We start from the raw sequence: 72089 nt of genomic DNA, 5'->3' as shown, positions 1-72089 counted from the left end.
TGTGTTTATTTAATTAAAGAATCTTTCAGTACAGAAATCATAGTAGTATCTGGAGAAATTAGCTCTGTTCTCTGATTTCACTGAAGTACAAGTAGTCACATATGGTCTTTCCCAGCCTCTCTTCTTTCCCTCTCCCTCCCCCTCTCTTCCTTCTTCCCTCATCTCCTCTCTCAGCCTTTCTCAATCTCTGTCCCACACATAGCCAGAGTGGTGATTTGAGGAGAGACTTTCGCAAGCTTCCAGCGGGGTACCAAACTTCTGCTCTGATGTCTTCGCTATTCATGTCTGTTTTACAGTCCCCGCCTTTAAAGCTTTGCTACTCAAAGTGTAGTCTGTGAACCACCAACATCACCTGGGAACTTATGGAAAATGCTGAATCTCAGGCCCAATCCTGGGCCCACTGAATCAGAATCAACAGCTTAACAAGAGCCCCAGGGGATTCAAGTCAACAGGAAAGTTTGAGAAGGGCCGTTTAAGGATCCCAGTTCCTCACCTCTGTCATTCTTCCTTGCCTTTTTCAAGATATCTTGAAGTAGATGATGCCCTGTGTAACTCCCCTGTGCTTCAGACCCCTCTGGGTCCTTGGCAACCCCTTTAGAGCTGACTTTTGATTTTTGACTCTTAGTGATTCCAGAGCCTTAGAGAACCTAGACATAGCTCACCTTCAACCAATACCTAACAGGAGTCAAGCCACACTTCCAGCCCTTGGATCTCAAACACTCTTGATCTGTATCTGGAGAAATGGTGGGCAGAAATCCTTATGGGAAATGGCTTATATTCAGATGGCATGCTGTGGAACACCATTGTCATTTCTTCTGAATCCAGACCCCGCAGTCACTTTCATCTCCCTGTGTACTTCAGGCTTTAGTTCATGTCAAGAGACTTGTCTCCTTGCAAATCTCAGAAACATTTCTGTGACAAGGTCGCTTGCCTAAAGCTATTTGTTTACAAACTAAGTGAGCATTGGGAAGGTACCCTAACTACCCTTTCATGCCTTGGAAAAATCACACCATTGTGTTTGGCTATTGTACAGACGTTTTTTGTTCCTTTATCTCTTTGCTTTGAGGACATAAAAACCAATGGGGGGAAAATGGTTATTATTTTAGGCACCCACAATTTTATACAGTTGGGAGGATGAAACGCTTTCATCCAACTTGAAGAAATACTCCAAACCCTTCCAGGCATTTTCCATTTTGAACAAATTTCAGCTTAGCCAAGTGACATCCATCTACCGGTGGACTTGATCCACTTTCTTAGGGCCGTTACTAAAGTGTATTGACACCCCTTGGGTCCCTGAGATGGCCCACCTTAAAAACAGGGTTTCCCAGCACCCGTGTGAACTCTCAATCCTAGACAAATAACCACAATGGACATTTCTGAAATGCCTGCTTGACATTTGCTAAACCTGGTTGTGACTTTTAATTATCCTAAGTTTGGGTTCCCCTGAAGCCTGAGCCTGCAACAAGGGCTTGGATACAGGGGATTTACTTGAGGGGTGATTCTAGGAAGCCGGAGTATGAGGTGGGTGACTGTCAGGCTCATATAAGGGGGCTTCTCAAAATTGCTGCTCCAGACCCCAAAGCCAGCTGCAGTGGGGCCTTGGAGAAGCATGGAGAATGCCTCCAAGAAATGTTCCCGAACCTCACAGAGGTCTGAGCACTGATTCACTGCTTCTAAGCCTAATTGGTAGAAGGTTACTCTTGGGGGCATTAACTCTTCTGCTGTCCTGGCCTCTGCTTTCTGCATTGGCCAAGCAAGCTGCTTCAGCACAGAAAGCCCTAAAGCAAAATGCAGAAAGATGCTTGCAGGCAAAGCACGTGAGTCTGAGTTCAGCCAGAACTGCTCACCTCAGGAACATCCAGGGGCTACTGCCACGCCTCTCAACACCTTTACAGGGTATTATTCTTATTATCCCCATCTTCAACCTAAGGAAACTGAGCCTCAGACAGGTGAATAGTCTGACCAGCCAGGAGGCAGGGGCTGGGGTCCTAGCACAGGCTGTCCGCTCCACAGCCTCTCCTTGGAGCCTGCCACCCTGTGGGGCAAAGGACTGGAGGGAGACCAGCCACCTGGTGTGCCCAGGACTATCCAAGTTTTAGCACTGAAAGTTCCAGATCCCAGGAATCCCTTAATCTCAGGCAGAACGAGATGGTTGGCAACCCTCATGGGTCTCTCTGCCTCTTCAGCTCTTGGCTCTCCCAACGGGCTCCCTTGTGAGCAGCAGCAGACATGTGGCTTCAAGACTGTCTTTCTTCTCTTCTCTTGCTCCACTTCTGCATTCTGGTAAGGCTGTTTCTAAGTAAGACCCAGATAAATCTGGCTTTCAAATGGTGATTTCCCCTGAGTAAACCTTTTATGTAGAAGGTGAGAGACAAGAAAGTTTTTCTTTCTTACTTCCTTTAATGAAGCCCTTTTATTCTAGTGGTGGAGAGCAGGGGTGGGTGGTGATGACTATAAATGAAATTTGGTTGATTTATTTGCTAAGCACTCATGATCATTTTATATTTTAGGGGCTTTTTTAAAAAAATGAAATAATATGTGTGTGTGTGCGTGTGCACGTGTGTATGTGTGTATGTGCACATGCAATGCACATAGGCAAGTACACGGTAAATCCATGTATATTAGTTTGCTAGGGCTTCCCTAACAAAGTACCACAAACTAGGTGGCTTAAACAACTGAAAGTTCTTCTCTCACAGTTTTGGAGGTCGGGAGTCTAATATCAAAGCGTCCACAAGGTTGGTTCCTTCTGAGGACTGTGAGGGAAGGATCTACTCTAGGCCTCTCTCCTTGGCTTGTAGATGGACGTCTTCACCTTGTCTTCCTTTATGCATGTCTCTGTGTCCAAATTTCCCCTTTTTGTAGGAACACCAGTCATACTGGATTAGGGCGCACCTTAAAGACCTCATGTTGACTTGATTACCTCTGTAAAGATTTTATTTTCTTTTTTTGTTTGTTTTTTTTTTTGTTTTTTTTTGACGGAGTCTTGCTCGGTCACCCAGGCTGGAGTGCAGTGGTGCGATCTCAGCTCACTGCAAGCTCCGCCTCCCGGGTTCATGCCTTTCTCCTGCCTCAACCTCCCCAGTAGCTGGGACTACAGGCACCCGCTACCATGCCCGGCTAATTTTTTTTGTATTTTTAGTAGAGATGGGGTTTCACCATGTTAGCCAGGATGGTCTTGATCTCCTGACCTCGTGATCCGCCTGTCTCGGTCTCCCAAAGTGCTGGGATTACAGGCATGAACCACTGCACCCGGCCCAAGATTTTATTTTCAAATACAGTCACATTCTGAGACACTAGAGGCTAGGATTTTGACACATGAATTTGGGGGTACACCATTCAGCCCATAACACTATGCCGTCCCTGTGTGGGGGTAATGAAAATGCCCAGCCCACAGTGTTGCCATGAGGAGTAAGACACAGCCTAATTTCGTGCCCCTCAGTATAGTCTAGCACACAGTAGGCATTTGGTCAATATTTGTCGAATGAATGAAATGTATGAATTCAAGTTACCGAACTGAAGTGATGATAACTAGTAGCTAATGGTTTAAACAGATAAAGGAAAATACAAAATGGTAAGTGCCACCCCAGCTGTGGAAGACAAAGACACTGTGATTTTGGTCTGTTTAGCATGGCTCTTTGGGGATCCCCGCTCCAACACCATGGGTTCCACTGGAGCTGACCCAAAGTGACCTGTCTTCTCCATGCAAGGTTGGATCTATGACCCACAGTGGCCAATGACAGAGAATGTTATCCTCTCTGGCCAAAGTGATGTGGTTAGTGATGGGCAGGGGAACAACAGGGCAAATTATTCCTCCTTGGGACTGGCATTTGTGTGAGGGAGAGAGGGCCTTGTTTTCCACTGGGTTTGTAAAACTGGAATTAGGTGCAGATGGCAGTCACTGTCTCAAGTTGCATAGGTGGGCATATGGAAAAGGATAGAGCTAAGATGGAAAAGGTGGGCATATGGAAAAGGACAAAGCTAGGGAGATGTAAAGAGAAGGAGAGAGGAAACTCAGGAAGCTGACAAAATTGGCTGAGACCTTGGATCCAGCTATACCTGAAGCAAGATCCACTCCTGAACGTCAGCTACATAAGTCAGTAAGTTCCTGTTGGGCTTAGGCACTTGCAGCTGCAGCATTTCTGTCTAAAAATGGGTATGAGCAAAGTGACTGGGAGCCCAGAGGGCAGTGCCATTAACTCTGACCAGGGGAATCAGCTTAGGTTTTCTGAAGGACGTGATATGTGGGCCATCTTCAAAGATAAGTCAATTCTCACCCAGCAAAGGAGTCCAGGGCACTAGCAGGAGGTGAATATGCATATGCAGTGATAAGTGAAAGGGCAAGATCTGTTCAGGGCTGGTGAGGAGCTGGCTGTGGTTGGAGCTGGGCCATGTTATTGGGAATGGGGGCTGTGGCTGGAAAAGTCAGAGACCACAAAGGGCTGAATGCCATCACTGAAAGCTGCCGTTCACCCATCAGACTCCTCTCAGCTTTCTTCTCCCACTCAGGGCTTATGACCTTGGGAAAAAGGCATGGGGATGGGAGGAGCTGTTTGAAAATAGAAGCAACCCAGTCTCCAGCCTGTAGAATGGAGGGTACCCATTTCCCCCACATTCCTCGTGCCCAACCTAAAGAAGATAAATGAATGGCAGTGACCAGTTCACTGGGAGGCAAGGGACCCCATGCTGCCTAGGGCCCATGTTTCCCAGGCCAGAACACTGTCTGACAGATACAGGTGGGAAAAGACCCCAAAAGGAGACTCACCACTGCATGGAGACCCCAAATGCTCTATCACAATTTCCTCATTAAAGGGAAAGATGGGAACATGGAAGAGAAGTCAGGTAAGTGTGGTAGATAGAATGACATTCCCCCAAAGATTGTCACATCCTATCCCGGGGACTTGTGAATATATTTCCTTCCATGGCAAAAGGGACTTTGCAGATATGACTAAGTTAAGGATGTTGAGATGGGGAGAGGAGCCTGGATCATCCCAGCGGACTCAATGCAGTCACAGTTATCCTTATCCAATAGAGGGAGTAGGGCCGGAGTCAGAGAGGGAGATGTGATGAGGCCAGAGTGACATAATTGTTGGAAGGTATGTGGGCACGCCCTCAAAGCTGAAAAAGACAAGGAATGGATTCTCTCCCAGAGCCTCCAGAAGGGATGCAGCCTGGCTGATACCTTCCTTTTAGCCCGTAACAAACATGTTTTGACTTCTGAACTACGGCACTGTAAGATAACAAATTGGTATTAAGTCACTAAGTTTGTGATAATGTGTTACAGCAGAAAAAGGAAACTGATATGACAGAGTAGCAATGGAGATCATAACTATGAGACAGTAGAATGAAAGCTCAATGCATGCATTTCAGGGCCAATTTAACCTGGATTTATAAACCGGCTTTGATACTTTATAGCTTGAAAAGTTACTCAAGATCTCTGGGCCTCAGTTTCTCCCACTGTAACCTGCATATAATAATACCCTCCTCTTACCATAGCTGGAAAAAAATCAAAAAAGATGATGTACATAATAATAATTATTACAGTGTCGGCCAGGCGCGGTGGCTCAAGCCTGTAATCCCAGCACTTTGGGAGGCCGAGACGGGCGAATCATGAGGTCAGGAGTTCGAGACCATCCTGGCTAACACGGTGAAACCCCGTCTCTACTAAAAAACACAAAAAGCTAGCCGGGCGAGGTGGCTGGCGCCTGTAGTCCCAGCTACTTGGGAGGCTGAGGCAGGAGAATGGCACAAACCCGGGAGGCGGAGCTTGCAGTGAGCTGAGATCCGGCCACTGCACTCCAGGCCGGGCGACAGAGCGAGACTCCATCTCAAAAAAATAAAAAATAAAAAAATAAAATAAAATAATTACAGTGTCCCATATATGGTAGGTGTTTAAGAAATGTTGGCCATTTTCCTTTTTATTATTTTTATCATGATATACATGAACAAATTTAATATGGTGGCTAGCACTCAATGTAAAAAAAAAAAAAAGGCAACATTTTTTTCTACTTTTAGATGTTTATCTTCCAAATCCTTTTCCCAAGGGTGTTTTGGGATGTTATTTGTTACATAAAACAAGAGAACTATGAAGGAGGTTTTATGTACACTTTTAATAACAAATTTTACATTTATATGGTGTTTCATGGGCTATGCCCAAACACGTAAACTGATACTGAAAACCAAAGCAAAGACAAGCAGAGTTATGTTAAACACAACGAAACCACAACTTATTTTTATAACAGCTGGCTATAAAACATTCCAGTTGACTGGATAAAGGTAGTAGGTTGTTTCAAAGTACACTACTTATATTTTGATGCAGAAAGAAGGACTATCTTTCATTTGCAAAGCATTGTATGAAGGCCCATGCACTTTTCCACACACATTCCCATTTTGCAGCTCAGGGAACTGAGTTTTTGAGGGATCCATGTTCTATGTCCCAGAGTTGTACATATTAGAATACATCAAGGTTTTTGTCCTTAGCCTCTCTTCTTTCCTTTCCTCTTCTCTTCTTGCATTGATATTCTCCATAGGTGATCTCACCCAGTTCTATGGCTTTCAATGTCATCCACGTGCTCAGGAATCCAAAAATATATATACCTCCAGTCCTGGCCCTGCCCTTGCACACCAGATTCCTCTATCAACTGTCTATCTGATGTCTCCACTTAGATACCTGCTAGGCACTGCTAACTCCACCAAAAAAGAACTTCTGATTTTTCCCTCTCTTGGTGTGCTCCTCTCCCAGCCAGTTCATCCTCAATGAATGGTGTGACATTCCTGTCTAAAATTCAGGGACATTCCTGACCACACTTCATTTGATCATACCCATATCCAAATTATCAACAAGTTCTGTTGGTTCTATAACCACAGTATGGCTCAAACTCAACCACTTCTCAGCACTGCTATTGCTACCACTTTTATCACCTCTCCCTCGGAGCACTGTACTGGCCTCCTGGATGCTCTTCCTGGCTTATGTGTGCCTGACTACATCTGGTGCTCCAGAGTAGCCAAGGTGAACTTTTAAAGATGCACATTGGATCACATTCACATGCTTAAAACCCCATAGCGGCTTACCATCTTCCAATAAAACTAAACTATTTACTATGGCCTACAGGGCCGCTATGAGCATGTCCTCACAGGGCATATAAAGAACATGTTCTGGCTGAGGGGATATGGAAGGGGTGAAGCAGAAACTACTTGTAGCACCCTAATATCTGCTCTATCCTTTTCTTTAGTAATAGCAGCCCTGATTTTTACTGGACTCATGACTGGAATAAAGACTAAATTTCCTAACCTCCCTTGCCTCCAGGTGTGGTCATGCAACTAAGTTATAGCCAACACAACGTAAAGGTTTGTGTGTATGATTCCGGGAAGTGTCCTTTTAAAAAGGGGGCGTGGTCTTCTTCAACCCTTTTCCTCATTCCTGCTGGCTGCAACGCAAATGTAATGTCCGGAACTCTAGCAGCCATTTTGATACATGAGGTGACCTTGGCACAGAAGCCACACAGTAGAACTCAAGAAGGAAGAAGCCTGGGTCTCTGGTGATGTGAAAGAATGTCACGCCGGCCCTGGATTTCTAACCTCCATACTTCTTACACTGTTATTTTGAATGTGTCAGAGCAGAAACTAATGATAACTTCTGCAGAGGAGGGGTGTGGCAAGAATAGAAGCAGGAATAAGAATGTGGGGGTGTCTGCAGCTCTCCAGCAAGAGGCCTGAGTGGGGCAGTGGAGACAGAGAGATGTGGGAAAAAATTGAGAAAGATATGGCATATGAAAACCTCAATAATAAATTAGAAATGGAGTATGAGTGTGTGAATGAGAAATGTCAAAGTGCCTCCCAGTTTTTTGGCCGAAGCAACCACATGGTTGCAAGTCCAGTGATGGAGTTAGGGAATCAGAGAGCACACACAATTAACATTTCTGCAAAAGAGCTGTCTAATGCTGTTTAAGTCTGGCATTTTGTCATCTGAATCAGTGTATTTATGTCCCAAATTTGCAGTGAAATGACCCTCTCTTTAAATCAATGCATAGGATACTGCTATTGTATAAATTTCAATGCTTTTCAAAATATCCCTGTAATTTCAATTTCTCATGAAGAGAAATGCTTTTGTTAGAGTCTGTTTTTAGGGGCTGATTTCTCAGGTAACAATGTTATTCTCCCTTTGAGCTCCGGGTCAGTACAATCTAAGACACATGCACATCAAGCCCTGGTGAATAAAAAGAATGCCATGAAAGATAATCTTCCAGGCCCTTCTCCACAGGCCCTACTAACATTGGATTTATGATTTGGAGGGGGCAGGGTAGCTCTAAAATGTGCTTGGCACTTTAACTCATTTGGCCTTCCCTCTTATTTGGGTTGGCAGAGTCACTCATCTTCTTTATAAAAGCTTGGCACATTGAGGATGGTATTTTATATTTTTTATGTTAAGCTGGAATTTCCGGATTGGGTTCTGCAGCATATGGCTCTGTTTTTATTAGGTTCTGGTGGGCTTACAAAGGAATTTTCTCTCTTTTGTTTACTTCACGCTAGAGTTTAGGATCTGTTCACTGTGGAGGAGGAGGTAGAAAATTGGCAGGGGAGAGACTGTCTGTCCAGACTCAAGTCTATCCAGCACAAGTCACATTTTGGTTCCAACTCTGGCAACTTGGTTATTCTCAGACTCAAGGCCAGAATCACAAGCACAAGTTAAATAAACTGCACTGATGTCCTTACTTTCACAACATAGAACATGTTGGCTACATAGTAAACTGTTACATTAAGCATCTAGTTGTGGACCTAGTAGATGTGGGATGGGGTTCCCTGACTTGACTCCACAGTAGAATTGATTGTCAGTTTCATAAAGACATCAAAAATAGTTGACTGATATAAAAGAAGATGAATACTGTGCCAGCCTCTAAATGGTCCCCAGTATTCCCCACCTCCTGATATTTACACTTGTATGGAGTCCTCTTCCACTTGGAATAGGGCTGACTTGTGTAAACAATTGGATTCTGCAGAAATGAATAATGTGACTTCAGAAGCTAGATCTCAAAAGACAGCTTCCATCCTCCTGCTCTTGCTGGATCACTCACTCGGGGCCACCATCTGCCGTGTCAGGAGGACACTCAAGCAGTCCTTTAGGGAGGCTCATGTGGTGAGAAACTGGGGCCTCCTGCCAACAGTCATGTAAGAACACCAGCTTGGAAGCAGATCTTCCAGCCTTCAGGTGACCTCAGCCCCAGCTGACATCTTCCCTCTAATCTCACAAGAGCCCCCATTCTAGACCCGCCCAACAATGCTGTCCCCAAATTCCTGATCCACAAAAACTGTGAGATAATAAATATTTATGGTTTTAAACCACCATGTTTTGGAACAATATTTTATACAGAGACAGATAATTAATACAGGTGTACTTCTAAAAGACATGATGATACAACTGGAGGATCTTATTCTATTTACCTTAAAACAAGGTAGCAAAATAAAAGCTTTAAGTAGGGAAAAACCCCCTTTTTCTCCCCCCCCGCCTTTTTTTTTGAGACGGACTCTTTTGCCCAGGCTGGAGTGCAGTGGCCGGATCTTAGCTCACTACAAGCCCCGCCTCCCAGGTTTATGCCATTCTCCTGCCTCAGCCTCCTGTGTAGCTGGGACTACAGGCGCCCGCCACCTCACCTGGCTAGTTTTTTGTATTTTTTAGTAGAGACGGGGTTTCACCGTGTTAGCCAGGATGGTCTCGATCTCCTGACCTCGTGATCCGCCCATCTCAGCCTCCCAAAGTGCTGGGATTACAGGCTTGAGCCACTGCGCCTGGCCAGTTTTCCCCCTTTTAAAAAATCTTGTTAAAATCTTTTGTTGCTATCGTTTTAATGGATGTGTGATTATTTGACGTTTGTGGTTGTTCATCATCAATTCCCTTTACCTCATAGCAGCCCAGTTGCTTATTAGGGAGTTGACTCTACCCCTTTGCATAGACCTGGTTAAGACATTTTAGTACGGGTTCCCCTGAAGCAGACCTTGGGACAGAGATTTAGGTGCAAATGGTTTATTTGGGAGGAGATCTCAGGAAGCACTAAGAAGTGCAATGTGGAATGGAGGAAGCCAATATCCCTTACTGACATTAATGCACAGATTACTGCTGTGGGCAACTTGGCTCATTCACACTGAGAGACTGTGTAGAACACACTTCAGAACTTCCTGAGGGTCAAGGATGCTGGGCTATTGATATTCCAAATCCTGGCCCTCGTGGGTTGAGGGTAGCGCTCTGGCCACAGAGATGGAGACAAACCTAGAGGCAACTTCTGGGGGAGGCCAAGAGGATACACATGGTTACTGACAGCATCTGCAGAGGGCAATTCTTGGTTACCACTTTCAACTGGGAAAGTCAGATCCCCTGCTCTCCACTCTAGTTGGTGAAAGGAGTTGGGAAGAGGTGGGAGAGAGTGAATAAGGCCTCAGCTGAGTCTCCCAGGCACTTTCTCTGTACACTTTTTGAGTTATGCCCAGTACAAAAGGAGGGACTGGCTAGAAGTCTTTCGTGGTGGAGTCAGAGGCATTTGGATCAGACTCTTTCAGGTTCCCGAGAGGAGCTCTCTTCTCTGCTTCCTCGATACTGTGAAGCTTCCTTAGTTCTTACCTATGTCAAATCTAGTCCCTAAAAATTGTGCAAGTCTCCCCCAGATTTGACAAGCCCTTAATATATTTTCAATAAGTTTCTCTTTGCTTAGGTTAGCCATAGTCGGATTCTGTTGCTGGCAACAAAGAAGCCTCACGGAGACAATGCGTTGCACTGAAATTAATGGGAAAGTTCACACTATTCCAAACCAGATCCCAGTGGGATGGGGGTAGATTTAAGAACTTGCTAAATGGAGTCTAAAGGTCATCTGTATGTGCAAGATATTCAAGAAGGTTTTGAAAAGGAAATGTGAGGCCACAAAGATCTATGACTGCACTAAGTGGAGACTATGGTTTGTAGAACCACCAGTTTAAAGATAAAGGGTCTCTGGCTGGTCTAATTTGGCAGACAAAAATTTCATTCCCTAGTGCACATAGCCTCTCACTCTGCTGGACTGAGCTGAGATCCTATCTATAAAAGCTGGCTCTCGATTTCAAAGGTCAGCACTCACAATGTGTACATCTGCCACCCTCTTATTGAAGACCAAAGCGTGGCTGGGAGTGATTTGATATTTAAGCATGACCTGCCTGTCTAGACCTTTTTCATTCTCTCTCTCTCTCGCTCCCACCCTCCCACTCACACTCCACCACTTATAGATCTCACAGATTCAAAACTTTTTTTAGCTTCTCAGAAAAAGATAAAGAAAGGATGCTTGGAGTTAGTGCATCTGAAAATTGTCAGCAATAATGCTGATCATTTTTATCCGGTGTAGACCAGATACTAATCTGTTTGTATCATTATTTGATGCTGGGGGGAAAAAACAGTTTCTAGAAATATTTCAGTGATCTGCTGAGTTTTGTGGAAATGGAGGTTTGATGATCCATCACAGTGGCGTGGCGTAGTGGTTAAGATCAGAGTTTGCACTCAAACAGACAGAGGAAGGATTCAGTAGGGGTTCAGTTCCTGGTTTATTTTCTAGCTCTGTGATTGTAATTTCTTTAAGCTTTAGATTCATCTTGCATAAGGTGAACTAGTAACATTCACTTCATGGAATTCTCGTGGGGATTAAATGACACTGCGTTTGCAGGACTTACAGCCAATGTTTAATAAAGTTCATTGTTACTGACATTAGTGGGGTTGCAGCAGGAAGCAAATGATAGACTTAAATTGGGGAACTTGGGGAGATTTTAATAAAGAGACTATTTACTAAGTGTGAGAACGGTATAGGGACACCAAGAGGGACACAACTCCACCCAAATACTGGAAGACTGGGCATTTCCTACGACTTTAGCAAACTATTTTGAAATATCCACCATGCTTTCCCCATTTTTAAAGTTTAGACGGAAGTGTTTACTGATAACTGCAAATTCTGACTCTTGGTCCTCAGCATTTTGGAAATGGCAGGCCCTATATAATCAACTCTGACCAGACATAGATATGCTCCCCCTCAGGGTGTTCTGCAGCTGAGATAACCCTACTGGGCTGATTCCAAAGGCAGACTCCCTACCAAAAGCGCCTCCTGCAGTTTGCGCACCCCTTTCTTGAAGGGAGATCTGGAAGGAACATCACCATCTTCTCCCCGACAACTTTATAAGGGAAGATAGGATTTTATACCCACTGTATTGATGGGTAAACTGAGATTTAAGGAACTGAATTATCTTGCTCAAGATCATGCCGCTACAAATCCACAAGCCAGCATCTGACCCAAAACTTTCAGCTCCCAAGTTTTCATATTCATAAATCTTAGATTTTAGAAAGGAAATTCAGTGCATATATCGTATATACCACTACACCTCTATGCTACTTTCTATTATTACCGTTAAAATTAGCACAAACTTAATGACTTAAAACAATACAGATTTATTCTCTTACACTTCTGAAGGTCAGAAGGTCTAAACTCAAGGTCAGCAGGGCTGTGTTCCTCCTGAAGGCCCTGGGGGAAGATCTGTCTCCTTGCCCTCTCCAGCTTCTAGAGGTTGTATGTGTTCCCTCACTCACACCCCTCCCTCCATCTTCAAAGCCAGGAGCGCAGCGTCTTCAAACCTCTGTTTCTCTAAGCTCTGCTACTGCCATAGCATCTCCGGTGCATCTGAACCTTCTGTTTCTGACTCTGCATCCCCTCCTAGAAGGACCTATGTGATTACACTGGGGAAGGTGTGATCACCCAGAGAAAGGAGGCTCACCTCTGCATCTTCAAGGTCCTCCATTTAATCACATCTGCAAAGTTCTTGTTGCCATGTAAAGTAACACATCCACAGGTTTTAGGGATTAGGACCCAAGCATCTTTGGGGACCATTAGTCTGTCTACCATAACCCCAGAGGTATCTGGGACAGCACCCAATAATCAGAATCATGAATAATTCTACAGCAAAATGTCTGAATTGTTTGTGCTAAATAGTATATGTCAGAAGTCAGCAAACTACACCCTGTGGGCCAAATCCCACCTGTTTATGTAGATCAGGTTTTATGGGAACACAGCTGTGCCCACTTCTTATGGTTGCTTCCCTGCTACAGGGTAGCGCTGAGTGCCAAAAATACTATCTGGCCCTTTACAGGAAAAAAAGATTGCCAACCTCTGGTATAAATGATCTTTCTAAATAATGCAGGTCAGTTTTGCCACCAAACAACTGTAAACCTACAGAAAATCTTTTGGGTTTCAAAGTTGTTGAATTTTGGAAGCACAAACAATGGAACATGAGCCCCTAGTTAGTGACAGAGCAGAGGACTCAACCCCACATTACTGCAGAGCCCATGTTCTTCATCAAAACAAGCTACAGTCCTATGTCCTTTGTATTTAAGAGTGAGATGGACCCCCTCTAGGATCACAGACACCCAAAAGCTTAGGGCCATATGTGGCCCTGGGCATCATTCAGTTCCCATGGATGGATAAGATAGTCTGCAGGCCGAGTCAGAACAGAGGCACGTTCCTCAGGCAGCACTTTAGCAATAATGCACCTGAAAGATTTTAGCCAGGAGTGGACACTCATTTTTACATTTTTATTTTTTATTAGAGACAGGGTGTCGCTCTGTCACCCAGGCTGGAATGCAGTGGCACAGTCATAGTTCACTGCAGCCTCAAACTCCTGGGCTCAAGCGATCCTCTAGACTTCAGCCTCCTGAGTAGCTGGGACTCCAGGCACACGCCACCACACCCTGCTAAGTTTTTTCGTTTTTTTTTTTCACTTTTTTAAAGACAAGGTCTTGTTATGTTGTCCAGGCTGGTCTTGAACTACGGGCCTCAAGCAAGCCTCCCACCTCAGTCTCCCAAGTAACTGGGACTACAAGTGCCACCCAGCATACCCAGCAGTGGATACTCTGTGGTTAGCCACAATCACCCACATTCTCTGCCTCTTTATTGCCTCACCCAATCTCCTTCATGATAGACATTTCCAGCCTGGTCCCTGAAGGCTTTTGAGATTTGACTGCTGACCTAATCTTCCTCTTCTATACTATAGAGGAAGACAAAAAAAGTTCAACAGCAAAGCCTCTCATATAAGGTTGCAGAAAGTAAGTGGCCAAGTTGGGACCAGAACACAGGGCTCCTGTCCCCTCCACCAATCTCTTCTACTTCACGCTCAGGTACTTATCTTGGCTTGGGACCAGTGATGATTCATACCATCGGCTTTCACTGGCTGCTTCTGCGTGCTACGTCAGTCCCCTTCTTTGCTTGACTTTGTTTTCCCTGCAGGTTACCAGTAAATCACTTGCCTAAACAATCATCACCTTCAAATGTTCGGTGCTGGTCCCAGATGTTGTAATCTCTCTTGGCTTCCTTTGATGCTCTGGAAAGAAGTTTCCTTGGAGATCTTCCAAATCCAGGGCTGGAAACTTGTTATCACATGAATTTAAGGCTACGTCAGATCTCGGCTTTCAAAGTCATCACAGTTTACCTTTCCTCTAACACAACTGAACTATGGCCTGCAGGTGAAGGCGCCCGAGTCTTGGCTGATCCCTTCTAGATGGAGTTCTGGGGTCTTGTTTTTGGAAGGAACAACTCTTGGCCTGGGGATGATGATCCACTGACATCATTCTCCCCGAGGTCATTCCTGCAGGAATTCCAGAAGAAAAGCAAAGCATCTACCTTAATTAGAATAGGTATAAAATATCTTCCAGCTGTTGGCCTTTTGTGAGGGTGATAAAGTTTATTTTACTGAGTACCTTTCCTCTGGTTTAGGCTCAGCTAAACGTCATCCATAGGGTATCCACCATAGGGATACAAATCACTTTTGAATTAGAATCCCTCACCATTGGTTCAGGGATAAGGGCTGAGAATACTCAACTATGCTCCATGGCATCTTCTTTTTGGGAGACAGTATAAAGAGTTAGATGTTTCTAGAAGTGAATGTCTGTTTTCTCTGCATTTGAATGTGGCTATTATCTTCATCGCTGCTTAGTCCCTTCAACTAGTATATGATCATTGATGTAGACTGAGAGTTGTACCTGGAAGAGGTCTTGTACAGGGAGGAAAAAGTTAATTCTCCCATAATTTCTATCAACGAACCTCCTCAAGCCATTCCAATGAACACACAACCTCAGCAGAAATAATGAGCTTCTCTGCAGTTGCACTTCACTTCGATGCTGTGACTCCATGCCATCCCCTTTCTTCTGCCATATTGTCCCCAAGCACCTCTGCTGAGAAGTTTTGGAGGACCCTGACTGGAATTCAGACAAGCCTATTGGAACTTTAAGAATTGTGTACTTGGATAATTAGCATACAATCTCCACCATTCAACCTGATGTTTTGTTTCATTGTTTTCCCTTGGACACAGATATAGACATCTTTTCACAGGCTAAAGTTTTTTTTTTTTTTAAACAGGATCTCACTTTATCACCCAGGCTGGAGTGCAGTGGTGCAACCACAGCTCACTGCAACCTCAACCTCTTGTGCTCAAGCAGTCCTCTCTCCTCAGCCTCCTGAGTAGCTAGGACTACAGGTGCACCACCCTACCCACCTAATTTTATTTATTTATTTATTTTTGCAGAGAAGGGATTTTGCCATGTTGCCCAGGTTGGTCTCAAACTCTTGAGCTCAAGCAATCCACCCACCTTGGCCTACAAAAATGCTGGGATTACAGGCATGAGCCACCACTCCTGGCCTGTGATAGGCTAAAGTTGAAACAGCCCAATCACATCCTATTGTCCCTCAACTAATTGATCCAGGATAGCCACATTGATGGGAATTCCATTGTAACAGGCTGCCATCTGGGTTAGCCCAAAGTTTCTGTGAGGACCTTGTAAATGATAGGTAATTTGTTCATTCATTTAGTAAATGTGTTTGTATATCTACCAGGTATACTAGGTTCTGTGAGGAATATTCTATCATCTCGACTACAGCTAGTAGACAAAGCTGGTACTGGATGGCTAGCTACCTACCAGGCACTGTTTTAAGCACCTTATATGTATTAGCTCATTTAATCATCACAAGAATCCTATCGAGTAGGCACTACGATGTTGTTATCCCCATTTGACAGAAGAGAAAGCCGGATCAAGGAAAGGATAAGTACCTTGCCAAGGCCCACAAGCTAGTGAGCATCAGTAGTAAATAGGACCCTAAACAGTTTGGGCCCAACGTCTGTGCTTTTAATCATCACACCAAACCAAGATTAGTAAGGAATGCTTCCTGCCTTCAAAGTTGTTACAGCAAGGCTGCACACTCCACTGCTGACAGGGATCCAGCAGGGGTGACATAGGCCATGTGGGACTTGTGGAGAAATGAAGAGCTGGCTCCCCTTCTGGGAGTGGGGTGGGGCAGCCGCTTTGCAGACCCAGCCCACTGTAACTACTGGAGTAGACAGGCCCAGTGGGGCCAGGCATGCCAGTGCTTCAAAAGAAGCCAGAAAGACAGAGTTTTGAAATCCGAAGTCTGAAATTTATCATTAAAAAATACATACTTTCAGGTCTCGCCAGTCACTGCAAGCTGTTAAGCCTGTGGGTTGTCAGTTTGTAGATCTAAGTTATCATCTTAAGAGCGAATACAACATGTATCCTAATAGCTCTAATGTAATGTAAAAGTTCTGTGTCCTAAGAGAGGTACATGATGGACACACTATGGGAATTCACAATAACAGAGAAAGGTGACTTCTCTATGGCATTGTGTGAGAAAAGTGGCGATTAAGATGGTCTATGAAGAAAGGGCCAGACTTACAAACACAGAGAGGAGTGTTTATAAGGCATGGGAAGAAAGTATCCAATTCTTTGTTTGTCCACAGGGAGGTCTGATATTCATCAGGTGTTGAAATGTGCTGTCATAGTTGGTAGAGAGCATTGTTCCCCCAGGAATCCTCCATTAGACCTTCTCCTGAACCAGGAACTGGAAGGGTACTGCCTGGCACCCCCAACTTCCTATCTGATTGGTCAATGCCTGTGGCTGGTTCTCAGATACAATCAAGCACTACATGGGAACATTGAGGTCAACGACAGACCACATATACGGCAGTGGTCCCATAACATTATAATGGAGTTGAAAATTCCTGTTATCTAGTGAGATCACAGCTGTCATAGTATCAGTGCAATTACTTTATCACCCAGGTGTACAGTGTTTATAAAGTCTACTGTAGTGCACAGTAACGTTCTAGACTTTCACATTCACTCACTGACCCACAGCAACTTCCAGTACTGCAAGCTCTATTTATGGTCAGTGCCCTATACAGGTAGACTATTTGTCATCTTCTACACCATACTTTTACTGTATCTTTTCCATGTTTTGATACACAAATACATACCATTGTGTTACAATTGACTGCAGTGTCAAAATTGCCTAACAACACATTTCTCAGAACTTATCCCTCCAGCAATGCATGACTGTATTTAAACACCACCCTTGACCATAGTATGGGTAATGGAGTTAATGCCAGCCAGGGAAGCTGGGGCTATGACGCAGGAACCCTGGGTACCAGGTTGAGGTGTTTGGACTTTTACCCTGGGGAGCCATGGAAGATTTCTGCACAGGAAGTGACTTGGCCAGAATTGGATCTGACAGGTCTGGGTCAGGTTAATTGGGAAAAGGAGGAAACTAGAGGTTACTAGTTAGAAAATGGAGAATGAGAATTTGTACAAGAAAATGGCTGGAATTTGGGGCACAGAAAGCGAAGAGAGGCAGGGCTTGGGGAGGGCTGAACCTGGTGAATGAGTGAGGGCATGGTCAAGGGCCACTTCCCCAGTCCAACCAGTCCAAGCCTAGGTGAGTGGTGACATCACTGGGCACCTAGGGGTGGGGTCAGCAGGTTAAAGGAAAGACTAGGAATGCTCCTTGGGACATTTTGGTTGTGAAGAACTGGTGAACTTTCAGGCCCATGAACATTATTAAATGTCTTACCTGGGAGAATAATATGTCTTCAGAAATAATGTCTATACATTCATCTCCCTCCCCACATCCCCTGGGATAGCTTGTGGAAAACAGATCGAAGCTTTGGGAGAATAGAACATAGAATTGTTAAGTTTTGCTTCAGAAACTAAAACACTAAATGTGAGAATGTTATGATAAAAAGCAAGTCCTGGTGGACATTACCTGGGACAGCTCGGGGCTGAAGGTGATAACACTTATTGAGCTCCTGCTATGTCCCAGGCCCACAGCAAGACTCTATGCAGATGATCTCATTTAATCCTCAAAATAACACTATGAGCAAGGTACTCTAATTATTCCCATGTAACAGATGAAAAAACTGAGACCTAGGAATATTATGTAATTTGTGAGACCTTCCAAAAGGAGAGATGAGAACCTTTGAGGCAAAGTTTATACAGTTCATGAATTTTTTTTTTAGAGATGGCCTTAGTTACAGGTGATGTAGTCTTTATTAATCACAGTTCCAACTCCTTTGTAAGTGATCTACAGTGTTGACTTTATTAGATCACAGCAATGATGGGCTTATCTTCGAGCATTGTTTATACAGCAAGCAGACAGTTTTTCTTAGAGTTAAAAATGCTGTCATTCAAATTTTATATAATATTGAGAAAGTGCCCATACTAAAGAAGATTTTTATTTGACTGGTATATTAGTCTGGGTTCTCTAGAGAAATGGAACTAACAGGTGATATAGAGAGATAGATTTATTATAAGGTATTGGCTCACGCGATTATGGAGGCTGGGAAGTCCCACCACCTGCCATCCGCAAGCTGGAGACCTAGGAGAGCCAGTGGTGAAGTTGGAAGGCCCTAGAACCAGAGAGTTGATGGTGTAAGTCCCCATCCGAGTCCTGAAGGCACAAAAGTCTCAATGACCCCCAAACCAGGAGCGTTGATGCATGAGTGTAGGAGAAGATGGATGTCCCAGCTCAAGGAGAGAGAACAAATTCACCCTTCTGCCTCAACTGACTGGAAGGTGCCACCGACATTGGTGAAGGTGATCTCCTCTACTCAGTTCGACCAATTCAAATGCTCATCTCATCCAGAAACACCCTTGCAGACACATGCAGAAATATTTAAACAGTTATCTGGGCATCCCATGCCTCAGTCAAGTTGGCACAAAATTAACCATCACAATTGGGGTAAGAAATCATGTTGGGGCCAGTCCTTGTTGACACAGTGACTTGTACAGACAGACTAAGTTGAAAAGCCTGAGCTTTGGAGTCAAAGAGAAATGGGTTCAAATCCCAGCTCCATTATCTGCTCACTGTATGACCTTGAGTCAGCCATTTAGTGCTCTTTGCTTCCATTTCCTCATATTTCATGTCAGTCTTATTACATTGCTATGAGGGTTAAGAAATGATTCAACTGTATATTCTTTTTTTTTCTCCTATTCTGTCCTATATTCTCTTTCTTTCCCTCCTATTTGTTGCCTTTTGGAAATTATCTAGACCGGGGTTCAGTAAACTTTTTCTTAAAGGACTAGCTAGTAAACATTTTAGACTTTGTAGATCATGTGGTCTGTATTGCAGCTACTCAACTGTACTGTCGTACAAGCCATAGACATATGTATAAACATACATAAACATATACATAAAGCTATGAGCAATGTACACACAAATGAGTATAGCTGCATCCCAATAAAACTTTATTTATAAACCGAGGGAGCAGGCTGGATTTGGCCCACATGCCATAGTTTTCCAACCCCTGATCTAGACTATCTCAGCAGTTATGAGGACCTCTCTGGAAGGCTTGGGAATGAGAAGTGCTCTGCAGGCAGGAAGCACAACTTCCTGATGGGGAGGGAATTCCAAATGTTCTCCACTTACCCTTAGCAAACAATGGCAACTCTGTCTCTAAAGAAAGGCACAAAAAGATATTGGAGATTTTTGAAACAGCTTCTAGAAGGTGAGTTTTTAAGCACTTTTAATGGTTCTGAGATTGATCAGATTTACTTGCAAATGTACATTAGTGTTGATTTTAAAAAAATGCGTGGGGAATTTTTGCCACACTTAGAATGTGTTGCCTTTTATGGCTTGCAGAGGGAAGGAGAGACACTGAATCCAAACAGCTTTGCTCACTGCCTTTTTGCCCACAGACCAGAATTATCTGTTACAGAAGCATTAATGCTATAAGCTTCTGTGGTCCCTGGGGCCTGAATCCCACTGGCTCTCATTACATATTCATGTGTATGTATGTATATGCGTGTATGTGTGTGTATATATATATATATAAAAGACGGGATTTTGCTCTGTCACCCAGGCTGGAGTGCAGTGACGCCATCATAGCTCACTGCAGCCTCAAACTCCTGGGCTCAACTAATCCTCCTACCTCAGCCTCCTGAGTACCTGGGACTATAGGCACATGCCACCACACCCTGCTAATTTTTTTTTTTTGTAGAGCCAGGGTCTTGCTATGTTGCCAGGCTGATCTCAAACCCTGGCCTTGAGTGATCTTCCTGCCTTGGCCTCTCAAGGCTCTAGGATCACAAGAGTGAGCCACCATGCCCAGCCACATATTCTATTTTTTTAAATACTGGCTTTCACAGATATGCTCTTATTTGAGTCCCACAACAAGCTTTCTGAGGCTCAGAAAGGTGAGGCAAACACTTTAGTCTGAGAATGTGTGGGAATTCTTATAATATATGTGGCCCCCACGGGACTATACCCTGCAGACTACAGGGAGCCTAACTAGCCAAGTGCCGTGGCTGCTGTGCTCTCGGATCCATCCCTGCATTTGCACCAAAGCCACACTCCCCACAGGCTGCTCCCGGCCAATGATAAAGTGGGAAAACCGAGTCAGGCCCATTTCTGGGAGTTGTGAGCTCCTTTGATGGCTGACTTTAGTGATCCAGTTTGTTGAACTTTGGACTACACACATTCTAGAGCACATATACTTGACCTTCCTTCCCTCTCTCCTTTACACAGGGTTAGACCTGCACTGTGGTCTGACAGCTCTCCCAACCTCTTCCAGCCCTTTCTTGATTTTCTCTCATGAGTGTTTTTTATAATAAAATTTGTGTACATTTAATCTCATCTTGCCATATGCTTCTCAGATATATACTTTTAAAAATAATGTGGACGCCAGCCCTAAGGTAAGAAGTGCATCTCTATGATTGCAGGGCCCTCCTGCAGACAGTTTGGTGGACATAAGCTTCTTGAGGCCCCAGCATCCCTGACTGAGTTGGGATTCCTTCCGAAGATACAGAAGACAAACATTTGACTACAAGTAGTTTATTTGGAAGACAATTGCAGGATGCACAGCAGAGGAGTGGGAGAGTGAAACGGGGAAGAGCCAGAAGCCAATTAGAGGATGTGTGGGGAGAGGTCGCCACTGTGGGCCACTAGAGCTCAGTGCTGGGGACCTCTGGAAGGCAGGGTAGAGCATATATTTGAGTTGTTCCACCTGGGAGGTGGTTTTGAGGAAGCTGGGATCTTCTTCCATCAGTTCCTACATGTCATTGGTTGACAGCTGTTCCCTGACCCTCTGCTCTGCCCTGTGCATGAGTGCCACCTGCTCCTCTGTCCAGTGGAAGCCCCCAGGCTGAGTCATGGGTACTTCCTCTAGGAAGGCAGGCTTGCAGGAATAGTGAGTGTCAGGGCTAATGAGTCGGGCCTCAGAGCATCTTCCCCAAGCCTCATTTCAGGTTGTAAGGATTAGAAAAGACCTAGGAGTTTACACCTGACCCAAGCATTGTCACCTCCAACACAGTGATCAGTTCAGGGCTCCAATGCAACCTGGATCAACCACAGTTTTCCCTGGAACTTTTGTTAGCACTACCTAGGAGGATACACTTGCTCCTGAGATCATGAAAACTAAGCACCAGCAAGCTGGACACCTGGCAGTCCTCCTGCCCTGACAACGAAACCAGTGTAGATGAAATTAAAGCTGAGGGATGGAGAGAAGCAGTGAGGCACTAGTACCCACTGATAGCACTGCTGAAATGTCTGGATTCAGATGTGCCCAAAGCCAAAGTACCTCTGGATTTTCTGTGACATGCCAATTCATTATATTTCCTGCTGACGCAAATGTGAATGGAGGCTCTGTCATTTGAAAACAAAAGAATTCTGACAGATGTGGGCAGACACCGAAGTCCATGTAAGATCGTGGAGCATGGATTTCAAAAAGAGAAAAGAGCTGCTTCTCTTGGTGCAGAATCTTGTGTTTCATTGACAAGACTCATCCGCAGGATACGATGGCCACTAGGGAGACAGAAACGGTCCCTGCCCTCAGTTTTGAGAATGTAGCAGCAGTCTTCAAAAGACATCACTAGCCCTAGATTTTGGAAAAACCTCCACCCAAACCCCATCCTTCTCAAATAAAAACTTCATGAAATCCCATAATAAAAGCTCTTAAATGTATCATTTGAAGCTTTCCAATAATTAGAAAGCAAATGAGCAGCACTGCAGGGCTAGATTTTCAGGTGGCCCTGCTACAACTGCTTGCTGAAAAGCCATCAGAATTTATGCCAGTGACATTTCATTTTAGTTATTTCTGAAGAATTCTCTGCGACTGACTTTTTGCTATTAGTACCTCTCTCCTAAATGGTCTTGATTTGCTTCTGTGGCTGAGGCCTATGGTTAAATGTGCTTTAATCTGCACTCTTGACTTTGCATGAAGAAAGTAGAGAGTAATTTGCCCTTTCTCCAGGGTTCAAACAGCCATTGTTCAGACTTCCCAGTGAGGCTTCTATGGACTTAAATGTATCCCCCATCATTCGTATGTTGAAGCTGCAACCCCCAATATGATGGCATTTGGAGGTGGGGCCTCTGGGAGGTAACTGGGGTTAGATGAGGTCATGAGGACAGGAGCTTCATTTAAGGATTAGTGTCCTTAAAAGAAGAGACACCAGAGAGTGACACACCTCTCCCTCTCTTCCTGTCCTACTCTGCATGCACAAAGAGGTTTTGTGAGCACACAGAGAGATTATGGTCACCTACAAGCCAGGAAGAGAGCCAGAGGGCCCTTACCAGGAACTAACTTGAGCTTGAACTTCCCTGCCTCCAGAACTGTGAGAAAATCAATGTTCCTTGTGTAATCCACCCAGCCTGCGGTACTTTGTTGTTGCAGCCCTGGCAGACTGATACGGAGGCTAAGAGGTTGATCTCGATCTATGTGGAAAGTGAGTTCAGGAGTGGTAAAAAGGTAGCTCTGTGTCTGCATCCCTATTGTCAGAGTGGGTCTGCTGCGGATCAACACAGTCACAAGGCCAGGGAGTGACTATGGGGAGAATTTGGAATCCGGAAAAGTCTCAATGGGGTTGCGAAGTTTATTTGGGCTTGGACTGTCAGGGAAATTATGGGATATTCTTCAACCTTGGCCCCTGCCCGCTGAATGCCAATGGAGACTCCCAGTCACTGGGACAACCAGAACCACCTTCATACATTTCCAATCACCCCGGCGGGAAAGGGGGTACTGTCGCTAGTTACAACCAACTGGAACCCCCAGAATCTAAGCTTTTACTTTTACTTTCACTTTCACTTCATTACCATTCTAATGGCTGGCATTTGAAAGCTCGCCCAATGGCCAGAGCTGTCCAGTGAGTTGCAGGGAGAACATTCCATTCCTGTAGTATTTGGCAAGAAGGAGTCCTTGCACTGTAAGATTTCCAGGGCCGGTCAAACATAGCAAGGAACATGCCTTAACTCCAGGCCCTGCAGAGGCAGAATGGCATGTGTCCAGTGAGTTTTCAGTCAGTATTGTATCTCGAGAAATTATTTAATTGAATTCTTGTCCCCAGACAAAATACATTAAACTTATGGAGGATGTCATCATTTTCTGTGGCTGACCCTCTCTCTCCCATTTATCTTGGTCCCTGCTCTCAAAAATACCTTCCTTAATTAGTCTTGCTGCAATTTACATCAGCTTCTACCTGCCTTGCACCCACATTTATTACCCTAAGAGACAATAAGACATATCGTGGTTTAGAGATTGAACACCAGAGTTGGATAATAGGTTCAAATCCTACCTCTGCCTCTTATTAGTTGCGTAACTACTGGTTGTGTAACTAAAAGCAATGTATTATTTTTTGGTCTGTAAAACAGGAACAGCAATAGTAGTTCCTATCTCATTGGGTTGATGGGAGGATAAAGTGAAATTCCTGAGACTCAGTGGTGAAAAACAACAGTTGCCTGTCTAAAAGTCTTCTCTCACAATACATTCTTTGGCTTTACCAAAATGCAAGAAATTCTCAAGTTTCTCCTTCATTTTTGTGTTAAATTATTTAAGGCTCCAGTTTAAACTGAAACTATTGGGGAGTTCCTAGAGAATATCACATGGTTTATCTTTGTATCCCTGGCATCTGACCCATAGAAGATGGGCACTTAATGGTTGCTGAACAAACAGTGTCCAATGGCTACATGAAGTCACTGTGATAGTAATAACAGCAGCTAACCCTGAACGACTGTTTACTAAGTACCAGACTATGTTCTAAGTGTTTCACATATATATTGAGTTATTTAATTCTTATGACAACCTACAAGGTAGGTAGTTTCATCACTGCCATTCTATAATAAGGAAACTGAGGCTACAGAGAGATTAATTTCCCCAAGTTCACACAGTTTGTAGATGTGACCTTGGAAAAAAACAAAGTAACTTTAGAGGGAAACTAAGCTCTGTCCCAAGAACTCTTGTCTGGTATCACCTCCCCAAACCTGGTTGGGTGGGAGGTGGAGGTAGGCGGTGGCTTTTCTCCAAAGAGCAATTGCACGGCATGTCATCTGTTCTCAATTTCCACTCTGGTTGTCCTCCATGGCAGTCCTCCAGCCTAACACATGTGCTCAAGGCTGTTGGCCAGGAGCTAAATTTATTTGAGAGCCCAGGGTTCAAACAGGTACATAAATTACACATATACAGCCTCATTCCTCAGTTCAGCCTGACAGAGTGGCGTACCCCTCAGAGTTTTACAGGCAATTTACTCCCAGTCCTAAGCTATGTGGTCTTGTGTTGCTATCAGCTGCTACCCCCACCCCACGCAGCAGACACCTTATAAAAGATGACCCTGGTGGATTATCTCCCTGTCCATAGCCTTAGTTTTGAACTCTACCCAACTTAGTCCTTGCATCCCACTCTGTCACTGTGTCACATCTCTGACCTTGTGGCTTCCTACCCTTTAATGCTGTCCATTGACCTTAGGATAAAGTGTAACCCCCTCACAGTGACTCACAGAGCCCACCTCTCCAGACTACCTCCAACCGACCTTGTGCCTTCCTGACCTTCCTTACTGTCTTACAAATAGCAGGATGTTTTGTTGCCTCTATCATCCACACTGCCATAAAGACCAGAGAGTAACTTTTTTCTTAAATATTAAAGATCAGTCCTTTGGTGATGGAAAAGGTTGTGTCCACCAAGATAATTCTCACTTTGCTAGGACTGGATAAATACCAGCCAACTGCTCACAATTCAAATCACTTCAAGTCTCCTCAGCCACGGAATTGATTTCTGCTTTTATGTTTACTCTAGTGGTATTGTATGGAGGCCTTTCAGAGGAAATTTTAGGAAGGTCCACGTAACAGAAGCTTCATAGACTCCTTAAACAGCTTTTAGAAAAGACCTTACCTCCTCCAACTATGATATTTGGGCAGGGCTGTGGGATGGGCAGGGAGTTAAAAGTCCAGGAGACTGAAAGCCTCTTGAAATAGGACCTTATTTGATTGGGGTCTTCTGTAGAACTTGGCATTTGCTGAACTGAACAAAAAGAAAAGGAGTCTGGGTAGGGGGTTTTAAGGAATGAGAAAAGAAGGAAGAAGTGAAGCTAATATTTATTGCAGATCTACAGCGAACCCTGTTTGCCAAGTGTTTAACATTCTGTCATTCCCGTCAATCCTTACTACAATTCTATGAAGAAAGAGTATCCCCATTTTACAAGGAAGGAAACAGGCCCAGAGAGGTTAAACAAGTTGCCTAGGGTTACACAGCTAGTGATGAGCAGCAGCAGTATCTGAACTCCGGTCTCATTTTCCTTCTAAGAATACTGACTTCCTGATTAAAGTCAGCTAAACCATTGCTCACCTTCAGCCCAAATAGGTCTACATGTTTTTCCCTGTTTCCACAAGACCCTTTTTTTAAACCTCTGCTGAGCGCCTCTTGATGTCTTAAGAACCTACTACTCAATCAAATTTCAAGTGTTGTCAGAATTCAGAAGTTTTAGAAAGCTGGCAGATATACAGGTTTTAAAAATAGAATGGCAGCATTAGTCAGTGTTTGGGATCCACTCTCTGGACACTCAGGAGAGTGTCAGAAATCTAATTGGATAATTACTGAAGTTTCACTCAAATGTGTCTGCATTATGAAAATACAGTCTTCTTTGCATTTTAATTATGGAAAATATTTGGGTTGTTAAACTATTTCTAACAAGGAACATTTATTTTTTAAAGGAACTTAAATTTTTGTTAAATACTGAAATATATTTGGGGGATGTAATTACTGTAAATATATGGAAATAGGACCACTTGGGTTATATGTTACCAGTTGCCAATTTCTCATGCACTTAAACAATCTGTCTCCTTTCAAAGTATGACAGTTGGCAGAAATTCTTGGGCATATGAGAGATTGCGATTGTTTTCAGACATTAAAAATCAGCCTTCAGACCATCAATGCTGCAGAGATCTAACTTCATCCTCCGTCTGCCTCTGTCCTACAGATCTAGCACACTGGCATCACCTCGCACAGAGTAGACTCACTTGGTATGTGCATGGGGGGAAGTGGATTTGATACTTTCTACCTTCGCTCTGGGTGGCTAAGGGCTGTTCTCCCCTCATGTAGAGAATCCATCAGCTGCCGGGAGAAGCCAATGAAGCATGCGAGACCCAGGAACTAACTCTATTTCCTAGCAACCAAGGAAAGCCATTTCTCCTCTGTCAGCAGGAATGCTTAGATTTATGTAAGCTACAAATGCCCGTTATCACCATAATAAACCATATATTTGCAGGCGGTATTTACAGCCAGCTAATCGTGGCACTCTATCCTGGCAGCCCCCAAGCTGGCAAGTTTCCCATTTGGAGTCCCCCAAAAATACGATTAGGTGGATGCTGAGCACGAATGTAGTTAACAGCAGTGTCTGACAAAGCTACTAACCGTGTAATTATGAAAGAAGATTACTGATACCATTAATTGGGTGGTTGTAAAACTCTGGTAAAGTCAGATGGTAGTAAAGTCCATTTTCAATTTACTAGGCTATTAAAAGTATTTCTGTCTATAAAATAAACAGACACAAAGCATACTAAACAGGCTAATATGGAAACATAAAAAGAAAAGGGAGAAGCTTGTCATGGCAATTAGTGGTCGTGATTAGCTGTGCCACAGACCCAGCGGTGGAAATTAAAGATTAATTTATGACAGTGCTCTGGCAAAGGAGGTTTTCTGGCGACTGCTCTGCCTACAGGTGGGCGAGGTGCTTGTGATTTCAGTTGCAAAAACCACCTGCAGCTTAGGCGGGGCTTCATGCTTCCTTGGGACCATTGTTTCTATGACCTGTAACTGAAGATGCTTTACTCATACATGTCCTCACTCAGAGCCTCAGTTTTCCTGCACGAATAGGTTGTTTTAGGAGGCTTGCAGTTCTAAAAGACCCCAGAATTATCCATTTGCATGTCCCGTTCTACCAACCTGGGTCCCTGCTGTCCCCTAAATAGAGTTCACCTGTTCATGTGCCCATCCCTTCACCTGGGTGCTCTGCCCTCCACCTACTCAACGCGGAGACTGTCTTGGTTTCCACAATCTGGAGAGTTCTCGTAAGGAACCCGTCTCCACACCCCTCACTTGCCATCCATCCTTGCCACCTCTTCCCTGTTTACACTTTTCATTCACCCACCTTATAAAAGTTTCTGGAGTGGAGACCAGGCCCAGTGGCTCAGGCCTGTAATCTACATCTTGGGAGACTGAGGCGGGTGGATCACTGGAGACCAGGAGTTTGAGACCAACTTGACCAACATGGCAAAATCCCATCTCTATAAAAATACAAAAATTAGCCAGGCGTGGTGGCACACACCTGTAATCCCAGCTATTCGGGAGGCTGAGGCATGAGAATAGCTTGAACCCAGGAGGCAGAGGTTGCAATGAGCCGAGATCATGCCACTGTACTCCAGCCTGGGTGACAGAGCCAGAATCCATCTCAAAAAATAAAAATAAAAATAAAAGTTTTGGAGTGCTCATAGGGGTGTGTGGATTGACTGAGGGTAAGCATTCCAGGGACATGATGCATGCCACCTGGAAGATGAAGGAAAACTGGGAAGAGGGGAAGAAGGAACCTGCCAATATGCAGAAATAACAAGAACAATATTGGTGTGGAGTCTTGTTATCCAAAGGACCTCCACAGTGAGACGTCCAGAAGCAGCTATGAAGTAGACCAATAGACATCCTGCCAATCTCACCAGTACACAGATGGAGGCTCAGAGAGGAGGAGTGGCCTTGTCCGGAGTTTCGCCATCAGCCAGTGTCAGGACCAGGAACTGAAACCACAGCTCTGGTCCATGTTCTGATGGGCTGAGCAAAAGAACTCCTCTAGGGCTGGATGCAGTGCTTCACGCCTGCAATCCCAGCTCTTTGGGAAGCCACTCGAGGCGAGTGGATCACTTGAGCCCAGGTATTCAAGAGCAGCCCTGGCAACATGGTGAAAACCCTGTGTCTACCAAAAGTAAAAAAATTAGCTAATCTCATAACCCAGTCTCAGAATATAAATAAATAGAGTTTAAAATTAGAAAAAAAAATTTTAAAAAAGAACTCTTCTGGGGGATGAATGTCGGCCACGTGCCGAGGTCCTTATCCGTAGCATAACTGGAACTTCTCAGACTCCACTTTGAGAATGAGCCCTAACATCCGGCTTCCTCAAGGTGAAATGAACACTTCACACACAAACAGAAGCTGGGGCACATGGCCTTTTTTTTACCAGCTTCTTTTCTCACAGGACAACCAGCGATTGCTTCGCCAAATGTTTAGTCACCCTATCACCTTCTTGTTTCTCAAACTGTGGTCCCCGCACCAGTGGCATCAGCATTTCTGGGAGCTAGTGAGAAATCTAAATTCTTAGACCCCACCCCAGGCCTCCTGAACCAGAATCTGCTGCCTAACAAGATCCCAGGCGTTTCCTGTGTGCATGGAAGATTGAGAAGTACAGGCGCCAGTTGCTAGCTCTGTTCTCTGTCGAACTCCTGGGCTCAAGCGATCCTCCTGCCTTGGCCTCCGAAAGTGCTGGGATTACAGGTGTGAGCCACCACACCCAGCCTGACTTCACTTTACAGTTTTCCCTCTTCCCCGGTGTAATTTACAGTCCTTTAGTCTCTTTTTCTATCCCACTGGGGACCTTAGTTTCCTTGCTGGTCTTTTGCCCCTCTTCTCCCTCTCAAAACTACAAAACGGGGAAAAATGATGTGTCTTATAAATGAGCATTTAGGACTTGTGGTAGGCCAGATGGTGGGAGGCACCAGTTTTTCCTAATTGGTGGCAGGATAAGGATCATCTGAGGTGCTTGTTGAACATATAGCCTCCTTGTCCTGTCTCTGGAGATTCCCCAAAGCACTGGTTCTAGGACAGGATAGGGTGTTTGTGTGGGTCAGTAATGCCCACAGGGGACTCTTTTCCTGAGGGAAGTTCAAGGATTCTCTGCTCGCAGCCTGTGGTTCACAGTTCCTGCTGTGCATTAGAACCACCTGGTGAGCTTTTAAACCAACTGAAGCCAAGAATGCACTCATAGCAATTCCATTTGATTGGGTGAGGGTAGATCCCAGGCATTTTGCCTTTTTTTTTTTTAGGTTCTCCAGGTAATTCTAATGTATAAGCAGTGTTCACAACAACAGTCTCAATCCATTGGTCTCAAAATGTGGCCTATGGACCAGCAGTGCCAGCACAACCTGGGAACTTGTCAGAAATGCACATCTGAGGGGCCCACCCTCCAGAACTACCACATCAGAAATCTGGAGGTGGGCCAGTTATCTATGCTGTAATAAGTTCTCCAGACAACACTGGTTACATCATTTTCAGGGGCTACTGCAAAATGAAAACACACAATGAATCCCTTGTTCAGAAATTCAGACTTTCAAGACAGTGACTACATGACACTGAGCCAAGCAGAGAGCCCTCTGAGCATGCAGCCCCGTGTGACTACACTGAACATGCACCCATGAAAGCGACTGCATCCGAGTGACTCTGATGCATGCTAAAATCTGAGAACCTAGAGTCTAGATTCTCCTGCTGGCTTATAGCTCATGTTTCTGCTTCTTGGCATGGTCCGAGGGTGACACTCAGGCCTTGTAAGGCACTAGCTCTGGGATGATGATAATAATAGAACCATTCATTGATCATGTGTGATGTACCAAGCACTGGCCTTGGTACTTCCCAGGCATTATCTCACTCAAGTCTCATCACACCCTCAGGAGGCAGGTCTGTTAGCTTCATTTGCATTGTACAGATGGGAAAACTGAACCAAGGCCAATGATGATTAGTTGGTTGAATATTTCAAATATCACCTTCCTTCCTGCCTGCTTCTTCACCCTTCCCCCTGCTGCAGTCATTATCAACCCTGAGAACATCGTTACTCCTAACTCCATGGGTGAGGACTTATCGGAACAGAATTGCCTGAAAGGTCTCTAACCGGGAGCCTAGCCTTTTCTCCAGCAGGATAGAAGGGTTTAGAATCACAGGTTTTCTGCTTATTGTGCCAATGAAGAATCGGAGGTTCATACAGGGGACAGAGCTAGCAAGCAGCGGAGTCAAGATTTGAATCCAGGACATGTTGATCTCAAGGGCAACCGCAAGTCCTAAACACTGGTTTGAAAGACACATCATTTCCCCCTCTTTTGTAATTGTGATAGGGAGCAGAGGGGTGAAAGACCAGCAAGGAAACTAAAGTCTTTAGTGGGCTGGAAAAAAAAGACTAAGGACTGTAAATTACACTGGAGAAGCGGGGAACTATAAGTGAAGTCAGGCTGGGATGGTGTGGTGGCTCATGCCTGTAATCCCAGCACTTTGGGAGACCAAGGCAGGAGGATCGCTTGAGCCCAGAAGTTAAGACCAGCCTGGACAACAGAGTGAGACCCTGTCTCTATAAAATAAAAATTTAAAAAATAATTAGCTAAGCATGGTGGTGTGCTCCTGTAGTCCCAGCTACTTGGGAGATTGAAGTGGGAGGACTGCTTGGACCTGGAGGTTGAGGCTGCACTGAGCTATAATTGTGCCACTGCACTCCAGCCTGGGCAACAGAGGGAGACCCTGTCTCAAAAAACAAGATAAAGTGAAATTGACCGTGTGTTCAATCTGGCCACCAGTTTGCTGGGTATCCCTGAGCAAATTATGTTACCTCTCTGAGTCTGATTTGTCTTCTATAAAATGGGTATAATATCTATTTTTATGGGATAATTGTAAAAATTCAGTGAGATTATAGTTTAAACAAGCCAAAGAGTGTAATCTGACTCCTGCCACAGAGTAAATGCTCACTAAAAGGTGTTATTACTGTTGAAGAGGCCTTTGCCCAGGCTGGTGGGATTTTGAGTATCCTCGCCCAAACCCTTCCATGAGATGGAGCTGAATAAATTAGAAAATTCAAGACAGAGCTGGGAGGTCTGGGGCTGTGTCCCAGCTCCACCACAAAGTCATTTAGACCTTGGATTTGTCCATACTCCATTCCAGGCCTTGGTGTCCTCATCTGACAGTATCAGGTCTGAACCAGTGGTAAGGCTCTCCAAGACCCTGCTGTACTCTGAGCATGGCAGAATCCATTTGCATTGAAAGCCTCCTTCCTGAGCACTTGGTTTACTGGAAGATATTTGAAAGAAGACTGAGAAGTGAGAGGTTCCAGGGGCAAGTTGCCTTGAGGTTTGAATCTGGCATCTGCTAACTATTAACTGGAAGAAGTTTGGAAACATAAAATCCTCTGTGTGCTGACCCTTGGGGACCTGGCTTCAAAGGTGGTCCTCACACTGCTATTAAGACAATCACAATCCCAGGCCCTCCATGAGCCCCAGAACTGAATTCTGAATAACATACCTTGTGCTGCAGCTTCAGGAGCTTCAGAACACACTACTCCAACATATGGCACCTTGACATACTGAATATTTAAAGCTAAAGGAATTTGAGAAACCACAGGTGCAGGAAGGACTCTCTGACCTTCCCTGAAGCAGGTCATAAGCCCCTCGCGTGAGAGGTCCCCTCCCTGTACCGGGAGCAAGGAGCATCCTTCTCTCTGAAGAAGAGGGACCCTGAGAGGAATTCACATGAGCAGGCCTTGCTAAGTGTCCCCCGCTCACTGCTCGTAGCCCACATCCTTTTGTCCTATCATGGTTTTCCATTTTTCACTCTTCCCCAAACCTGGTAACTGTTTCACTGTTTTTTGGGGGTCTTCATTTTCCTATAAAGGCTGCTGTGTCACATAAAACTTGTATGAAATAAATTCCATGCTCTTCTGTTAACCCTTGTCAATTTAATTTTCAGATGAAGCCAGGGATCCGACGAGGGTGGAGAAAAACATGTTCCTCCCCTACAAGCTCAACTTTTCCCTTCCATTCCTTTTGCAGGGTACATTCCCCAGAAAGCACACTCTAAGATGGAGATTAGCGAGCAGGAGGTTTACGAGGGAGTTCTCATGGGATCAACATCTGGAGAAGGGAAGGGAAGGAAGTCAATTTGGGCAAAGGGAGAAACTGAGCTACAATGTAGTCATGAGGAAGGTCTCAGCCCACTCGACAGGGAATTCTTTGCTGGGAATATCTTTCTGAGTCATCCAAGTTGAGGCTGAGAGGCTCGGGACTCCACACCTTCTTGTCCATCAGTCATTAGATGCAGCCCGCCATGGAAGGGGGCGTGACAGTGGCAAGGAGGCAGCTCTCTTCTACCAAGGCAATCCCCTCGGGTGCTGACAACTGAGGGCTGTCAGCAGGCAGCTCTCCCAGCAGCTGGGGCCTAAATGCCTCTCTCCTGAAGGATGATTTCGGTAGCTCATCACAGCCTCCACCCGCCACTCCTCCTTCTTCCTAATCATGCTGCATAGGAAATACAAACCTCCTTTATCTCAGCCTCGGCAAGTGTTAGTTGAGTGAAGATTGTACAGTTGCTTGCTTTTTCACCAATTTAGCCCATACGTCATAAAAGTAGATCCAGTTTGGAGAGTCAGGGTTGAGTAGAGGTGGTGATGTGGGATGGCCCTGTCCCAACAGTAAGAGCTATCACTTACCGAATGCTAATTGTCTTCTGGGCTTAGGATGTTTCTGCTTTCCTTTAAAGTCCTTCAGCATAGGTAGTGTGATATTATGATTTTGCTTAATCTATAACCCGGTAATAATGAGCAGCCCAATCAAGAATGAATGGTTCAGCTGAGCCACACTAATGCCTGTAATCCCACTACTTTGGGAGGCTGAGGCGGGCAGATCACTTGAGGTCAGGAGTTCAAGACCAGCCTGCCTAACACGGTAAAACCCCATCTCTACAAATATACAAAAAAAAAAAAAAAAAAAAAAAAAAAAGCTGGGGTTGGTGGTGCCTGCCTTTAGTCCCAGCTACGCGAGAGGCTAAGGCAGGAGAATCACTTGAACCTGGGAGGCAGAGGTTGCAGTGAGCTGAGGTTGCGCCACTGCACCCCAGCCTGGGCGACAGAGTGAGACTCCATCTCAAGAAAAAGAATGAAAGGCCAGAAAACTTATTCTAGAGCTAACTTCTGTAAGCCCTTGTTTCCCACACCTTGAGTAACAATGAAAGCTTTGTTAACCAGCACCCAGAATGTCAGAAATGAGAGTGTGCATGTCTCTGTGTAAGTATTGGCCTGTTGACCAGCTCAATGCATATTAGAAATGGGCTCTCCTTGGTGAAATTAAGGCATTCACAATATATGGATTGGCTTAAATCCTGGAGAGACATGCCACATGTTTTCACGAACACGATAGAAGAATTCAGAGAAGTCTGTAGACTTTACCCTAAGAAAATCACTAGACAAAAATCATTTAATGCTCTCATGAATGAATTTTTTCATGCTAGGTGCTGGCTGCAGCAAAATAGGCCATATGAACTGTTTTTGTGCCTGCTTGCTAAAACAGTAATAATTGATAAGCTCTCCAGCGTGTGGTAGAGAGTCCCTTTCTTTAAAGCTCAGAAACAAAGCCATGTAGAGAGTGGCAAACCTTAGCACCTCAAACCTCTTCACTGGCTGCTCTGCATGTACTGCAAAAGAACCTGCGGTTGTCCTCTACCAAACTGCCTCTGGTCAGTTTGCATCTGGGCACAGTACCTGGTGTTATGTGCATGTACTTTATTTAATGCCCACAACAACCCTATCAGATAGATAGTGTCATTTATACCCATTTTATTAGTGAGAAGCCCAAACTTCAGAGTGATTTCATAACTCACCCAAGGTCTTCATAGCAGATCCAACCAGGATTTGGACCCAGGTCTGTTTGTTCTCCAAGTTCTTCACTTCTGGCCTACACTGCCTGCAGGAGGGCTGCCTGCAAAGTCAGGAGGGGAAATGAAGTGGGCATGGGGTTTCCTGGTGGACTATTCTCTATTCTTCCATGACCCATGTGCCAGAACAGTATTAGGGGCCGGGCATGGTGGCTCATGCCTTTAATCCTAGCACTTTGGAAGGCTGAGGTGGTCAGATCACCTGAGGTCAGGAGTTCAAGACTAGCCTGGCCAACATGGTGAAACCCCTGTCTCTACTAAAAATACAAAAATTAGCTGGGCATGGTGGTGCCCCTGTAATCCCAGCTACTCAGAAAGCAGAGGCATGAGAATTGCTTGAACCCGGGAGGCAGAGGTTCAGTGAGCAGAGATTGTGCCACTGCACTCTAGCCTAGGTGACAGAACAAGACTCCATCTAAAAAAAAAAGAACAGTATTAGGGAAGTGGCCTACCTGCCTGCACGTCTATGTGGCACAGCTTCAAAAGTTTTAAGCCCATCCATGTGTCTTGGGAATTTTTTAAATTTCGCCAATAAGAGCTCATTTCTAATATTCATCAGGCTGGTCAACAGGACAATATTTTTACCCCCCAAATAAACAAATACATAAAAATAAAACAAAACTCATGTCTGATTCTCTGGATGCTAAGGCCTGGTGACTGTGCTGCCATGAGCCACCCAGGTGTTTCTCATCAAGGTGCTTCAACCTTCCAGGCTTTGCTTACTTCCTCCAGAAGGGAGGTCTTGCCCCCTAGAGATTTATGTTTGTGATATACGTGTGTGTTAAGAAGTACAAAGTAGGATGCCAAGGCGATGGAAACAATAATGAGACTAAAAATAGGCTGAAATGCCCTAGAGAAGGCATCCGCTGCCCAGACAAGAACATCAGAAAGTGCGGGCTTTCTGGGCCGGGCACGGTGGCTCATGCCTGTAATCCTAGCACTTTGTGAGGCTGAGATGGGTGGATTGCCTGAGCTCAGGAGGTTGAGACCAGCCTGGACAACATGGCAAAACCTCGTCTCTACTAAAAATACAAAAATTAGCTGGGCATGGTGGTGCCCCTGTAATCCCAGCTACTCAGAAAGCAGAGGCATGAGAATTGCTTGAACCCGGGAGGCAGAGGTTCAGTGAGCAGAGATTGTGCCACTGCACTCTAGCCTAGGTGACAGAACAAGACTCCATCTAAAAAAAAAGAACAGTATTAGGGAAGTGGCCTACCTGCCTGCACGTCTATGTGGCACAGCTTCAAAAGTTTTAAGCCCATCCATGTGTCTTGGGAATTTTTTAAATTTCGCCAATAAGAGCTCATTTCTAATATTCATCAGGCTGGTCAACAGGACAATATTTTTACCCCCCAAATAAACAAATACATAAAAATAAAACAAAACTCATGTCTGATTCTCTGGATGCTAAGGCCTGGTGACTGTGCTGCCATGAGCCACCCAGGTGTTTCTCATCAAGGTGCTTCAACCTTCCAGGCTTTGCTTACTTCCTCCAGAAGGGAGGTCTTGCCCCCTAGAGATTTATGTTTGTGATATACGTGTGTGTTAAGAAGTACAAAGTAGGATGCCAAGGCGATGGAAACAATAATGAGACTAAAAATAGGCTGAAATGCCCTAGAGAAGGCATCCGCTGCCCAGACAAGAACATCAGAAAGTGCGGGCTTTCTGGGCCGGGCACGGTGGCTCATGCCTGTAATCCTAGCACTTTGTGAGGCTGAGATGGGTGGATTGCCTGAGCTCAGGAGGTTGAGACCAGCCTGGACAACATGGCAAAACCTCGTCTCTACTAAAAATACACAAATTAGCTGGGCATGGTGGCGGGGCACCTGCAATCCCAGCTACGGAGGAGGCTGAGGCACAAGAATTGCTTGAACCTGGGAGGCTACTACCTCCAGCCTGGGTGACAGAGTGAAACTCTGTGAAAGAAGGAAAGAAAGAAAGAGATAAAGGAGAAAGAGAGAAAGAGAGAGAGGGAGAGAGGGAGGGAGGGAGGAAGGGAGGAAGGGAAAAAGGGAATGAAGGAACCTTTTGGTGAGCAAAGCTGGACTGTGGGCCAGTGGAAAGAGGAATGCCTCTGGAACCAGCCCCCTGGTATAGAAGATGGTGTTGGCTCCCTGTCTCCTGCCTTTGGCATTCACCATTGCTGTACACAACACCACCTTCTTACCGCAGAAACCGGCCACTCTGTCTGGGGCTGTCTCTGGCCACAGGAGCATGCTTAGTCCATGCACTGGCCAGGCTGGAAGTGCCCAGGGTTGTCCCCAAGAGCCGCCCCAACCAAAGATGAAGGGAATTGGGTAAATGCCCATGCTTCCTAGCCTCTGGGAGGATGGCTCTGAGGCAGGTTCTATTCTACAAAGTCTCCCGTGGTCCCCAGTGGGAATGAGCTTCATTGCACACAGAGATGACCTGCTTGTGAACACACTCTAACTCTACTTCCTTCCCTCCGTTTCACTTTCCCTTCTCCCTACCAGCGCTCCCTGGGGCCACTTCCCTAATTAACTGTATGTGCTCAAATATTTGCTTCCATGGGAACCAAATTACCTGGTTCAAATCCGTACTCTGCCCCTGGCCAGCTGTGTCTTAGGAACATTACTCCACTCCCCTGAACCGCAGCATCCTCAGCTGGGATCGTGAGATGACAAAAGTAGAACAAATCTCACCAGACAGGTGTGAAGATTCCAGAAAATAGTCCGTGTCAATAGTTTGGAGCAGCATCTGGCATTCAGCAGACACACAATAAATGCTAGTGTTTTTATTATTTATTATAATTATTGCTTATTATGGATAGCCCCTGAGATTTCCTTGGCCAAGTTCAAGTCCATTCTGAGAGTTCTAAGCTCCCAAACTTCAGACTTTCTCCGGGTGAATCTCCCTGGTTGTTTCAGGGAATCTAACTCATTTATTCACTTAACGTATCTTTAGCAAATATTGACTTAACACCTATTATGTCGAAGACACAGTGTGACAGTGAATATAAAAAATAAGATGAGGTCACGGTCTCCAGGGAGATAAGACGTATCCACACATAGCTACCGTCTAAGGCAAATTGTGATAAGTGTTCTTGTGTGTGTGTCAATAGAGCATAAAGTGAGTTCAGAGGAAGGTGAAGAAAATTGTGTATGGTATGAAGGAGTATTGGCAGAGTTGGGTTTGGAAAGGGGTAGAACTGCAGCAGAGGAGATGGAGGAGAGAGGATACAATACATGGAGAGGGAGAAAGTGATAAATTCTAGGAGTTTGGCATCCCAGAGACAGCTCAACTATATCTTAATGTGAGATCCCACAGATTGATGAGCCTCTATCTCTCAGAGCTAAGGGGACAGCGGATTCTCCCCCAAATTATTATTACCATTCCTGACACTTACATAGTACTTACCCTGCCCTAGGAACTACAGGAGATGTGCTACGTATGTTAACTGATTTAATCTTCACCTTCAGGGTCACCACAACTATGATCTCCACTTGACAGATAACACTGAGGCTGGAGGGGTTAAATGTCTTGCTCCAGCTCCCGCAGAAGCTAAGAGCCTGTCACCTAATCCCATGAGATCTGGCTCCAGGGTTCACACTCTACACTGCCTCTCAAGTGCGGCACCTTTTCAGGATTTTAAGGGAATACGTTGCTGTGATGTTGACAGAGCTTGAGGAGAGACTGAAAGAAAGCCCTTCAGCCCCATACAGGAAGTCCCCAAAGGATAGATGGTTCTGGAAGTTACAGGTTACCAGGACAACGCACCCCCTCAGCCTGGCCACGCCCCCAGGCTCCCGCTCACTGGTTGCAAAACTCAGCTTTGCCCCTGCCCAGAGCTTTCCTTCCCGGAGCCGCTGGGGAAGCATCCGCGGCTTGTGGTGGCTGTGGTTTGGTGCCCAGGACCCACACGTCAAAGGAGCTCATTCGGAAGCAGAGGCACGCGCTTGTCCCCAGAACTCGAACTCCAGAGTCCCTCCAGTAGGTGGTACAGAGGCGAGTTTGACCCTAAACAAAACAGGGCAGGGTCTTCCTGTTTGTTTTCTTCCTCCAGCGGGGAGCAACGGCCGCTAATTGGATAGCGAAGTGACCGATTTATTATTATAAATAATAACAAATCTCTTATCCGTGCTGAGCAGAGCTGTAGGAAATCTCCGGGGCCGGGAGCAGCACAGGGGGGTATCTCGGGGTCGCTCTGAGGAGGGCCAAAGCTGCCGGCTGCCATGTTTTATTTGGCCTGCCCAGTGTTCAAAAAAATGTTTTTAAATAGATGCTGACATTTTTAAAAGGGGAAGATTATACATACACTTGTACATCTCCGACTTGTGTCAAGAAATGGGAAGATCTGGGCCCAGATCCCCATAGGTCAGCGATGAGGGGGGCCGAGCAGGGGCTGCCCTTTAGACGGTCGCAGAGCCCCAGCCACCAGCCCTGCTCACTTTTCTTACCTCTCTGGCCCCGTCGGCATTTGAGCCCGGGACCCCAGACGAAATGATGCGCTTCCTCTTAGAACCCCCGCTAATCTGAGGACAGGGCCACCCCACAGACGCCATGGCTCAGCAAGCAGACCAATGGCCAAGGAGTCTGGCAAGGGGCGCTTAGTGAATGGGTTTAATGACAGATTAAGTTGCCCATTAGGAAGCCATTAGAACACAGCGTGATGCATCACTGGGTAAACGAGAGAGGCTGAAGTCACAGACAGGTTCTTGGAGCGCTTGATCCAATTTAATTCTTCTATTTTTTTTTTAAAACCCTAGGCAGATGAGAGTGGAGGCTGTAAATCACCCTCTATGCAATGGCTCATCATAAGGGATATGGAGCAAAATTAGAGGAGGCATGAGAAGGAAAGCCGGTGATGAACAAGGCAGAGGCTGCTGCGGCGTGATTGAAGACAGGCTGGGAACGCGGGAGAAGCCACTCGAAACTGGTTTGGGCTGGAGGTCTAATTACCGCATCCCAAGTCAGAAAAGCCCACAACCCAGCCTTCTGCTCTGCCTTGGGGAGTAGGATGGGAGAATCTGTGTGCAGTAAACTTCCTGAGACAGTGCCTCATAGTGCCATCTACATGGAATGTGAAGTCAATCAGAATGTCTCTAAATCCTGGCTCTGTTGGGTTTTGGCTGTGTGACTTTGGGTAAGTTACTTAACCTCTCTTGAGTCACATTTTCCACCTGTGTTAAAGGAGGTAATCATCGCAAATGCAAAGGGTGGTGCTGAATGTCAGGGTGGGCACCCGCTAAGCGATGCTTTCTTCTGTTTAATGTTGTAAAAGATATAAATGAGATGGTCCCTAAATGAGGGTAGATTTTACTCCCCTTTAGCTCAGGTGGCACTTGTCAGGGAGATCAAGTAGGTTCTGTTCTTCCCTAGTAAAAGCAGGAAGGCTTTCCTGGGCAGGGTCCTCTGAGTGCTGGAAGAGGGGGAGGGTGTCCACTCAGAGAGGAGGCAGGAGGGCAGCCTTGCACACACTGGGCACCTCTGGGCCTCCAGCACTGGATGTCAGCTGTGCTTGTTGAATGGATGTGCTGCATTCAACCCCCACCTCTATTCTCTGCCCTTCTCTATCCTCTCTGTGCCCTGGGATGCTGATCCTGGCAATACCTCACCCAGTGTCTTTATTTGGTTTCTCCTAAAAGCAGAGCCTCAGATAAGGATGTGAGGGTAGCCTGTTTCTTGAGGAGCTTATGGTGAATGTGGAGCTCCCCATGCATGACCCCCTTCCAGGAGGGACTGATTGCCCCACTGTTGCAACTGATTGCCCCTCCTTCAAGATTTGCCTAAACTACAGAGACAGCCACGGACATGCCCTCCTGGACTGTTCACATCCTCATCTGCGTGGGGGCACAGAAGCCTGGCCATTCAGCCCATGGGAGACTCAAGACATGCTCCCAGCAACCTGCAGGGCTGCCCAAGGCTTGGCTGATCCTGCACCCCTGCATCACATCTCAGCTTCCCCCTCTGCCCAAATCTACTTCCTCCCCATTCCTTTCACAGGTATTGATTCCCTGATAAAAAACCTTGCACCCCATCTTCCATCTCAGAGTGTTCTTGCAGAGAACCCAACCTGTGGCAGAGCTGGTCTCAGGACTCGGAGTGAGGGAGCAGGGAAAGAGGACAGGAAAGCAGGGACAGTCAATTTAAGGGTATGTTGTCTGAGACAAAGATTCTGCTAGGACCTCTGGGATGAGTACAAGATGCCTGGAGACATTCACTGGGCAGTATCTGTCCATCAGCTCCCAGGCCCCAAAGAACCAGAGATGCCTGTGAGGGCTTTCACTGCCCTGCATTTCTGGATTTCACATGTGCACTGACTGAGAGGACTCCCTGTCTTCAAGGACCATCCTGAGCAGAAAGTGGGTGCACTGGAGGTGGGATGCTGTCTCGAGAGTCTGAGCTTTATGAGAAGCAGACCCAGGGGGCATGGTGTGGGGCATCCCAAAGGACCTGCTATACAGTAGGTGCCTTGGCCTTGGGGAGGAGCCCTCGGGAGTTCTGAGGGTGGGAGAAGAGGTAGCTGGGGTTAATCCTTCCCCATTCCCTCCCTGCCTCAGCACCAGGGCTCAGGCAGTAGCGCTGCCAGCTCTTCCTGGGATCAGAATCATGGCCCCGCTCCCCTTGTCCCTTCAGGCTGAGGAACATAAGGGCTTCCCATGGTTACTGGTGTCTGACTGCCTCAACCTCCCTTGCTGGTTCCTTTCTCCTGCCCACACCTTTGTCAATAGTCCCCCCACTGACGTCTCTTTGGTTGAGCAGTTGGTGGGGATGCTGACTGATAAAATGGTCTAGGCCACTGCTCACTGCTTAAAGCCATCCTTCAGAGTGACCTTCTAGGGCCCTGCAGTTCCCCCTTCTCCAACCCCTCCAGCCCCTCCAACCCTTCTCCCTCCCAGCTGGTCTGGGTTCCCTACCGCATCTACTTGCTTTTGAATCTATTTCTTGTAGATAAATGTGTGTTCTCCTCTTTCACAGCCTTACCATTTGATTTGGAGAAAGAAAAAAACCCAATTCTATAAAGCTATTAAATGTTTTCCTTTCACAACCACCAGTTTCGTATATCAGAAGCACTGCCTTTCATGCCTATTGAGTTCTCGGAAATGGGCTTCAAGTGCCTATTTCAGGAGTTGAAATCTGAACATCAGCTCTTTCTTCCTCTCTGCATTCCTGACACACAATCCTAATCCTCTCCAGTGTGATGGATCCCTCTGGCTGGGTAGAAGGGAGATCATTTAAAGGAAATGTGAAAAAGAAAAGAGTAGTATTCCATTTCAAGAGATTTTTCTCCTGACACAGTTATTTTCTTTTTTTTTTTTTTTTTTTTTGAGGCGGAGTCTCACTCTGTTGCCCAGGCTGGAGTGCAGTGGCCGGATCTCAGCTCACTGCAAGCTCCGCCTCCTGGGTTTACGCCATTCTCCTGCCTCAGCCTCCCGAGTAGCTGGGACTACAGGCGCCCGCCACGTCGCCCGGCTAGTTTTTGTATTTTTAGTAGAGACGGGGTTTCACAGTGTTCGCCAGGATGGTCTCGATCTCCTGACCTCGTGATCCGCCCGTCTCGGCCTCCCAAAGTGTTGGGATTACAGGCTTGAGCCACTGCGCCCGGCCTGACACAGTTATTTTCAACACGTGACAGGTATTGAAACTGATGAAAGATTCTTGGGTGAATACAAACTACCCCCTGCCCCTATCCCCAACACATATTCTCTAGAAATTCCAGAATGCCCAGTGAGTGGATTCATTCCACACATATTTAGTGCCTAACTACATGCCAAGGAGCTGGGTGCTAAGAACAAGAAAGTACGATTCCTGCACTCTGCCATAGAGTTTGTGATCTGTGTTGATGCATTAGAGATTAATCCAATGATTACACAAAATGTGATGTTGCAATTTTGCCTTTGCACTTGCTGTTCCCTCTGCCTGGAATGCTTGTCCCTGCAAGGTGTCTGCCCAGCTTCCTCTAGGCCTTTTCACAATCATCCCTCTTCACTCATGGCCTTCTTGGCCACTCACTCTGTCAACATTCCTGCTCTTTTTTTCTCTCTAGCGTACTTCTCTGTTTATAGACCATCTATCCCAGCATGTAAGCTTCATAAGAATACACATTTTTCTTTTCATAAAATACTTGATTGTTCTCTGCAGAGAACAAAATTCCCAGAGCAGAAAGCAATGCATGGGATATAGTAGGCGCTCAAACAATGTATATTGAATGAATAAACATGGACCACACTAAGTGCTAATGAGCATGGGCTGAGAAGGATTAGAGACAAGAGAGTTTCCAAGGGAACTGATAGGTGGGCTGATCTGAGGAAAGTTGGGAGGCATTAAGTAAGCCTAAAGGAGAGGAAAATAAATCCGTGCAGGAAACACTAGCATATGCCGGGGTGCTGGGTGAGCAGGAGCATGGTGGGCTTAAGAAACTAGAAGGAAGCCAGGTGCAGTGGCTCATGCCTGTAATCCCAACACTTTGGGAGGCTGAGGCGGGTGGATCACGAGGTCAGGAGATCGAGATTATCCTGGCTAATACGGTGAAACCCCATCTCTACTAAAAATACAAAAAAAAATTAGCCAGGCGTGTTGGCGGGCACCTGTAGTTCCAGCTGCTCGGGAGGCTGAGGCAGGAGAATGGCGGAACCCGAGAGGCGGAGCTTGCAGTGAGCCAAGATCGCACCACTGCACTCCAGCCTGGGCGACAGAGTGAGACTCCATCTCAAAAAAAAAAAAAAAAAGAGAGAAACTAGAAGGAGTTCAGTGGGATTGGAGCACAGACGATGGGAAAGATATGTGGTGAGGGATTAATAACAAAGCTGACACTTAGTACTGTCACACAGTGCTGGGAACTAGGCCAACTTTCACACAAGTCTGGGAGAAAGGTACTATACGTATTCCCATTTTACAGATGAGAAAATCAAGGCCCAGATAGTGTAGATAACTTGTACAAGTTACAAACCTAATGAGCAGCAGAATTAAAGTTCAAATGCAGGAACTTTGATCCAGAAGCCTAAGGTCTGAAATCCATACGGCTTTCAGTCTCCGGTAGGAGGACTAGGAGGGGTTGGCTCAGGTAGGGCTTTGTAGTGACATAGAATCCCAGGTTGGGGCTAGGGTAGAGCTAGCAGATATAGGCTGGGTATCTCCTGGGATGATTCTTACCGGCCTTCCAACTCCCAACTCCCCACCCCACCCCACCCCATCTCCAGAGCTGCACATGCTCTGATTGGATAGACCTTAAAAAGCTTGCTTCCATTCTAGTTAGGATGGGCAAAAGCAGTCTAAACTCCATGAAGATTTGGCCATGAACCAATAAGATCTCTTCTGAGATTAGTGTAAAGCTAGTGCCCTGTTCTCTGCAATGACAGATTATTTTAAAAAGCATTAACTAGGTCATTTGCAACGCAGTGTGAGTGGCCAAGGCTGCTGACTAGAATCCCCTTGGACTTTTAACAAATCCAGATGCCCAGGCTGCACCCTCACCAGTTACATCAGAGTCACTCGGGCAGGACCTAGGCATCAGTATTTTTTAAAGCTCCCCAGGGAAGCCCAAAGTGCAATCGAGTTTGAGAACCAACAGTTCAGTCCCCAGCTACTCAAAGGCTGGAGCAGGGATCAGGAGCATCAACATCCTTGAGAAGTCTCAGGCCCTTTCTCAGACCTACTGTTTCAGAATCTGCATTTTACTGGTTTTTTTGTTTGTTTTGTTTTTTATTTTATTTCTTCTTAAAAAGGGGGATACATGTGCAGAATATGCAGTTTTGTTATATAGGTATATGTGTGCCATGGTAGTTTGCTGCACCTGTTGACCTGCTCTCTAAGTTCCCTCCCCTCACCCTCCACCTCTCAACAGGCCCCCGTGTGTGCTGTTGCCCTCCCTGTGTCCATGTGTTCTCAATGTTCAACTCCCACTTATGAGTGAGAATATGCAGTGTTTGGTTTTCTCTTCCTGTGTTAGTTTGCTGAGGATAATGGTTTCCAGCTTCATCCATGTCCCTGCAAAGGACATGATCTCATTCCTATTTATATAACCTCATGTGGTTAGTGGCTATGGTATTGGACCGTGCAGTTCTGGAGCAGGGCTTTTCAAACTTCTGTGGATTCCGAGGTGGCCAGATCACCTGAGGTTGGGAGCTCGAGACCAGTCTGACCAACATGGAGAAACCTTATCTCTACTAAAAATAGAAAATTAGCTGGGCGTGGTGGCGCATGCCTGTAATCCCAGCTACTTGGGAGGCGAAGGCAGGAGAATCACTTGAACCCGGGAGGCAGAGGTTGCAGTGAGCCGAGATCGTGCCATTGCACTCCAGCCTGGGCAACAAGGGTGAAACTCTATCTCAAAAAAAAAAAAAAAAAAAAAATTCTGATACGGAGATTCCTATCCACACAGGTTTGAAAAGTCCTGCTCCAGAACTGCATAGTTCAATACCATAGCCACTAACCACAGGAGGTTATTTAGATTTAAATTAAATTAAAAATTCAGCTCCTCAGTTGCACTAGCTACATACATTTCAACTGCTCAATTGCCACGTGTCACTGGCTGGTGGCTACCATATTGGACAGTACAGATATAGAATAGTCTGATCATTGCCAAAAGTTTATTGGACAGTACTGCTCCAGAACATTCTGGAGTGGTGGTAATCCACCAGTCTTTCTTCCTGTGGATGCTGTAGGCATACAGACAGACAGTGCTACCCTCCCTGGATGGGACAAAATTAAGATGCATTCAACCAGGCACACAGGGGATGTATCTAGATTATTGATTTTCTGCTTATTTGAAATAAATCAGGGACATGGCCATGTCTTCCCAAGCCCTAAATAAGCGCAGTTTGTAGGGTGGTAAACAGATGAGTAGAGAAGAAAGGAGAGGAGAAATGCAAGAAGCAAGATCAATTTCAGGTGCTAGAACAGAATGCAAGAGGGTTAGCCCAGGCCCCCACACCTCCCTGTCAGTCTCAGCACTGCCTGCTAATCACAAGGCAGGAGAGCGCTTGGCAAGCAGATGTGATTGATTTGTGACTCCAGGTGCAGATATGAAAAGGGGGCATTTAGTCAGCTAAATAATAGCAAAGCTGTCGTGTGACGAGGCTGGAGGCCTAGCTTGCTTTTCTTCTGCTTTAGGGTGGAGGTGGTGGCAGAGAGTTCCACCCTTCTGCAAAACTTTGCCCATTTTCTAGGAAGGCCAAGCGAGGGTTACCCCTTGTAGATCGTTTAGTTGCGATGTATCATGGGGCTAGAGCTGAACGATATGATAATAACAAACCAGACCAGCATTAGAGAGTGATGTATACTTTTCTTGGAAAGCTGCTGTCCATGTAGACAGGCACTTTGGCAACTGACAGTAGGTGAGTTAGCGGCAGCAGTTAGCGGCAGATCATTTGCCTACTTGCACGCTACCCCTTGGGTGTGCTCCTTCCGATATACTGAGGGTCAGGGCAGCATGAAAAGAGTGAAAACTCAAAACAAGAGAATGCACCAACAAAATGTACCCTACTACACAGCAACAGGCACCATTCAGTGCTGTTTACATCTTTCCAAACTTTCAGCTTTTAGGGCTCACTAATACTTCTACATAGTAAAGCTTTTTGCATTTTGAGGTGTTTTGTGGTTGCCTTGTGGGGCTGGTCCTTATGACTGCCTCTAGAGGAAGTCAGAGTAAATTTCGCCATCCCTTTAGACGTGAATAAAGCCCAGAGTGGTTAAGTGAGTTTTCCAAAGTCACACAACTGCTCGTGAATTGAAGATGTAAAACAATCATTCCGTTATTTGTTTATTCGTAACTATTTACTGAGAACCCTACTAAGTGCCCAGCCCTGGGGATGCTTCTGTAATGTCTCTGTTTTCATGGAATTTGGAGCTTGGATTCTAAAGAGGCTGATCGAAAAAAAAAATGTAAACAAATGAAAGAACCACAAATTACAGTAAGTGCTACAAAGGGAAGACGAACTAAGAGAATGTAGAGAGAAAAACAGGGAGAGGGATGGGGCAACTTGGAGAAGTTGATTTGCAAAGGCTTCTCTGAAAAGGGCATGTTTAGGCTGAAACTTGAAGAATGAGATGTAACAAGAGCGGGAGAAGAACATTTCCGGCAGAGGGAGCTGTATAAGCAAAGGCAGAGAGTTGGAAGAGCACGTGGCCTACGTGGGCCACATAAGGAGACTGGTGTAGCTGGTGCCCATGAGAGGCAGAGAGCATGGTTTGAGCTAAGAGCATGAAAGGGCCTCCCACCTCCCTCGCCCCCAATGTATCCCTATGTCCAAGGGGAATTTTGTCTTCACCTTTCAGTTCCTCATCCTCATGGCCCTCTAATGAGGGTTGGTTCAGCCAACCCATTCCAGCACTTCGTACTGTGGTCTCAGGAGGTCTGGGAAGGGGGATGAAGAAGAGAGGCAGGTCTGCGAAGGGGGAAGGAAGAAGAATAGGGTTTCAAAGACAGAGACCCTGAAGCCTGAATGTCTGCAAAAGCTGGAGTAGAAAGTTGAGAATGAAGAACTGAAAAAGAGCAAGGGGTCAGGGGTTCTAGGGCCGTTGCCAGCCATAGAAAGAAGGCCTGTCGGTGGATGGGAGCCTCTTCCACCTCCTTCAGAGATGACTTCAGGCTTTGTCTCTATGCTTCTTCCAACAGGCTATTGCTCAAAGACTGAATGACATGGACCCCAGAGTTTATGTGAGTTACTCTAAAATATGGTAAAATCAGGGCTTCACTCCCAACTGAGAGCCTTGCAGAGTGAAGAGTTTCTCAAGAGACCATCTGATAAATGCGGGCTCCCGCACACAGAGATGTGAGCTAGAGCCATGCCACAAATAATATATATTATTTTCTTGTCCACTTAATGTCCAAAGTGTCTGGTGTAACATCTTTGGTGACCATTCCATTTGGGAATCCTAGCTTATTGGATGGAGCTGTGTGCATTGTGAGGTTGGCCTTGTTGTGTCTGAGCTTAGAAGAAGGAACAGAAGGGGTAGTAATCATTATGATAAGCACTTCTTGAGCACTCACTACATGTCAGGCACTATTCTGAGCATATTACATGCATGGGTTCTTTTAATGTGCATAACAACCCCACAAGATTAGTAGGTGCCATTTATATCCCCATTTTACAGATAAGAAAACCAGGGCACGGGGTCTCAGAGTTAGCAGGTGGCATTGCCAAGACTGGCACTCAGACAGTTTGGCTCCAGAGCTCCTGCCCTTTAGCACTGTGGAGGTGACTTGAGAGACCCCCTAAGTTCCAGCCCAACCACAAATACCACCCCCCATTGGCCATAGTACATGACTAAATGTGACAATTACTTATACAGCATTTATTAAAAGCACAGTATTGTCCTATGCACTTTACATGTAGCATCCCATGCATCTTCTTATCAACTCTTTTAGATAGGAACTGTTATTCTTTATCTTTTACAGAGGAAGAAATTGAGGGGCAAATCAGTATGTAACTTGGTGAGAGTCTCCCATTTAAATAATTGGTAAAGTTGGAATCCAAATCTAAGCATCCAACCCCAGAGCCCAAGCTCTCAACTAACCCTGATCACTTTTTCGAGTAAGGACTTTGTATCTCTCAAATGCCCCCTATTAAAATAAACCTCAGCCATGTGGGAGCAGTGTGATATTTTTTTCCTGCCCCTAAAGCATGTTGAAGATTTGGGGACAAGTTTTATTGAAACTCCCCAAGGCACTAGCTTTCACCCTTGGTGGTGATTATCTAGTGACTACAGATGTCTAATTAAATGAGTTCAGGCACACCGATCTCTTTAATTCAGTTTCTTCCAACCCCCATCTTCATTCTGCCCTTGTCTTTGAACTCCTCATGCTTTGTCTCAGTGATCTCCTCCACTACCAGCTGTTACCATCTTCTGTATTGGGACGAATCCCTGACCCACAACTTCAGCCCAGACCTGGCTCCAAATCTCCATGTCCTTCATTCCACCTGCTCTAAGACCTAGGCACCTGGATTTTCCCTAGTGTAGCTGAGGCTGGTGTGCCCCACCCAAATCCCATGGGGTCTTTTTTCTACCCCCGTTTCCAAGCCGCTGCCTGCATTGCTGCAGGTAGAGGCTCACACCTGCAACCTTCTCCTGAGGCTTGCCCTTAAGCAATGGGAGCTGCCTCACCCAGACTCGTACTCCCCACCTTCACCTGACCTCAGATACTGATAGCGTCTGTTCCAAGAATCTAGTGCACCTTCCTTGGACTAGCAATCAATACTTCCTGTACCTGGCGACAACCTCGCTGTCAAATCTTCACTCCTGCTCAGCTGCAGAGCAGCTCCTCGGCCCTTCAGAGTTCCTCTGTCTTCTGGCCTTTTTGCCTTTGCTCATTCTGCTTCTATTTGGAATGTCATCCGCCCCGCTTCCAACTGTCAACATTCTACACATCCTTTGAAGGCCAGTGACACTGCGCTTCTGCCCACGAGGCATTCCCAAATTGTGCTTGCCCTTGCAACCTGGGTTATTGCTAGTTATGCATGGGTCTCTAGTCAGCATGGTTTGTATTCTAAAAGGTCAAGAATGAATCCGATTCTCTCAAGCTATCTCTAGTTAAGGGTTCAAATGTGTACCCACCAAAGGGTATTGAAGTCCTAACCCTCAGTACCTGTGAGTATGACTTTATTTGGAAATAGGGTCATTGCAGATGTAACGAAGTTAAAATGAGGTCATTAGGGTGAGCTCTAATCCAAGAGAAGAAGAGAGACAGAAACAGACGAGCACAGAAGGAAGATGATGTGAAGACACACAGGAAGAACACAGAGGCAGAGATTGTAGTGATGATGCTCTCATGAGCCAAGGAACTCCAGGACTTCTGGCAAAACCAGAAGCTCAGAAAAAGGCATGGAGCGGATCTCCCCTAGAGTCTTCAGAAAGAGCATGGCCCAGCTGACACTCTGATTCCAGACTTCCAGCCTCCAGGAAGGAACTGCAAGAGAATAAATGTCTGTTGTTCTAAGTCACCCAGTTTGTGGTCCTTTGTCACAGCAGCCCTAGGACACTAATATATTAAGTATCTCACACAGTACCTTCCACAGAGTAAATAATGGCAAAGGCTTGTTGAATTCACGTGGGGGTGGAATATTTCTCTCACTAGCTTTTTTTTTTTTTTAAACAAGCTATTTAATGGTTATTGTAACATGCCTTGCACTATGTTGATAGAATCTCTCAGATTTCCTAAACCTTTTGTTGTTATTCCATACCTATACACTACCCAGCCCCCACTTGTATGCTTGTATGTTCCATATGTACTCTTTTCTTTTCTCTTCTCTTCTCTTTTCTTTTTCTTTTCTTTTCTTCTTTTTTTTTTTTTTTTTGGTAGAGACAGGGTCCCACTATGTTGCTCAGGCTGGTCTTGAACTCCTGGACTCAAGCAATCCTCCTTCCCTGGCTTCCCAAAGTGCTGGGATTACAGGCATAAGTTGCAGTGCCCAGCCATTCCATATATGTGATGGAGAAGAGAGCTTACACCAACCTAATAGTTACTTAATGTTGTATAATGAGTCATGGCAAAGCTTAGTGGCTTAAAACAAGAGTCATTTATTACATTTCACAGTTCCTGTGCAGTAGCTTGGCTGGGAGGTCCAGACTCTGGACTTCTCATGAGGTTGCAGTCATCTAAAGGCTTGACTGAGGCTGGAAGATCCACTTCCAAGGTGGCCCACTCACGCGACTGGCAGCTTAGTGCTGGCTATTGGCAGGAGGCCTCAGTTTCCCTGCAGAGGCTGCTTAAGTGTCATGATGGCATGCTGGTTGGCTTCCCCCAGGCTGAACCACCCAAGCAGAGAGCAAGACAGAAGCTACAAAGCCTTCATGACTTAGCTTTGAAAGTCACAAATCATCACTTCCACCATGGTATACCATCTACACAGGCTAGCCCTGATTAAATGTGGGAAGGCATGAATACCAGGAGGTGAGGATCATTGAGGTCCATCCTCATTAGTCAAGGCCATGCAATCTCAGCAGGGATAATACCATCCCAACCAGGCAAAAAAATTCATTCTTGGAAGGAATGAAAAAAAAAATTACTTTTTATGTATAAGCAAAGATATACATACTGTACATAAACAGATACAGAGTATATCTGTGGTGCTAAAGTTTCGTGGTGAAGGGAACAGACAATAAGGAAAAAAATTGTCTAAGAAATCTTGGGGGTGGCTGGGCACAGTGGCTCACACCTGTAATCCCAGCACTTTGGGAGGCTGAGGCAGGCGGATCACGAGGTCAGGAGATCGAGACCATCCTGGCTAACACAGTGAAGTCCCATCTCTACTAAAAATACAAAAAATAAGGCGGGTGTGGTCGCGGGTGCCTGTAGTCTCAGCTACTCAGGAGGCTGAGGCAGGAGAATGGCGTGAACCCGGGAGGTGGCGCTTGCAGTGAGCCTAGAGCACGCCACTGCACTGCAGCCCGGGTGACAGAGCAAGACTCTGTCTCAAAAAAAAAAAAAAAAAAAAAAAAAAAAATCCTGGGGGTGATCTTTTTTTTTTTTAATTTGAAAGTAAACTTTAATGTCGAAAATGCAAACTTGGGAAAGGCAGAAAGGTCACACACAAGGCTGCCACTTCACACCTGGAGGGTTGCATGGTGGCTGGGCAGAGGCGCTCCTCACTTCCCAAATGGTGCTGGGCAGTCGGACTCCACTGCTAGATCTGTGACTTGGGTTTAAGCCTCTGCCTTCTGCCCTCATCTGGAGATGCTTATAGCCTGGGCTCTCCCTCCTTTGGCTCGGGGTGGAGACTGGAGCCTGGAAAGACCCTGCCCTCAGCAGGAACTCCCCCTGGGCCCCACTCTGTGACCCTGAGCCCAAATCTGGATCCTTCCTTTACTTTCTCAAGCCACTTTGGGCCTGCCCAGCTCTTTCAGAGCCCTGTCATGTAGGTGACAACACTGTTTTTCCTCCCTTCCCTTCCCTTCCCTTCCTTCCCTTCCCTTCCCTTCCCTTTCCTTCCCTTCTCTCCCCTCTCTCTCTCACTCTCTCTCTTTCTTTCTTGTATTTTAAATAGAGACAGGGTTTCATCATATTGGCCAGGCTGGTCTTGAACTCCTGACTTCAGGTGATCCACTCGCCTCTGCCTCCCAAAGTGCTGGGATTACAGGCGTGAGCCACCGCGCCTGGCCCCCGTTCTAACCTTCTTGGTGTAAGTGCTGTCATCACGTTCCACCCCAACCAAACCTTGAGTGGGCAGCCTCTGCAGGGGACCACTCACAACTGGCCTGTAGTCACGGTCCCCTGCAGAGCCCTCACAGGTGGTCCAGATGTGTCCACTGGCCCTACCCTGTGTGTGTCTTCCCTGCCCCTGGCCTGCTCTGCCTGATGTGCGCTGTGCACTTGACTCTGCTGACTCCCAGGGGGCCTCCATCACACACTGAGCCAGCCTCATTAGCGGTCTTGGTAGGTGGTGTTCAGGGACAGGGTAATGGGATCCAGCCCTTCCTAAGGTGTACCTGGGCTGCGACTCAGAATGGATGTTCAGAACAAAGACGCAACTGTGAGTGACCCTGGGCCCCACAGGCCAACCATCAACTAGGCCTTGGCCCTAGTCCATCGGGCACTCACCCCTTGCAACATGTGGACCCGCTGATGCCCAATGTGTGAAAGAGTACCTGGAGGCCTCAGCCCACGCTGCTGGCATGGCCAGAGAAAAGGATCTGCCTGCCTCTCCCCCACCCAGGTGTGGCAGCTCCTGGTGCCAGTTTCCCAGGAGCATGGCCAGGCCCCGGGTCTCTCCATCACAGCTGTGGCTCTGGCTTCTTACGGGAAGTGAGGTGGGGGTCACTCCCCTTGCAGCAGCCGCTGCTTCAATGCTCTGTAGGCCTGCACGGCCTCCTATCTCTCCTCCCCACAATCTGCTGGTAGGCCAGGGAGGCAGTCCGAGGCTGGGACACACCGCCAGGGCTCAGAAGCATCCTCAGCATCTGCGATCTCCTGCCAGGCTGGTCCTTGCTTATGCTCCTCCCAGGCCTGGTAGTCAGCTCTGGAGGCTGCACTACCTCACCAAACTTCATTGTGTCTCTGAGCAACTCCTGCTCCAGCCTGTCTGCCATCTTTTCCTCCTTTTTCTGCCAGACTTTATCTAGTCGTCGCTTCTGGAATGCTTTTTTTGCTTTTTTCAGCTCAGACTTCTCCTTGGGAGCTGCCTGGACGTCTGGCTGCCGGGTGGTCTGGTTCTTGCTGAGGAATAGCACGTGCTGGACCTCTTGCTGCATGCGCTGGATATAGGCCTAGTCAGACTCCCCTTTCCTCTGCTTGAACTTGGGGATGGCGATGTCGGGCTCCACTCCCTTTGCTTCCTTCTCCAATGTCTTTCTGAAGGCCACCTGGGCTGCTTTCTTCCTCTTCTTGTTACTGATTGGGTTTTTCATCTTCTGGCAGCTCCCCATAATCTCCCGGAGCCAGAAAGGGGTCTCCTCTTCGTCCTGGTTCTTGGGCGTGCAATTCACTTTCTTCTCTTTGCTGCGAAGCCCAGACCACGGGACTGGGCGCTGCTTTCCCAGCAGCTGCCCTTGGTGCCGCCGCTGCACCCGCCGGGGACTCCCAGGACCCACTGGTGCCCTGGGCACTGCTGCTCCACCTCCAGCTTGCGCCGTCTCCATGCTGAAAGCTTCCCTAGTGAAGCCACTTCTGCTTTCCTCCAGTTTTTAAAATGGTTAAGGAACACTGGCTAAAACTTTTTCAGTTGTAAGCAATAAAACCCAATTCAAACTGACTTAAGCAAAAATGAAGTTCACGAGTCTGGACTTCAGGTATTGCCAGATCCAGAGGTTCAGATACTATCAGCAGTGCTTTTTCTATCCATATTACACACAGACTGTCTCCAAGCAGCTGTCCGTGAGGGCTCCTATGAGTGTTATTTACATCTTACTGCCAGCTATCTGGGAGGATTGTGAAACACTGCCCAGCCCTAACAAGCCTAGATTAGACAGCAGTGTAGGCGCTAAGACTCCCACGTATATGGACAGAGAAGATAAAAGACCTTCAACCATTTCACAGTGCTGCCTGGGGAGGGCTCTTTTTCTCCTGATATTCCAGGAGAACAAGAAAAACAGGGCTTCGCAATCTGATAGGTATAAATTCAAATCTAAGATCTACCAGTTACTAGCTCTGTGATCCTTCAAGTTCTTAAAGCTTCAGTTTTTCATCTGTAAAATGGAGGTAACGGTAGTCACCCATAAGACTGTTGCTAGGATTAGTTGAGACCATGCATGTAAAGTTTCCCACAGAGCACCTGCACATGCTAGCTAAAAGAGGAGAGGAAGAGGAGGAGGATTGTAAGTGGGGGATGCTTATTTCCTGTTTCCAGAGAGGGGAGGACACCTGCCCACTCCAAATGTTTTCTACTCTTGTGTTGCTTTGCTTAAGGTTGAAATCCCCAGGAAAGAAACTCAGATTGGCCAGGCTTGGGTGATGGGTAAGGCCAGGTGAAGTCAGTGCACTTTGCTTGACCCACCAAGGCCACCCAAATCGGGGTGGAGTGGTTCCCCAGAGGAAAATTGGGTACTGTTAGGAGATAGGAGGGGATGGACACTGGGTAGGAAAAGTGCAGATGTCCAACGCAGACATCCTTCAATGCAATGTCCCAGGAAGCCCTGACCCATACTTTCTTCCCCTCACCTCCTTGTGTCTATTTTCTCTCCTAGTGGTATCTGCAGAGAAGGAATAGGTGATTGTGGCTGACATAGTCAACTGCTTCACCCAAGGACCTTTCCAACCTTCTTTTAGCTGCCTAACTTCAAGAGTTGACCATCCCTGGCCTACTTTGCCTGATATGTGCTATGCACTTAGCTCTGCTAACTCCCAGGGGGCCTCCATCACACACCAATCCAGCCTCATCAGCTGTCTCAGTAAGTGGTGTTCAGGGACAGGGTAATGGCATCCAGCCCTTCCTAAGGTGTACCTGGGCTGCGACTCAGAATGAACGTTCAGAACAAAGAGACACAACTGTGAGTGACCCTGGGCCCCACAGGCCAACCATCAACTAGGCCTTGGCCCTAGTCCATCGGGCACTCACCCCTTGCAACATGTGGACCCACTGATGCCCAGTGTGTGAACGAGTACCTGGAGGCCTCACCCCACGCTGCTGGCATGGCCAGGGAAAAGAATCTGCCTGCCTCTCCCCCACCCAGGTGTGGCAGCTCCTGGTGCCAGTTTCCCAGGAGCATGGCCAGGCCCCGGGTCTCTCCATCACAGCTGTGGCTCTGGCTTCTTCCGGGAAGTGAGGTGGGGTCACTCCCCATGGAGCCACCACCGCTGCTTCAATGCTCTGTAGGCCTGCACGGCCTGTTCTCTCTCCTCCCCACAATCCGCTGGTGGGCCAGGGAGGCAGTCAGAGGCACCTCCCTGGCCCCAGGAAGGGAATATCGTTTGGACTCACCAGATCATGGTAATTCCATTACCCTTGCCAGCAACTGTGGGTACGTGACTATTATAGCCAGTGGGATTTAATGGGATATCCTCTGGGCGCCTCTGGGAGAGTCGTTCCTCCTGAATAAAAAGACACATGGGCCAGGCACAGTGGCTCATGCCTGTATTTCCAGCACTTTGGGAGTCCAAGGCAGGTGGAACACTTGAGGTCAGGGGTTCGAGACCAACCTGGCCAACGTGGTGAAACCCCATCTCTACTAAAAATACAAAAATTAGCTGGGCATGGTGGCACATGCATGTAATCCCAGCTACTTGGAAGGCTGAGGCAGGAGAATTGCTTGAATCTGGGAGGTGGAGGTTGCAGTGAGTCAATATTGTGTAATTGCACTCCAGCCTGGGTTATATAACAAGACTCTGTCTCAAAAAAAAAAAAAAAAAAAAAAAAAAAAACCACAAGGAAGAAAATCCCATCTCTTCTTCAGACTGATGTTTCTGGGTTCACATGTGATACCTGGAACAGTGGCAGCCTTCAGCCTTTCTGGAATAGTGAAGAGGCAAGCCCAAGAACAAAGCCAACATGATGAGGATGGCAGGACAGAAAGACAGAGAGAGGCTAATCCTTATTGAAGTCAGTCATTGGCTGAGCTACCCATGGATACTGCCTCCAGACTTGCTTTGATGCCTTACTGCCTAAACTACATTCAGGTGGGTTTACTCATACCATAGCCAAAGCATCTTAGTGATATATATATGCTTGTCTATTTCTAAATCTCTAACAAGGGTAAGGAAGCCTTTTAGGTCAGTGGTTCTCAAAGTGTGGTCCCTGGACCAGCAGTATTGACATCACCTGGAAACTTATTAGAAATGCATATTCTTAGGCCCCATCCAGTTCTCATTAATCTGAAAGGAGGAATGGGTGCAGCAGCAGTCGTGTTTTCACAAGCATTCCAGGTCATTGTGGTGCATGCTATAGTTCGCCAACCTCTGCTTTATATACTACTCTGTTGTCACACTGACATTAGAACTGACCACTGGGAGTGAGGACACCACTCATTATTCCTTCCAACTTACCTTTTTCTATCATTGCTTCATTTGATTCTGCTATCCCTAAAACAAACAAACGAAAAGAAAAAAAAAAAAAAACAAGAAAAAGAAAAAAAAAGGGAGAGAAAGAGACAGAAAGGATTTGAAAACTGTTGGCCAAATAAACCTTTTGCTTTGAGTTTCAATCTGCTGACTCTGGGTCATCAGCTCTTTCCAAATAAGACTTTGGGTGTCTGCAGAAACCTGTAGTAGCTAGAATGTGGTGGACATTTCCAAAATATTTAGAACACTAATAATCACTGTAATCAATAATGCTCCATAGGGATCTCCCTTAAGCTATTGGAAGTGAAGTTAGCAAGGAACTTAGAGAGGTGTGCACTGCTTGAGGTGAGCAAAGATAATTTGGAGGGGCAGAGGAGCCCTGAGAATAATGTTAGGAAAAAAAAGGAATGAAAAACTTTGTGCAAAAAGGAAAAAAGAAGGAAAGAAAGGAAAGAAAAAGAAAATGATTCTTATCAGGGAAGCTGGTAAAGATGGATTTGTTTTCCAGGACTCAATACATTTAGACAAAGGAGCCCAGAGAGGAGATCCAGGTTTGGGGGTGGTTTGAGCAAGGTGTTCAGGAGGGAAGGTAGGGGCGTGTCTGGACACCTGGGCAGCCATGAATAATGGAGAGAACAGGCCGTGGGAGTAATGTAATTGGTCCACAGGATTGGACTCTGGCACCACCCCCTACTAACTTTGGTCTTAGGCAGCTTCCCGAGCTTCTCTAAGCCTCAGTTTCCTCAATGGCCAATGGGCTCAGTGATTCTTATCTCACAGCTTGTTGGAAGGTTTACATAAATCAACGTACTATGATCTGAACTGCATACCCCCCAAATTAGTATGTTGACACACTAACCCCTAGTGTGACAAATTTGGAGATAAGACTCTCAGGAGGTAATTAAAGCTAGATGAGGTCATGGGAGAGGAGCCCCCATGATAGGATTGGTGGCTTTATAAGAAAATGGAAAAACAGAGAGAGAAAGAGAGAGAGAGTTCTCTCTCTTTACCATACAAGAACACCACAAGAAGGCAGCAGTCTACAAGCTAGCAAAAGGGCCTTCACCAGAACTGGAATCAACCAGCACCTTGATATTGAACTTCCAGCCTCCAGAACTGTGAGAAAATAAATGCCTGTTGTTTAAACCACCCAGACTATGGTATTTGGTTTTGGCAACCTGAGCTGACTAATACACAAGGTATATTAAAGACCTTGCTTAGTGCTTGGCTCATTCTAAATGCTCAATAAATAAATAAGATTCATAACAATGAATACATTAATAAGCAATAAGTTGGGAAAATGAGATTGCCAAGGTCTTTGAATGGCTAAACTGAGTGTGTAATTTATTTTCTGGACCATGGGGAGTTTCTGAGCAGGAGACAAAAAGAGGAAGCATATGTGTGCATAGGTCTGAGGTCAGTGTGACAATAGAGCATTACATAAGGCGGGATTCAGCAAACATGAGGGTGTGTCAGGATCACTTGGAGGGCTTGCGAAAATATAGGTTGCTGCTGCCTCTACTTTCTCTTTCACATTCAGCAGGTCTGGGATGGGGTTCAAGAATTTGCATTTCAGGTAAGTTCCCAGGAGATGCTGATGCTGCTTGTCTAGGGACAAGACTTTAAAAGAGGGAGGAAGAAAGATAGAGAAAAAACAGACAGAGAGATTAGCCTGACTTTTGGTCTGGAATGGCAGCAGAATGCTTGCTCTGCAGACATTCAATCCACACTGTGATGGATGACGGAGAACGGAGGTGGTGCCTGGAGCTGCCAAAAGTAATTGCTTCAAGCATGGCACGCAATTATGGCATTGGTTTTTAGGTTTTGTTTTACTTTAAGGGTAAACCACTATAATTAGAAAACTTGCAAAATCCTGACTTACAAAGTGAGCAGATTTTCAAATCAGAGAAACATAGTTTTCATGCCTTCTCCAAGCTGTGGATCACTGCTCAGAGATGACTATTTGGGGCCAGTTGCTAAGACTGATACTAGCTGCAAGGTAATATCATACACAGTGCTGGTAAGGTCAGCTCTATCTGCAGGCCCATTGGGATGTTTGGTTGAATGTATGATGGTAGGAGTGACATGGTCTGGTTTTTTTTCTGATTTTTCTTAGGAACCTGAGATGAATATGTGTGGTTTCTTCCACTCAGCGCTCATGTATTTATATTTGTACCTGCACTCTCCCTTCATCTTTCTTTGGGAAAATGCTTGTCACTGACGCCTTCTCCTCCTCCTCCTCCTTCTTCTTCTTTCTTCTTCCTCTTCCTCTTCCTCCTCCTCCTCCTCCTCTTCCTCTTCTTCTTGTTCTTCTTCCTCTTCCTCTTCTGCTTTTTAGACAGAGTTTCACACCATTGCCCAGGCTGGAGTACAGTACTGTGATCTCAGCTCACTGCAACCCCCACCTCCGGGGTTCAAGTGATTCTCCTGCCTCAGCCTCCTGAGTAGCTGGGATTATAGGCACACATCACCACACCCAGCTAACTTTTGTATTTTTAGTAGAGACAAGGTCTTGCCTTGTTGGCCCTCAAACTCCTGACTCCAGGAGATCTGCCCACCTTGGCCTCCCAAAGTGTTGGGATTACAGGCGTGAGCCACCACGCCTGGCACACTGCATACTACTATATGGTGTCTGTCAGGCTGCTAAACTCCTCAGTCTTCCCATAAGCCACAAGGGTGGGCATGAGATTGAGGTCTGGCCAACCCTAGTGTCTTCTCCCTTCAGCTCCTGTGACTGGGCTGAGGAAGCTTGTGACCAGACCAGCCTATCAGAATCCTTGTCTGGGATTCATCTGTAAACCAAAAATAAAATTCTAAGCCTCCCAACCATCTTGATGGACCCCATCTCTTGGCCAATGCCAAACTTAACCAGAAAAACTAGTTTCAGGCCATGATGGGAAGAGGGAGTCAGACCTGCTTCACCCTACTCTCCTTCCCTTTTGGAATTCAGGCTCACCTCACCAGCATTAACATCAACTCAACCTTAAGACTGATAGAACAGATGTTTTAAGTCTGATAAGAAACATTAACAATCTATTCTCTCTGCAGCCGGCTACCTGGAGGCTTCATCTACACAATAAAACCTTGGTCTCTACAGTGCCTTATCACAACCCAGACATTCCTTCCTATTGAGTCCAAGTCTTTAGATAATAACTCTTTCAACCAATTGCCAATCAGAAAATCTCTGAATCTGCCTATGACCTGTGAGCCTCCCGCTTCCAGTTGTCCTGCCATTCCAGACCGAACCAACATACATCTTACATGTATTGATTGATGTCTTACATCTCCGTAAAATGTAGAAAACCAAGTTGTAGCTCAACCATCTTGGGCACATGTTCTCAGGATCTCCTGAGAGTTGTGTCACAGGCCATTGGTCACTCATGTTTGGCTAGAATAAATCTCTTCAAATATTTTACAGAATTTGACTCTTTTTATTGACACATCTATGGGTGCCAGAAGAGAGAAATCACTGTTTCCTCAGATGACCCCAAGATGTGATGATGTGAGTGAAACATGCAGTTCATCCAACCCTAAAATGAATGGAGTCCTCTTGTAAGAGGGAATCAGCCCCAACCTACAGAGAAAAGAGAAGCTAAGACTGGGCAGAGGAGGGAGAAAGGGGGAAAGGAAGGAAAAAGAGATGGGGAGGGAGGAAGGGACAGTGGAAAAGAGGAAGGGAGGGGGAGGGAAAAGAGATCCTTGTCGTTCGATTCACTAGCATCCCAAGGCCAATACCACATGCAAATTTTCACTCGCATGAGTCAAAAAAAACTTCCCCATTTTACTTAAGCTTTGAGTTGGTTTCTGGCACTTTTAACTAAAAAGTCTGAATAATAAAGTTCATCAATCCACTTGTGACATCTAACTTCTAGAATTCAGGTTGTGCTGGGAAATTGCTAATTCAACACTTAAGTGCCTACATCAGCGTGGGAAGGAGTCCTTTGGAGTTGTCTGAAATTTCAGGGCATTGTCCCCATTGGAAGCTTTGAATATTACACTTGGAAATGCTAATGAGAAAGAGAGAAAAGAGAGAGGGAGAGAAGGCTTAACCAATTTTCAAAAGCCCAAGTCAGTCTTTTTAGGAGAGAAAGAGGAAGGAAAAGGGATGGAAGACACTGGGAGTGTTTTTAGTGGATGAGACAATTGAGGGTCTTCCTTACCAGGTAGTGAGGAAGTTTTCCTAGAAAAAGGACACAAGTGGCTTTTGTATTTGTAGAGGGGACTAACCTTCCTGGGGGTGACCTGTTCAAAGTGAAGTTATATAACCTATACAGTTGACTAAAGTGAATTCATCTCCATGCCCTCAGCAAGAAGAGTGAGAAAGAGGGCTGACAGGGTGTTGGTTCTGCCTATCCTCACCTGCAAGAGACAGGTGAGAACTGAAGCAGTCAGATTTACTTCCTACCTCCCACAGTGCAAGCACCTCACTGTGCTAGTGGGCATTTGAAGGGATTTTCCAAATGCAACTTTAACCGTACACAATTTTCATCTGTGTAGAAATTTAGAACCCATCTCCCTAAATAAGATGAGACACCACCATCACAGGCCTCATATTACAAGCCTGTACAGAGGGGGTGTGTGTGTGTACGTGTATGTGTGTGTGTATGTGTGTGTCTCAGAATATATCTGATGGTTATTTGAAGCTCAGTATTAATAAGCTGTATAATAACTGGGTTCTATAGTATTTGAAATCAAAATCACTTTCACATTCCTCTAGTCCTCTGGGCTCTTGTAAATGATAAGTACATCAAAATGCCTTGTGATGGCCTTCTGGGAAAAAAATCCTCTCAGCTCAATTTACCAGGCAACTTTTATCCCATTGAATAAACTCGAGGCTCTAAGGCAGTGACTCTGCCATCAACAACATCTATGAAAGGCTGCACTTTGCGGTTGGTCTGTTTTGTGTGAGGTGGGCACTTGCTGTTCTACTTGCCCAGTGGTGCTTTTTAATTGGAATGATTTTTATTTGGTCTGATTTCCTGAAATAGAATACATCGCCTGCTTTAGAAACCCCAGATAGTCTATCAATACAGAGAGCAAATTGTCCTGGGGTTCTTGGCTTAGCTGTTTGTGGGGGGAAAGACTGCTGGGCAAGGGGTTGGGGGGGGCAGTTGTAGCATATTCAAATCTGATATTGAAACAGTTTGTGTGTGTTTAGGAAGTAACCGCAAATTTGACATGCCACCTCCACCCCAAACCCCAAACTGGTTCCATTCCAATAGGCAGTAGTCTCAAAGACTCTCTCTTAAATGGTTCATTTCTTCCTATTTACAACTCCCAAAGTGAGCTGATTTTTAAGGGGAAATCAGTTTCTATGAACGTCTAGGGCCCCGAGTGGGTGTTTGCTCTTTATTTGTCCTGCTTTGTTTAAAACAAAGAACACCTCAAGTCAGTAACCAGGCGAGCAAGGGCCTGCAACAGGCATGGTCACCTGAAATCAATTTATGCACAGGGATTGGAGGAGTAATCATATTCTAAATAAGGCTAATCAAGCTTTTTGTGAAAGTGCCAAAACCCACACACAAACGTCACTCTCGGTATGTTCTCATTTCCACGGAGCAAAAGTGAAGGAGAGAAGGCTTATTGGGAAGCTGCCGCTGGCACATAGAATTAAGCAAATGCTGTCCCATAGGTGTGCACAGCAGGCTTCTTTTCAGAGGGAGGATGATGAGGAGGCAATGTGGTTCTTTTGTACTAAGGGACTCAGTGTACTGCGTCCCTCACACTCTAGGTGTGATTTTTCTTTTCTGTCACAATTGAGCCCAGTTTGTACTTCTCCCCTTACTTTCTTTTGGTTCACTCTTTTCCTTCATGGTAATCTTGCTGCTTAATGACCCTGGCCCCAGGCTTCCAAGGCAACTTGCCAAGAAGATCAAGGTTACTTCTGAAGTCCATAGCTTCTCACTTCCTCTTCCTTTGTCTCTTACCTCTTCTCACTTCTCTCCTCACACCTACCGCACAATGTCTGAAATATTCACTACCTCCAAGTGGCCCCACTTTTGCAACCCACCCAAGTCTGTTATTTGTTTAAAAACTACCACTTATTTGAGTTCTGGCTCTGGGCCAGTCATCAGCAAACATTTTCTGCAAAGAGCTAGATAGTAAAGAGTCTCAGCTTGTGAGCCACACTGTCTCTGTTGCAACCCTTCACTCTGTTATATTATGTAAATAGCCATCAACAATACGTAAATGAACAGGTAGGTGTGTCTGTGTTGCAATAAAACTTCATTTACAAAAAGAGGCAATAGGCTTGATTTGGCCTGATGTTCAAATGGAGTGAGTCCATGTGACATACACAGGAAACTCACAAGGCTTTTAAGATTGGTATGTCCCCCAAAACACTGCCAGCTTGACCTGAAAGGGACAGAGAGAAGAGAATGAAAGAAGGCTGTCAGATCCCCAAAATTCTACAGACAGGAAACAGGCAGATGAAACTACAGCTGCAAACAAGTATTACCCTTCATGAAAAAGGAAAGATGGCTGTGAGAGCAGACCTTACAGGCTCAGAAGGCAGAGCCGAGAGTCATGCCTTGAAACCTAATGGAGTTTTTCTGGTTGGATTTAGAAAATGTTTGGGACCAGAGACTCCTTGTTTCTTTCATTCTTCCCTCATTTTGAATGGGAATCTCTATAACTCTTAACCTGGTGGAGTGTGTTTCGTTTTGTATTTTGGGAGCCGATAATTTGTTTGCTAGCTTCATAGGTCCACAGATAGAGAGAAATTGTGCCACACACTGGACTATACCCAGAGCTTCACCCATGCCTAAATTAGATGATTTATGTGATGAGAAATGAAACTTTTGACCTCATAAGACTTGGATGAGATTTTGGATTCAGGTTGATTGCTGTAATGGGTTGAGAGTTTTGAAGAATGGGGTCAATGCAGTTGAGATAGACATAAAACTTTGGGAATAGACAGCAGATTGTTGCAGGTTGAACCATAGCCTCCAGGCCAGCACAGTGGTTCACACCTGTAATCCCAACACTTTGGTAGCCTGAGGAAAAAGGATCACTTGAACCCAGGAGTTCAAACCAGCCAGGGCAACATAATGAGACACTGTTTCTTTTTAAATTAAAATAATAATAATAATAATAATAATAATGGCCCTCCAAAGATGTCCACATCCTAATCCCTAGAACATGTGACTATATTACTTTCCACTGTAAAAGGAATTCTGCAGATGTGATTAGGTTGAGGATCTTGAGATGGGGAGCTTATCCTGGTGGGCCCAATGTAATCAGAAGAGTACTTTTGAGAGATAAGCAGAAGCATCAGAATAAGAGGAAAATGTAAGGATGGAAGCTAAGGTCAGAGAAAAGAGAAGATGCCACACTTCTGGCTTTGAAGCTGGAAGAAGGGGCCACAGTCAAGGAATGCGGGCAGTCTCTAGAAGCTTGACAAAGCAAGGAAGCAGATTTTCCCCTAGAGCCTCCAAAAGGAAGATAGGCTGACACCTTGATTTTAGCCCAGTATTTTGATTCCAGAGCTATAGGATAATAAGTTTACATTGTTTTAAGCCCACTGTGTTTGTGGCCATTTGTTATAGCAGCAAAGGAGACTAATACAGATTTTGCCAACCACTGATCTAAACATAAACTATGTTAGGGGCTTTCATGCATTACCTTCTCCAGTCCTCACAACACCACTTTGAGGTAGGTATCAACAATATTCCCACTTGCAAGAGAGAAAATGATGCTTGCAGAGATTGATTCAACAGTCTACTTTACTGAATGTCAAAGCCCATGTTTCTGTCATATTGCTCTACTCAGGCAGACTTCCATTTTCCTTATTTCAGAGTGACTCCCCAACCCCCATTAATGTTTATCAGTCCTGGGTCCCAATCTCTTGGAACTTTTTCCTCTGTTCCTATGCCTGTGTTTTTCATTCACTCAGCCTACAGTTTCTGATACCTACCAAGTACCAAGCCTTGGCTTAGGTTCCAAGACAGGTATATAAAAAAGATGCTAATTCCAGGCTGGGAGGGGTGGCTCACACCTGTAATCCTAGCACTTTGAGAGGCTAAGTAAGGTAAGTAGATCACTTGAGCTCAAAAGTTCCAGACCAGCCTGGGAAACATGGCAAAATCCCATCTCTATAAAAAATATAAAAATTAGCCAGGCATGGTGGCACATATTTGTAGTCCCAGCTACTCAGGAGGCTGAAGTCGGAAGGATTTCTTGAGCCAGGGAGGTTGAGGTTGCAGTGAGCAGTGATCATGCCACTGCACTCCAACCTGAGTGACAGAGCAAGACTCTGATGTGTGTATGTGTGTGTGTGTGTGTATGTATCTCCTATTCTAGAAGAATCAACATCTCTCTCTCTGGTATTTGGGGATGGGACCTTTGGGAGATAATTAGATTTAGATTAGGTCATGAGCATGGAACCCTCATCACAGGATTTGTGGCTTTATAAGATGAGGAAGGGTGAGATCTCTCTCTCTCTCTCTCTCTCTCTGTGTGTGTGTGTGTGTGTGTGTGTGCTGTCTGAAGACACAGCAAGAAGGTGTCTATATGCAAGCCAAAAAGAGAGCCCTCATCAGAAAAATGAATCAGTAGGCACCAGATCTTGGATCTCCCAGCCTCCAGAAATGTGAGAAAGAATTGTCTGTTGTTTAAGCTATTCAGTCTATGGTATTCTGTTATTGCAGCCTGAGAAGATGGAGACAATGTGCAAAGCAAAAACAAAACCCTAAAAACAGCACTTGGGCTAGTAGCTGAAACAGGCTTATACATTTGTAATAAGTGGGCTAAGGAGGAGGCAGGACAGCATGGAGTGGTTGACTGACTCTTAGATGGCCTCAAGCATCCTCATCTCCTGGTATGTATGCCCCTGTGATCCCACTGTGTGACAGTGGGTTGGCCAAGCAACTTGCTTTTAACCAATAGAATATAGCAAAGGTGATAACATATCACTCGCATGATTATGTTACATAAAATGGCAATGTCCATATTGCTAACAGTCTCTCTCCTTTGCTAGACATAATGAAGCAAATTGCCATGTTGTGAGCTATTCTACAGTGAGGCTCATCTGGCAAGGAACTGAGAGTGACCTCCAACTGACAGCAAGTAGGGACCTGAGGCTCTGTCTGACAACCTAAAAACAACTGGATTCTGCCAACAGCCATGTGAACTGGAAAGTAGCTCTTTCCCCAGCCGAGCATTCAAATGAGACCTCAGTCCTGGCCAAAACCTTCATTGTAGTTATTCAAAGGACCTCCTAAGTTGTGCCCAGGTTCTTTACCTACAGATACAGTGAGAAAACAAATGTATGCTCTTTTAAGCTGCCAAGTTGTGATAATTTGTTATATAGCAATAAATAACAAATGCAAGTTGAGAGCGTGGGTTTAGACTCATTGGACATACATTGTGGTTCAAATTTTGCCTTGACTACTTACTCCTATATTCTTGGGCATGCCACTCAGAGGCTTAGTTTTCTTATGTGCAAAATAAGACAATACCAGAGCCTACCACATCACAAGTATTCAATTATTGCTATCTGTTATTATTTTTTAAAAGCTAAGGACTCAAAGAAGAGGGAAATTTAATTTTCTCTGAAATCAGAGCAAAATAATTAAAACTAACACTTGTATTGGGCTCTCAGATTTACAAAGGCTCACACAGGAATTACTGACTTTAATCCTTACTGCGGTGTTTCCTGACTATGGGCAATTTTGTTTCCCAGGGAATATTTGGAGATGTTTTTGATTGTCACAACTGGTAGAAGGTGCTACTGGCATCTAGTAGCTGGAGAATAGAGATGCCGATAAACATCTTGCAATGCACAGGGTACTCCCCCTACACACACACACACACACACACACACACACACATATACACACACACAGAATTATCTAACCAGAATGTTGATAGTGCTGAGGTTGAGAAACTGTGCCTTAGTAATCTTATGAGGGAGTGTGTGCTTATCATGCATGACTCCTAGATGAGAAAACTGAAGCTAAGAAAGGTTGAATTATAGAATGTTGGGGTGGGGGATCAAGTAGGTGGTAGGTAGCAGGGCTGTAGAAGGCTTTGCCGGCAGGCCCCAAATGCATGGCTTTTTCTTCACCCCAACTTGACCTACTAAGCCTGTCTAGAGGCCCACTGACTTCAGCCCAGAGGCAATGAACAGAACGTGTCATCCTACAGGAGTAATGGTGAAGGCTTAAGGCACTGGGCCAGGTCAGGACAGAATTTGTTCAGGAGCGGATATATTCGATCCCACTTGGTAGAAGGGTGAAAGTAGAGGGGAGGGGCCTATTCCATCAGAATCCAGAGACATTCCTGCCTATGTAAAAATTCTGTATTCTTATATAGAGATATCTTGATATTCTTTTTCAACTCTTGAGATTTCGAGCTAACAAAGACATTCATTCAACCAACATTTTTGATTATTGTTTCTACTTAGACTGACATCATTAAGACCTTCCATGGTGCTGGCATTTTACAGTTCCAACGATTGTTCCCCAATAGTAACCCATGTAAACCTCTCAGTAGATAGTTGTGTTCCCATTTGACAGATGAGGAAACTGAGTCTTGGAGAGGAATGTAATTATATATCAAAGGACACACAGGTTTCAAATGGCAGAGCTGGGTTCCAAACCCAGGCTTTTAACATCAAGTCCACATTAACTTCCACGCTAGCACTGAGCTCCCTATAATGGAGTTTGGGGTATTTGCAGGAAGGGGGTGTAAAGCATTTCCTATTTTCAAGGAATTTGCTATTTAAAGGAGGAGACAACTATAGTAGGTGAGTAAAATTAAAAGGAGAGTGAAAACACATACTTAAAATGGTTTCAAACCACACACTCCTGGGAGCACGGGGAAGAGAACAAAAAAAATGGTTCTCAGGGGTGGGGCTGAGGGAAAAGGAGCTGGAAAGTCTTTAGGGAAGAGGTGACACTTGAGCTGAAGCTTAAATTACAGGCAGAACAAAAAGCCAATGCCCCGAATCAAACAATAGATTCACTTGTTAAAAGTGATTTCTGCCTCCAGATGCTAAAAGAAAAAAATTCCTAATTCCATTCTGGACTTCATGCAGGTTCTTATTATTGCTCCTTTTTCTCCTTGCATGATTCTACAGCCAGGCAGCCTGAGTTCTATGTGCTTCTGATCAGGGCTGAAGATTTGCTGCATTTGGCTTGTCTTGTGATTTATTTTGTGGTGTGATTATACTAAGTTTATGAGACAAGAATCTTATCACCACTATCAGTACTTTTGTTTTTCCATTTTCTGTTCATTTTTACAAAATAATAAGAGAAATGACCTCCTAAAATAGTCAAATAATCACACAAACCAACACTTTCCTGGGCAGACAACAACAGCAGTGTGAGAAAGGGAACCCTTAGCCAATAGACCACACACTTGGATGCTATCGTTTGAAGCACTGATTCAACTGTTGAAAAACAGAAACCCAATTTCTACATGTGGAGGGTGATTTGGGCCTCTCAAAACAGAAAGTATAACCATACAGGTGACATAATATATTCATTTATTAATTCACTTAATAAATATCTACTAAAGACCTATTCATTTCCAGCCACTGTTTCAGGAAATGGGAGATAGCCATAAAATTGACATATAAGGTCCCCATCCTCATGGAACCTCCAGACTAGATGGGGAGATGGACAATATATAAGTAAGCATATCAAGAAGTAAGGTAAGTTCAGTTGGGGCATGGTGGCTCATGCCTGTAATCCCAGCACTTTGGGAGGCTGAGACGGGTGGATCACTTAAGGCCAGGAGTTCAAGACCAGCCTGGCCAACATGGTGAAACCCCTTCCTCTACCAAAAATACAAAAAATTAGCCAGGTGTGGTGGCACACGCCTGTAATCTCAGCTACTTGGTAGGCTGAGGCGTGAGAATTGCTTGAACCCAGGAGGCAGAGGTTGCAGTGAGCTGAGATCATGCCACTGCACTCCACCCTGGGTGGCAGAGTGAGACTCTGTCTCAATAATGATAATAATAATAATAATAAGTTAAAATTGTGATAAATACCAAGTAGGGTCATCAGATCAAATACAGCAGTAGTCCCCAAACTTTTTGGCACCAGGGAGCAGTTTTGTGGAAGACAATTTTTCCACAGACCAAGGGCGGGGGCCCTGGGGGGATGGTTTTGGGATCACTCAAGTGCATTACAGTTATTGTGCACTTTATTTCTATTATTATTACATTGTACATTCTACAACTCACCATAATGTGAACCAGTGGGAGCCCTAAGCTTGTTTTCCTTCAACTAGACAGTCCCATCTGAGGTGATGGGAGATAGTGACAGATCATCAGGCATTAGATTCTCATAAGGAGCTTGCAACTTAGATCCCTCACATACGCAGTTCTCAATAGGGTTTGCACTCCTATGAGAATCTAATGCTGCTGCTGATCTGACAGGAGACAGAGCTCAGGTGATAATGCGAGCAATGGGGAGTGGCTGCAAACACAGATGGAGCTTTGCTCGTTCACCTGCTGTTCACCTCCTGCTGTGTGACCCAGTTCCTTATGGGGAGTTGGGAACCCCTGAAATACAGGATGTCCAGTTAAATCTGAATTTCAAATAAACATCAAATTTTTTTTAGTATGTGTACATCCCAAGTATTGCATGCTAGCTGCAATATTATATTTTTACTAGCTAACTCAGGCAACCCAAGCACTAAGAAAATAAATGGAGTAACTGGAGTGCTATATCACACAGGGCTCCACCACAGAAAAAGAACCAGTGGAATATATTAAGAGATTGATTGCGAAGAATTGTCTCGAGCAGGTATAGGGGCTGGCTAGGCCAGTCTAAAATCTGTAGAACTGGTCACCAGGAAGGATGGGCTGGAAATCTTGAGCACAACTGAATCTGCTGTTGAAAGACAGAATTTCATCTTCCTCAGAGAAACCTCAATTCTATTTTTAAGACCTTTCAGCTGATTAGGTCAGGTCCACCCAGACTATGGAGCATAATTTTCCTTACTGAAAGATGACAGACTTTAATCATACCCACAAAATACCTTTCCAGCAACACCTAGACTAGTGCTCCATTGAATAACTGGGGGCTATAGTCTAGCCATGCTGACACATACAACTGACTGTCACAGATGGGAAGGGGAGAGGTGCCCACACAGGAAAGGCTTCTCTAAGAGGTGGGGGCATTTGAATTGAGACGTGAACATTGAAACACTGAGCATTAAACTGCCATTCTACGAGCCATGAGGTGAGAATATTCCAGATGGAAAGAAAAGCAGATGGAAAGGCTCTCAGATGGGAAGGAACCTGTCTTATTTTAGGAACAAAAGGGAGGTCAATGTGTCTGCAGTGGAGTGATCGAGGGGTACAGTGGTACCTGATTGAGTGGGAGATGAGGACAGAAGCTGGGTTGTGCACAGTGATGTACAAAAGTCAAGTTTATAGATCTCCAGGTTACTACTTATAAAAAGACGGTGATGGATAGAGAAAGCAGAGCAGATCTTTGAAGAAGCTTCTACCTGAGTATTTCTGGGTATCAAATTGGTATAAAGGTGTCTATTTGCTTGCTCAAAAAAGTGCTTAAGGCATGGAACTTAAGCAAGTCTGAACATCACCAAATTGAAATGATCCAGGACTCCATAAAGTCAGACCAACCCTTATTATTAGGTTGGTGTCAAAGTAATTGTAGTTTTTGCCGTTAAAAGTAATGGCAAAAAAATTATTGTTTCAGAAAAGCAATCTTCTCAATAGCTGAAGAATAAGCTTAATAGCTGGGGAATCTCCACGGGACATCTCCAGTCTAGAGGTTTTCCTTAACCAGTCTTTGCATGCCAGAGCCTATTGAAGGCTGGAGTTGTCAGATGGCAAGCAAATTGTTTACATGAAGCCGCTGAATATGAGTCAACACTTGCTATGTCTTGGAGACTTACAACTTGCCTAAGGAAAGATTGTCACAATTTTCCTTAAACAAACAACAAATCCGTTTTACATATTGATATTGAATTGTAATTCCACAAACAGCTTTGTCTCCTGGGTATTGTAAATATGTTTGAGAGCCCTCAATATTGGTGATGTGCAGAAAACGTTATTACCTAGGCCAGCTGGAAATTCCTGATATCAATAACTTTGCAGAATTTGCCTGTTGCCTCCAACTTAAACCAGGAGTCCTCCAAACTGGATAAAAGAACTTCAGGAAAATCACTTAGTTTTTCTCAACCTAGGTTTCCCTATACATTAGGGGTAAAAAATGAAGATTTTTCAACCCTCTGAGTTATCTTTTGACCCAGAAATTCTGGTTCCATGAGACTTCTGTAGCTACTACTGTAGAGTATCCCCATCATTGTGTTTCAATTTGGTAACAGGGATCAAAAAATGTTGATCCCTGTTATATGTCACGTGCTAGAGCAATTTTGCTTCCTAAAATCTTCATGATGGAGTCTTCCTGTTCTATCTCCCCACCCCCACTAAAAATCAAATAATTATCTATTGTAGCACAAAAAATTACCTCTACAATTTAGTGGCTTAACACAAAAAAATATTTACTATCTCCACAATTTCTGTGGATTAGGAATTTGAGACATAGCTGGGCTCTGGCTTAGGGTCTCTCATGTAGTTGCAGTCAAGATGCCAGCTGGGTCTATGGTCAACTGAAGGTTTGACTGGGCCAGGAGAAGCACATGGCTGTTGGTGGAAGGCCTCAATTTCTCACCATGTGGCCTCTCCATATACTGTTTGGTGTATCCTCGTCACATGGCACCTGGCTTTTCCCAGAATTAGTGATGTAAGAAAGAAGAAAGCTTAAATGTGTCTTATGATCTAGTCTTGGAAGTCATACATGATCAGTCCCATTATATCTATTGGTTAGAAGTAAATCACTAAGTCCAGTCCCACACTCAAGTCGGGGGTGGAAATTAGGAGGACTGCCAAACACTTTCGGACATATTTTATACCACCAAAGTTCTGCCTTTTGTGTGTGCCAGAGAAACTTCACTCCCTAAGATCCTGATGATGTCGTTCTTCCAACTCTGTCTTCCTAACCTCACCCCCACTAGTTAAATAGTATTTAGCCTATAACTTTTCTCTCCTTCTGTCTTGTGTAATTTATTCTGAGCACAATGTGGCCTTGCTTAAGAAAGCCTGAACATCAAAAATACCCCTCTTTTGCTGCTTTCAAGTTTTTAACTCCCTTGGTAGTAATTGGCAAATCTTCCCTTCTCCACCTTTAAGTGGAAGATAGGGAAAGTATAAAGCGGAGGTTAAAATAAGATATGTTTTTTTCCTTAGCCCTTAGATATGGTTTGGCTGTGTCCCCACCCAAATCTCATCTCGAATTCCGACGTGTTATGAGAGGTGCCCAGTGGGAGATAATTGAATCATGGGGGCAAGTCTTTCCTGTGCTGTTCTTGTGATACTGAATAAGCCTCATGAGACCTGGTGGTTTTTAAAAAGAGAAGTTTCCCTCCACAAGCTCTCTTTACTTGCCATCATCCACGTAAGTGTGACTTGCTCTTCCTTGCTTTCTGCCATGATTGTGAGGCCTCCCCAGCCACGTGGAACTGTGAGTCCAATTAAACCTCTTTCTTTTGTAAATTGCCCAGTCTCAGGTATGCCCTTATGAACAACGTGAAAACTGACTAATATACCCCTTTGGACAGATGGACCACTTTATGCACCATTGCATCCTGTGATAGATTGTGCAGAAATATTCCAGAGCCAGGCTAGCCAGAGGATGGCCCTCTCAAATAGCAGCCAGCATATTGATCAGAGGGATTTTGACACACAGAAAGACATCCAGGGATGCATGCACACAGAGAAAAGATCATGTGAGGGCACAGTGAGAAGATGGCCATCTGCAAGCCAAGGAGAGCAGCCCCAATACATCATATTTGCCGACACCTTGATCTTGAACTTCCAACTTCCAGACTATGAGAAAATAAACTTCTGTTGTTTAAGCCACCCAGTTTGTAGTATTTTTTATGGAAGCTCTAGCAAGTTAATATAGCTGTCAATGTAAATTCTCAAAAGTAAATTAGATCATGTCACTCCTGTTTAAAAATCCTTGAAGGGCTTCTCACCACACTTAGAATAAAATCTGCACTCCTTAATGTGGGCTACATCACCCGGCCACTGCTTATCTTTTCAACTCAATCTACCACTAAGCTTCTCCAGCTCACAGTGCTGTAGTCATAGTGGCCTTTCAACAAACCATCCTGCAGTCATGCCATCTTCTTTTCTTCCTCTTGGCCTTGGCATTTGCTGTTCTTTCTGCCTAGAAGCCCTACCTAGTGCTTTTTACCTAGTTGGTACTTAAGTCATTCTTCAAGATATATTAATAGTTTCAAAATCCTCACCTCAGAGAGATCCTCCAGACCACCTGTGGAGTCTGTTCCCCTCTCCGTTAATCTAGGCTGGCCTCAGAGACTCGTTCAAACAGTCACATGCAGCAAA

At 45.3% G+C, this 72089-nt stretch overlaps 2 long non-coding RNA genes and 1 pseudogene across 2 annotated transcripts; 1 reads left to right on the top strand and 2 right to left on the bottom strand.

Moving 5' to 3' along the window:
* Positions 1 to 38113: 38113 nt before the first annotated feature.
* Positions 38114 to 47086, top strand: LOC117083133. The gene is made up of 3 exons (XR_004436956.1): positions 38114 to 38256; positions 39033 to 39409; positions 46883 to 47086. It is a non-coding gene; the product is annotated as an uncharacterized LOC117083133 (long non-coding RNA).
* On the bottom strand, positions 39282 to 68170 carry LOC117083134. Its single transcript, XR_004436957.1, has 6 exons — positions 67967 to 68170; positions 66503 to 66504; positions 53950 to 53958; positions 51417 to 51421; positions 43923 to 43933; positions 39282 to 39293 (listed from the first exon to the last, which is right to left on the bottom strand). It is a non-coding gene; the product is annotated as an uncharacterized LOC117083134 (long non-coding RNA).
* LOC117083131 lies at positions 51281 to 53074 on the bottom strand (annotated as a pseudogene).
* Positions 68171 to 72089: the final 3919 nt, after the last annotated feature.

The sequence above is a fragment of the Trachypithecus francoisi genome, unplaced genomic scaffold (assembly GCF_009764315.1).
Source record: "Trachypithecus francoisi isolate TF-2019V2 unplaced genomic scaffold, Tfra_2.0 Lachesis_group0, whole genome shotgun sequence".
Taxonomy (NCBI): domain Eukaryota; kingdom Metazoa; phylum Chordata; class Mammalia; order Primates; family Cercopithecidae; genus Trachypithecus; species Trachypithecus francoisi.
The sequence above is the reverse complement of the archived record's forward strand: the minus strand, read 5'-3'. Positions and strand labels throughout refer to the sequence as shown.